The 71,130-nt window shown below is 33.5% G+C and overlaps 7 protein-coding genes across 9 annotated transcripts in view; 2 read left to right on the forward strand and 5 right to left on the reverse strand.

The window, feature by feature from the left end:
* Positions 1 to 6,386: 6,386 nt before the first annotated feature.
* LOC118347703 lies at positions 6,387 to 6,956 on the reverse strand. Its single transcript, XM_035687737.1, has one exon. The coding sequence runs from the start codon at positions 6,954 to 6,956 to the stop codon at positions 6,387 to 6,389; it is 570 nt and encodes a 189-aa protein (XP_035543630.1).
* A 3,466-nt stretch (positions 6,957 to 10,422) lies between these two features.
* LOC109014516 lies at positions 10,423 to 18,105 on the forward strand. Its single transcript, XM_018997015.1, has 15 exons — positions 10,423 to 10,613; positions 10,702 to 10,788; positions 10,986 to 11,180; positions 11,351 to 11,506; positions 11,605 to 11,658; positions 11,755 to 11,892; positions 12,200 to 12,565; positions 13,604 to 13,740; positions 15,725 to 15,869; positions 15,942 to 16,028; positions 16,217 to 16,408; positions 16,550 to 16,705; positions 17,068 to 17,121; positions 17,345 to 17,482; positions 17,691 to 18,105. The coding sequence occupies exons 1-15, from the start codon at positions 10,476 to 10,478 to the stop codon at positions 18,063 to 18,065; spliced, it is 2,418 nt and encodes an 805-aa protein (XP_018852560.1). The 5' UTR covers positions 10,423 to 10,475; the 3' UTR covers positions 18,066 to 18,105.
* A 3,503-nt stretch (positions 18,106 to 21,608) lies between these two features.
* LOC109014474 (mitogen-activated protein kinase kinase kinase YODA) lies at positions 21,609 to 29,546 on the forward strand. 2 transcript variants are annotated; one of them, XM_018996954.2, is made up of 14 exons: positions 21,609 to 21,761; positions 22,821 to 22,912; positions 23,050 to 23,882; positions 24,087 to 24,815; positions 25,171 to 25,258; positions 25,371 to 25,433; positions 25,660 to 25,820; positions 25,952 to 26,027; positions 26,431 to 26,490; positions 26,577 to 26,684; positions 26,847 to 27,086; positions 27,688 to 27,779; positions 28,141 to 28,878; positions 29,200 to 29,546. In XM_018996954.2, exons 3-13 carry the CDS (start codon positions 23,329 to 23,331, stop codon positions 28,658 to 28,660), a joined length of 2,691 nt encoding a protein of 896 aa, XP_018852499.1. In that variant the 5' UTR covers positions 21,609 to 21,761; positions 22,821 to 22,912; positions 23,050 to 23,328; the 3' UTR covers positions 28,661 to 28,878; positions 29,200 to 29,546. The 2 variants fall into 2 exon arrangements, with proteins under 2 accessions (XP_018852499.1, XP_018852498.1); XM_018996953.2 differs by lacking the exon at positions 22,821 to 22,912.
* A 178-nt stretch (positions 29,547 to 29,724) lies between these two features.
* LOC109014479 (short-chain dehydrogenase TIC 32, chloroplastic-like) lies at positions 29,725 to 39,496 on the reverse strand. Its single transcript, XM_018996959.2, has 8 exons — positions 39,286 to 39,496; positions 37,925 to 38,156; positions 33,246 to 33,325; positions 32,808 to 32,961; positions 32,611 to 32,689; positions 30,792 to 30,876; positions 30,356 to 30,402; positions 29,725 to 30,207 (listed from the first exon to the last, which is right to left on the reverse strand). Exons 1-8 carry the CDS (start codon positions 39,479 to 39,481, stop codon positions 30,043 to 30,045), a joined length of 1,038 nt encoding a protein of 345 aa, XP_018852504.1. The 5' UTR covers positions 39,482 to 39,496; the 3' UTR covers positions 29,725 to 30,042.
* A 3,590-nt stretch (positions 39,497 to 43,086) lies between these two features.
* On the reverse strand, positions 43,087 to 45,690 carry LOC109014480 (aquaporin PIP1-3). The gene is made up of 4 exons (XM_018996960.2): positions 45,253 to 45,690; positions 44,808 to 45,106; positions 43,522 to 43,662; positions 43,087 to 43,404 (listed from the first exon to the last, which is right to left on the reverse strand). The coding sequence occupies exons 1-4, from the start codon at positions 45,578 to 45,580 to the stop codon at positions 43,309 to 43,311; spliced, it is 864 nt and encodes a 287-aa protein (XP_018852505.1). The 5' UTR covers positions 45,581 to 45,690; the 3' UTR covers positions 43,087 to 43,308.
* Positions 45,691 to 51,969: 6,279 nt separating this feature from the next.
* LOC109014473 (signal peptide peptidase-like 2) lies at positions 51,970 to 58,554 on the reverse strand. Its single transcript, XM_018996952.2, has 14 exons — positions 58,189 to 58,554; positions 57,224 to 57,382; positions 56,992 to 57,103; positions 56,567 to 56,686; positions 56,199 to 56,350; positions 55,906 to 56,088; positions 55,658 to 55,692; positions 54,993 to 55,149; positions 54,573 to 54,626; positions 53,775 to 53,867; positions 53,522 to 53,664; positions 52,682 to 52,752; positions 52,354 to 52,437; positions 51,970 to 52,267 (listed from the first exon to the last, which is right to left on the reverse strand). The coding sequence occupies exons 1-14, from the start codon at positions 58,333 to 58,335 to the stop codon at positions 52,149 to 52,151; spliced, it is 1,629 nt and encodes a 542-aa protein (XP_018852497.1). The 5' UTR covers positions 58,336 to 58,554; the 3' UTR covers positions 51,970 to 52,148.
* Positions 58,555 to 67,609: 9,055 nt separating this feature from the next.
* Positions 67,610 to 71,130, reverse strand: part of LOC109014472 — a 3,592-nt gene continuing 71 nt past the window's right edge. The window contains exons 1-2 of one of the 2 annotated variants that reach the window (XM_018996951.2): positions 70,935 to 71,130; positions 67,610 to 70,228 (exon numbers count right to left, since the gene is read on the reverse strand). The exon at positions 70,935 to 71,130 is cut by the window's right edge and continues 71 nt beyond it. In XM_018996951.2, the coding sequence (XP_018852496.1) occupies positions 68,195 to 70,000 (1,806 nt within the window). In that variant the 5' untranslated portion in view covers positions 70,001 to 70,228; positions 70,935 to 71,130 and the 3' untranslated portion in view covers positions 67,610 to 68,194. Of the gene's footprint in view, positions 70,233 to 70,934 lie in introns of both variants that reach the window. The other variant, XM_018996950.2, reaches the window with a different exon arrangement.

Raw genomic sequence — 71,130 nt, forward strand, 5'->3', positions numbered from 1 at the left:
TTATATAGGTAACAATTGTGTTTTGGTTTTGCATCTTCACGTGTATTTACTTTTTGCATGCAATTAATAGGATACGAGATCGGTACATTGGTGGCTGGCTTGTACACGATCAGTTTGGTAGACATGTTGGGTATTGGCCGAATTCCTTATTTTCAAGTCTATCCAGTTCAGCAGCTGAGATAAGAGGTGGCGCAGGGTGGTGCAGTAGCGGTGGCGCAGGGTGCCCCACAACATTCAAGTAGGAGCGTGAGAGATCAGCTCAACTCGTTTATTCTACATGGATAATGCTATGGTCACAGAGAAACGTGATCGATCTATTGTACGGATAGTGTAAAATTTTTTTTTTTTTATTTTTTTAAAATATTTTTTAAATTTCTTTAAACATTTTGAAAAAAAAAATCACAAATAAATTAAAAAAATACTTCAATAGCCTCCATTGTTGATTTGTCATCCCCTATTTCTCTAATGAGTGCACTTCCTTACTTCTTGTTGGACCATGTAGAAGAGGGCCCTGTAAAACCCAATATCGATTAGGCCATTGTTTTCCATAAAGGGTCTCAATCCTCCTATAGATGAGTATGGAACTGGACGACCCCCAGATTTTTCTGACTGATTTAGGAGAGCATTGAAATCTCTCATGCAAAGTCATGGAGCCGAAAAAACTTGTTATATGGAATCTAAGTGTTTCTAAAAATTTGCTTTTTGATGCCGTTGAGCATGTGCATAAACAAAGGTGATTAACCATGGTTGATGTGGATGATCCAAGTAGACCAAAACAGGTATACAGTTGATATTAATATTTATATAATTAACTTCCATACCCGAACACCACAAAAGCATAAGGCCTCCTTTAGAGGTTGAAAATGTATAAAATAATGGAAACCAAAACTATTAACAATAGATAGGGTGCGTTTATTAGGCATCATGATTTCTGACAAAAAAACTATACCCAGATTATATTTCTTAATATTAGCCCTTGTACTAAGAATTGCCTTGGGTTGGGCAAAGACCCCGTAATTCCATACTAGTGTCTTCATATTGCAAGTGAAGGTTGAGTGGAGCTCGCCTCTTTAGCTTTTTTGGATGTGCAGTGATGGCCGAGAGTACTGATATATTGTGATATGGTGCTAGTCAATTTTACACTCTTGACTACCTGACTTTGCTCGAGTGCCTGATTGAATTTCAAGGAGCATGGCTGCCAGTGGGGATTCTTCAGTGGGATGCATGGTTGAGTCCGCAATTTGCAAAGTTTCATCTTCTTATTCTATCTTCATCATGCTCAACAGTTGAGCAAAATGTTGTAAATGTTTCTTCTTCAAAGGTTTGTTTTCTTCTGGTGACAATGAGAGACTTTGCCTCTTTGTGGATCTATTCGTTGTTGGGGGTTATTGGTTCAAACAAACACAACGTTTGACGGGTTTATAAGGAAGAGTTTGATGGGTTTTGGCCTAAGGATTGTGTTGATGCGTGTGTTGTAGTCGTCGAGCAATGTCAATTCTCTCGTAGCTGAAAGGGAGGAGGAATAGGCAGTAAGGGGTGGTTGTGTCACCTCCAATACCAAAGTCAGATTCTTCCTTAGGGTCCTGAAAAGCTAAGCAAGGAGATAGAGAAAGTTAGAAAAGAATACCAGGTGTGTGACTCCCGACCCATCATCAACCTTCTTCCCTCTATAGATGCTTCCCCATGGGGTTCCTCTGTGGCTACAATGATCGCCTTTGCCTCAGATGGCATGACAACGCATTTAATGTTGTCGTTCCGGTCGGCTACAAGGGTCCGACCTTGGGGCTAGTCACTCCTAGTTGCATTAAATGCGACCGATCTTGTAGGGGACAAGATCTCGACTTGTCTGCTCCCCATTAATGCTTGGTGATTGGATGAGTCGTCGGCTCCTTTCCCCTTCCTTGAGCCCCTAGGTTCATTTGGGCCTTCCCCCATTGAAAATTGTGGGCCTCGACACAACGGGCTTGGGCTCGACCAAGCTGAGTACAAAAGACCAATTTTCAGATGGAGTCCTCTTCGGTTCTCTTTAGGCAGGATGGCATTATTGCAACAAGAATGTTGATGGGTTCCGAGAGAGTGTAATGCAATGGGTTGTGGATGTTATCATGAAGGGCCCTTTGAGAGAAATCTTGGAATATAAAATTTGGGAAGATGGAATTGGATTGGGCTGTGAGAAGTTGGGCTTGGGTCTGGGTTGGTTGCAGATATAAGTGGCATGTAGTGTTTTCCATTGGGAATGCTAGAGAGGTGTGGGCCGGTGTGGCACTTCTTGATACTTGTTGTGCTCCACTAAGAGCATTCTTATTGGTTTAGCCAAATGTAAGTACAAAATAAAATTTGGCTAAAAATTCTTAAAAATGATCTACATTGAAAGAGGCAAAAGGTAAATATATTGCTTGCTTGGTATAGTAACTCTTTATATTTGTATGGTTACTATTCACCCTCTTTTAAATAATTTACATTAATATTTTTCTCATTTTGTTGCTACATCATATTTGGGAAAAAACTACTTTGCCGCACAAACCTTACTGTTATATTTGACCACTCTGTGAAAAAAAATGATAATAATAATTTTTTTTACTTAATAATTAAGGAAATGATTTTTAGTGTATTGATGTATTTTTTATATTTTTAAAACATATTTAGAAATGATAAAAAAAAAATATGAATAAAAATATTGGATAAAAAAAAAAAACACTAGCTTTGCATTAGCAGTCACTTGTAGTGATAAGCTGCAAGCATCACGCTAGCTTTACTCTAATATCTGATTGTCTTGTTTATTTTCATAATTATTTTCAATTCATCTCATCTTATCTGATTTAATTATTACAATTTTTTCAAATTTTCATACAAAATAAAATAAACAATTCAACTTTTTCAAATCTCAAAATAAAAATAATATTAAAAAAATATATTATAACAATATTTTATTCAACTTTTAATTTTAATCTCAACTCATCTCATCTCATCTCATCTACGAAAACAAACGAAGCTTAAATCCACGGGCTGGGTAGCTGACGGAAAGTTAGCTGGAAGTGACGCTTTGGGACGATTTCCGGTGGCTTTTTGGAAGCTTCCAGTGGCAGGGCACACGGAGTTTAGAACAGGAAAAGCATTCCCCATTAAGTCTGAATTTCTGCAACTATTATTTTCCCCTTTGCACTTCTGCTAGCGTCATGTGATTGTTCTAGCTTAGGGAAGTTTCTGGCGGTATGTGCTTTAGTAGATCCTCCTTGTTTTTTCTTTTTTTTAAACAACATCACTTGATCACATTTCATTAAGAAATAACAGAGCATAGCTCATTACAAGGTTTCTCCATTTCTACTATAGATACAAACTCACTAGGAATTTCTTCCATCCAAAATGATTCCTCACCTTTCTACATAGCTCTCTTTGCCAACATATGTGCTACATTATTACCTTCTCTGAAGATGGAATGTACAGACCAAGATGGCCTATGTGATAGAAAATCTTTAATATCCAGAACTTGTTGATTATCCACCCATGATAAACATCTTTATTGTTCACTGCTTTTGCTATTGTCTATGCATCCCCTTCAAAGACAACTCCTTGCAAATTTAGTTTTGCAGTTGTCTCCATTGCCTTCCATAATGCTAGTGTTTCAGCAACTTCAATTTCCCCCACAAATTTCCTTACAACACAACATGAAAAAAGAATTTCTCCAAAATTATTTCTGGCTGCCATGCCAATTCCCATATTATTTTCTTCTTTATTAACAGAGGCATCATAGTTAATTTTCATGAAATAATCATTAGGTGGCAACCACTTTGTATTTATCCTGCTTATTCTCATGTCTCTTCTGTGATCACCTTGTTTTTCTTCTGCTTTATGAAGCATTTCCATCATCAATTCAGCTTGTTTCATTGCCTGACTTGGACCATCAAACTTTTCATTAAAAATAAATTTATTTCTTCTAAACCAAATGTTTGCCAGTATTACTGCTACTCTCTCCAACTTCTCTTTTTCCAATGTCTTCATTAGTCTCTGCTAGAGTTGAATAAAGTCTACTTCTTCACAGTATTATTTATGCAAGCCACTAGATCTCTCAGCCCATACATCACTGGCTGCTGGACAGGTCTACAAGACATGCTGAATTGATTCCTTCTCCTTTTTACAAATAGGACAAGTTGCATCTTCCACCACATTCCTTTTCCACAGATTCAATTTTGTAGGCAAGATTGATTGCAAAGCTTTCCACATGAAATGATTTACTTTCCTTGGCACATTCAAGTTCCACACATGCTTCCACATCTGTTTTGTAATATGCCAGTTTGAGTTTTCCCCCATAGCTACCTTTTTTTATTTTTTTCTTCATAATAAGCACTTCTCACTGTGTATCTCCCATCTTTTGTATACCCCCAAACAGCTTTGTCTACCCCTCCTCTCTTGCTCAATGGGATACTGCATATCTGAGTTGCTTCTTCTATGTTAATAATTTCTTGTATTAGTTCTTCATTCCAGCTGTAATTTTCCTCCTTTGTTAATTCCTCCACCTTTGCATTTTCTGCTAGCAGTCTTACAGGTGATCTGATTCGATGTGTTTTAGACTGAGGTAGCCATTTATCAAACCAAATTGCCACTTTTTTTCCATTCCCAACCCTCCATGTCAAACCCTCCTTCACAATCGATTGTGCTGCCATTAAACTTCTCCACATATATGATGGTCTGAATCCAAGTTTTGCATCTATAAACTGGGATCTTCTAAAATATTTCTTTTTAAACACCTTTGCTACCGAAGAGTCTTGGTCCAATTACAGTTTCCAACCTTGTTTTGCCAATAGTGCTCTATTAAAAACCTCAATATCTCTAAAACCCATCCCACCATCCCCTTTATTATCTCCCATCTTAGACCACTTCCTAAAATAAATAGCCTTTCCTTCATCATTGTTCTTCCACCAGAATCTTGATATCAATGCATTAATCTCAGTACATAATCTCTTAGGTAACAAGAAGACATTCATTGTCTAAGTTGGTATCGATTGCAGCACTGCTTTAATCATGATTTCTCTTCCAACTGGAGAGAGTAAAGAATTCTTCCAACAATGTACTTTCCTCCATATCCTTTCCTTTATTATCTTAAAAGTTTGAAATTTAGCTCTGCCTATCATCATTGGGAGCCCCAAGTACTTACCATAGTCCCCACACAACATCACACCTGCATTCTACATGATTTCTCTCTTTGTCTCCCTATGAGTATTAGCACTAAAAAGAATAGAGGTCTTTTGCTTGTTAAGTGATTGACCTGAGGCCCTTTCATACTTTTCTAATACCTATTGAATAGCCTTCCAATTTTCCTTATTAGCTTTACTGAAAATAACACAGTCATCTGCAAACAGCAAATGACTGATTTTAGTACCCCATTTTGCAGCAACCACTCCACTTATCTTTCCCTCTTTCTCAGCTTTACATAACATAGCACTTAAACCTTCTGCACATAGGATAAAAAGGTAAAGTGATAGAGGATCACCTTGCCTTAATCCTCTACTTGGTTTAAAACTTTCACCAGGTTTACCATTCATTAAAGCTGAGAATGACACAGATTTCACACAATTCATGACCATTCTTATCCAACCTTCCACAAAACACAGCTTTCTCATTATATTTTCCAAAAAATTACACTCTATCCTATCATAAGCTTTTGATATATCCAATTTTAGTGCTAAGCTCCCCACCCTTCCTTTCTTTCTTGTCAATATTGAATGTAAGATTTCAAAAGCTACCATTACATTGTCTGTTATAGACCTTCCTGGTACAAAAGCACTTTGCCAGCTTGAAATAATATAAGGAAGCACTCTTTTAAGTCTATTTGTTAAAACCTTGGCAATAATTTTGTACAAAACATTACATAAAGAGATGGGTCTAAACTCATTTACTGAAGTTGGGTTTGTTACCTTAGGAACCAGTGCAATATTCGTATGATTTAAAGCACTAGGCAACTGACTTCCATTTAAGAAAGCAAGTATGGCCATACTAACCTTAGGTCCCACTACTTCCTAATGATCTTGAAAAAATCCTACTCCAAATCCATTTGGTCCTGGTGACTTCCATGGATCCATCTGTTTTAATGCCCCTCCAACCTCTTTAGCTATGAATGGTGCCATAAGAGTCATATTCATTTTTGTTGAGACCTTTGAGTTTACATGCTTCAGACACTCATCCATATCCTCCTCTCTTGGATTAGAAGATTGTTAAACATTCTGAAAATACCTCTTGAAAGCACTAAAAATTTCCTCCTCCTTTTCCATACTAGTTCCACTCTCATCTTGTATTTTCCTAATCCTATTTTGCTTATGCCTTTGAGTAGCACATGCATGAAAATGCCTTGAGTTTTTATCCCCATGCTGATACCAATGAACTTTTGCCCTTTATCTCCACATCTCACTCTCTTTTGCAAGTAATTCACCAACCTCCCTCTGTAGTATTTTTACATCATTCACATTATGTTGTCCCTCATCATTCTGTAATTCTTTTAGCACTGCAGTCTTCTCTCTTATTTTCTTTTCATTCTCTGAAGCTTTTAATCTACACCACTTTGACAACACTACTTGGCTCTTTTGTAAACAGTTTTGAATCTCTTTCAAGTTTATACACTGCCCCACATCTTTGCTCCATTCTTCTTTGACCCTCTGCTTACACTCTTCATCACTTCCCCAAGCCATTTCATATCTAAACATTCTTTGACTCTCATTATTACTTCTCTTACAATCTTTCCAGCAACTAATCAAAATTGGTTTGTGATCTGAAGTCCTTGCTACCATCACTTCTACCTTTGCCTTATTGAACATGTTGATCCATTCTACATTTGCAACCCCTCTATCTAGTCTCTCCTTAATGAAGGTTGAATCACCATGTTCATTGCTCCATGTGAATCTCGACCCTTCCCATCCCATATCATATAATCCACATTTCTTCAAAGCTCCCCTTAAACTCTCCATTTGAGCCTCACTTTTTAAACTACCACCCACCTTTTCATGCTGAGTTAATATTTCATTAAAATCTCAACACACAATCCAAGGCTTTTTTTCCTTAGGTTTCAAAGAAATCAGTAAATCCCAAGCATCTTGTCTTCTATTTGTGTTAGGCTGGCCATAAAAAGCAGTGAGCTGCCATTCCTTTTCACTCACATCATTATCCATAGTTGCACTAATATGGTTTCTAGAATAGGAACAAATATTCATTCCTATATTAGACTTCCATAAAAATGTTAATCGCCCACTCTTTCCCACTGAGTCCACTGCTAGGCACCCCTGATAATTCAACTTTCTTTTTTTCCAATCCCACTGCTTTATTAATAGTTTAGTTTCCATGATGAAAACTACAGCAGGCTTCTTTTCCTCCACTAACAAGTAGAGGTCTTAAACTATACGGGGGTTTCCAAGCCCCCGACAGTTCTAACTTAATATTTTCATGGCTTTGCAGCACCGCCAAGTCAATATCACTGACATGATGCTCCTCCACCAACCCCTTCTATTCCTCTTTCCAATTTCCTCTCTAACCTCACCACTATCTTCATCCTCTAATCCCCTCTTTCCACATATTGGGCTATCACTAGAGTCAGCCATCCCCCTTTCCATTCCCTCATTACCCCTTGCCCTTCTCTTCCAATTTCCTTTTCTTTTCACATTATTACTTTTTTCCAGTTCTATACTTATTTTACTCTCTTTTTTCCTCCACCACCTCTTGCTCCATACTAGAACTCTTGTCTTTCACTTGATTCTGAACCAAATCTAAAGCCTTGTCACTAGTATCAGCAGTCTTTGAGTAACTGATGCTACCACCTGCAAAATTCAATAAAGCTACTGTCCCTTGATTTTCCATACCCACCATATCAACTTTTAACATACTCTCCCCACTACCACCATCCCCCTTCATCCAGCTTCCTTCTCCATCATTATTCATTCTCCAATTTTCAGAATTTGCACCCCTGATTTAACTTTGGAACCTGCTCAATTTTCCACTGTCCTCTTCTTCCAGAATTTGGCTCAGCTCTCAACCACAATTAGGGGTGTAAACTCAAATCGGAAAACCGGAAAACCGGACTGAACCGGACTGGTTTTACCGGTTTTGAACCGATCCGGTCCGGAACCGGTTTTTAAAATGTAAAAACCGGCCGGTTCCGGTTTCGGGATTTTTTGGACCTGACCGGACCGGTTGATTAAAAAAATAAAAAATAATATTTTTATATATAAGTTTTATACAAAATATTTTATATATATTAAATATTAATATATATAAGTTTGATATATAATGTATAATTATAAATTTTTATGTAAAATTTTATATATAACATATATATTCATATATGAAATAATTTCTTATTATAATTTATAAATTATTACATAAAATGTTAATACTAAATCACTAAAAGTTTATAACTAATACTAATATATAACTTATAACTATACCAATAATCTAATATTAATACTATTATATAGTCTAATATATTAATAAAAGTATAAAATAATTTTTTTTAAATCAATTTTTTTTTATAAATAAATTTTTAATGACAAATTGTGAAATTTACATTTTAAAAAAAATGAAAAAGGGGACCGGACTGGACCGGAAACCGATAAAACCGGAAGTACCGGTTTAGGAGGGTAACCGGTGCGTAATCGGTTTTGAAAAATACAAAATCAATACATACCGGTTTGGTCCTAGATTTTATCCAAAACCGGACCGGACCGGACCGGTTACACCCCTAACCACAATCCATACTGCTGGTCATGATCATTTGATCTTCCAAAACTTTGTTTCTTTAACTGACATCCCTCATCTTTATGAACCAAAGTACCACAGTAGAAACATAACTTAGGTAATTTCTCATATTTAAAAGAAATCCATACTTTTTCAACTTTAACCCTTATTGTTCTTCCCCTTGCCACTATCTTCAATAAATCCATCTTTACTTTGACTCTAACATACTTTCCCCAGCCTAAGTCATTATTATCCACATCCACGTCCATCACTTTTCCCACAGAATTTCCTATCCTCTCTCCATAATCTTTATTCATTAGTGCTAAAGGTAGATTCTCCTTGTTGGTTGAGGTGTTATGCATTTCCATTTGAGTTGCTTGTGGAACATTTGGTGTTGGACTTTCTGCACGCAGCCATGGGCCGAAAGAGAGACTGACGAGTGGGAACGTGAGAGAGCCCCCACCGGGCCCACCCGATTATTCTATATTCTCTTATTCTGTTGGCTTTAAAGAAAATGCAAAGAAAATAAAATGAATGGTACAAATGAAAATGACTTAAGAGATTAATATTTATACGTAACTTATTTTTATATGTCTTGTCTTTTTATTTAATAGTTTTGATATTAAAAGTTTTGATATAAATATATATGGCAATACTCGTATAGTCCTCAAATGCAGACTGCATATTTAAGCTTAGTCAATTTTATTTTTAAAATTTTTTAAAATTACAATAATAACCTTATCAAAATGATATTTTTTTCTATTTAATTAAGGTTTTGCACATGAGTCCCCCATAGAATTTCTCTATAATAAATTGATTATATTGGATTGACTTGAACATGATCTATTTAAACTCATTTTAACCCTACTTAATATAGATGGATTATATTGATCCAAATTTTTGATTCCATCCAATTAATAACATTTCATATCTTACAAGTATAAATTAGATAAATTATACGCAATTACATTGAATAGGAAACAATAAAAGGATTTTTAGATTTTAAGGTCAAATTTACAAAAGCATAATTTTGATAGTTAATCGTACGTGAGTTTCTCAACCTCACATAAATTGACTATTAATTATGTTAATTCGTGTCAACACGTTTTGACCCAAACATGATAGTTGCATATCAAAAGCATTCCCCAGATTGATTCATTTATTAATTGTTGACAAGCTCTCAAGCTGGATATCCTCTAATTACATCTAATGTTCTTTCAGTTCTTTTTCTCATTCATTAAATGTAGGAGAAATAGGAAAAAAAATAAAAAATCTAAAAATAATAACAATAATAATTCAAGTGCAATAATGATTCTACGTTGTCATTGTGAATAAGCACAAGAATAGAGAATAAGTAAATTAAGAACATGCTAATCACGCTTAAGCTAAGTACTAATTAATTACTACTTGCTGAGTTGGTATGGTTATATCATTAGAATCTGAATGATATAAGTTAGGATTACAAAATAAATACATTGCAGGAATTCTTAATAATTACTCCTATTAATTGCTTTTACGTTAATGCTCTGTTCTGTACTCAATTAATTAAATAGGGATTAAAAGCATATAAGATACAATTAATGCAATCATCATTATGAGATTTGGGCTATCAATTTGAATTCATGACATAAAGAGCTTATATATGGGCAGAAAGGTGATGAAACTAAGGTAAAAAGTACATAAAAGAGAAGGAATAGATCACGAGATTTGGTCAATCCATAGCAAACATAAAAGGTTTCTGTTGTGACAGAGGTTTGAGAATGATCCCATTTTTAGTTTTGTTGTTTTTGTCTTCCATTGTTATAAACAGTGCAACTGAAGGATTAAAAAGCGTTGAAGATCTTGAAATAGAGAGACAACTCAAGATTCTGAACAAACCCTACATCAAAAGCATCAAGGTATTATTAGCTTTATTTTTTTGGAAATAGAATGTTTTTTGTTTTGTTTTGGTGACCTAAGTATGAGTTTGTTGTTGTCTTTACACAGACTGCAGAAGGTGATATCTTTGATTGCATTGATATATATAAACAACCAGCCTTTGATCATCCTTTGCTTAAAAACCATACCATTCAGGTAAAACTCTCGTGATCGATAGTCATTTGATAAACAACGAAACTTGTCACTACAAGAAAAATATTTATTTATGACCAATTATTTTCTGTTAAAATGAGTTAGTTTTCGTCGTAAATAGTCATTCTCGTTTCAAATAATCTGTCATAAATGTTCGCTTTTCTTGTAGTATGTGTAATAAATGGATAATACTTTTACAGATGAAACCTAGTTATTTTCTAGAAAGAGTGAAAGATAAAACTCTACCACATGCAGCCAAGACGTTTGCAGTTGGATTGAGTGAAGGCTGCCCATTTGGAACTGTTCCCATCAAGAGGACTCGGAAGGAAGACTTATTATGGGCCAAAATGTTTGTGAAAAATTCTGTGTCAAACGCTGTCTCTCCTCCAACTCATGTTAGTGTTTTTTCCCTTTCTATTCTAAATCATTTATGTTTGTTTATAAATAGTTTTCATGGTCTGTATTAATTGGCAATTTGGGTTTTTTTTTTTTCTTTTTATGATTTAACTGATAATAATACTTTCATTTTTCTCCCATATATATAAATATATATATATATATGTAGTATGCAACAAGAAAATTACCAAGCAGTCCAGGCAAAAACTACAAGGGAGCTGCCGCAATAATTAATATACAAAACCCCCAAGTTATAGATAATCAATTCAGCCAAGCATTTATACAGATCCGAAGTGGCGATGATGTGATTCAAGTTGGATGGATGGTAATTAGTTTCAAATCCTCGTGTCAATGCATATATAATCTTAATTAATTTTTTTTTTTTTTGTTTAGTAATGCTGATTTTCTTGGTAAATGGTTTAGGTAAATCCAAAATTATATGGCGATAATACTACGCGAACCTTTGGTGCATGGACGGTAAAGCTGGAAATTTATTTATCTCTCTCTGGCATTTACATATAAATTTTTCCAGTATTCATTGTACTTCGATCTTATTTTCTTTTTATTTTTTAGTCAGGGGAAAATGGTTGTTTCAATATGCTCTGCTCAGGTTTTGTGCAAATGAGTTCATACAATCCTCTTAGCTATGTCCTTGACAAGGTTTCCCGTTACGAAGGGGAACAATTTAATGTAAAGTTCTACATAGTCAAGGTATTGTTTTCATTATTTTTTTTTTACGAAAAATTATATTTGTAGTCATAAAATATATAAGTGTTACATATTTTTTTTAAAAAAAAATAAGTAAATACAATATTCACATAAAAAATTAATTTTTTTAAAAAGAGTACGCGACGCTTGTACAAACTATGACTTTATCTAGGATTACTAAAAAAAATATATATAAATACTAATCATTATTATTTTTTTAACATCTCTTAACATACCATAAAATAATTAACAAATAAATAATAAATAATTTTTCAGTGTGCATGTTTTTAACTTTTTGCATTCAAAATAGGATGTGAGAGAAGGACATTGGTGGGTTGTACACGAGAAATTCGAAATGCCTATTGGGTATTGGCCGAAGTCTTTATTCAGTAGTTTATCCGGCACAGCAACTGAGTTAACATGGGGAGGGGGAGTTTACACAGACAACAACAATGCAGCTAGTCCTCCAATGGGAAGCGGCCATTTTGCAAGCGAAGGCTACTCCAGGGCTGCTTTTATAGATGATGTTCAATTTGCAGATGAATCCCACAATTGGATATATCCTGATTACAATTCACTACAAAATGAGGAAGATGTTCCAGAATGTTACACCATAAATGCTCTATCTGAATCTGGCCATGGCTTCCTATTTGGTGGCCCTGGTGGGAATTGTCAAGCCTGACTTTGAATCCCTGTTAATAGAGTATAAATTAAGCGGTGATTTAAGATATTATAATAAAAGTATTAAATTTAAATTTGAGATATCTATCTATAAATGTAGCTTTTGAGATCGTGGATATGTCACTCACTTGTACAATGAAGCCACAAATTGAAAGCCCTTAGCCCTTAGGACTTGAATATATGACCTAATTATTGTCAAGCTTTCTATCCCCTAATTACATCTAATTTTCTCTCAATTATTTTCCTTATTCATTAAATGTAGAAGAAATCTCTCTATATATATAAAGAGCCTATGAAACGGAATTTTCTTATTTTAACGGAATATGCTGGTTTTCATTAACTTTCCATCCGTTTGTAATAATTACAGAACACAGGGATACAATTGTATTTTCCTTTACATTCTGTTTGTGGCTACTTTTATAGTTTCTGTTGGTTTCTATTCCACTATTAATATTTTTAAATATGTTAATAAAGCAGATTTATTATGATAATAAATCATGGATTCAATTTTCAATTTGAAAATACGTTATAATAGGAAAATAGATTTATGTAGATTTGTCTTTTCGTATTCATTATAATAGGAAAACATTATAATAATTTACAAATAGCCTATCTTTCAACAGCTTTTAAGATATATATTGGGAATATATATAGAATGGTAAAATGTAGGAATAGAGGCAGAACGATGAAATTATTAATTATTGTGAGGATCGAAAATCGAAAAGCAAAAACAGTACATGTATTTTTTAACAATAAAAATATGGTTCATATTATATAAATACATAGTGCATGTATCTTTTTATTACAATATTATTAACTTTATTATTAAATCTAAAAATCTTGTGGAGCCATGTGTTGATCAATTAAGAAACAAATTTTTTATAAAAAATCTGTTAATTTACTATTAATTATTTCTTATGAAAATATTCTATTTCCTATTCATAAATAGTCAATTTTGGGGACTTTTTATTTTGTCATAAATGTTGTGATTAACTTTAGACTTCAGAGATGACGCATGCATGTCCCCCAAACCAACCGAAAAGAAGAAGAAAGAAAAGAAAAAAAAAAAAAAAAAGATAAACTTAAAGTACGGCATCTGATTATCCCCAAGATCATGATGATCATGAATCAGGTACCCAGCCGCTATGGATTATGCAACCATGAAAATATGTGTGTGTGTTTCAAATTAGTTATAGGTGAAAGTTTCCTTTCAAGATATAATGCATGTGACATCAAACGATTGACAATTAAGTATAAAAAAATAAATAATTTTCTAATTATCTGAGACTATATTAAAGAGTAATAAAATGATAATATTTTAAAAAAATGATAATTAAACAGATCTAGCACTTCTTTAAGATGAGCAGCCCATGATCTATCTCTAAATAATTTATCACAATATAGCTAGGCCAAGTCGATAACTTAAATAGTTAAATATGGAACAATATATTAACATAAGGAGTCTACAACTTCTGAAAAATGGATCAATGCAAGCTTATAAATTTATTGTAAATTTACTATAGAAAGACAACAGATGATCATGATCAGGAATAATTAGAGTAATTGGGTAATTTACTAAAAGATCATCATGTTGACTCCTCGTGATTGTTCATTAATGATTATTTTTATAAGTCTATTATGTCATATCATGTCAGCCATTTTCATTACATATATATGTAAAAATACTGTTTAATTTATGTATATACAATTAGTCCAGTTTATATTAAAAAATAATCGAATTGAGATGGTTTTAGATGAGTTTAATAAAATATTATTAGGATATTATTGTTAATATTATTATTATTTTAGGATTTGAAAAAATTGAATTGTTTATTATATTTTATATATGAATTTGAAAAAATTATAATAATAAGATGAGATGAATTGAGGTGAGTTCTGAATACAAACAAGGCCTTAGAAGTGCCCAATCATGCCCTCACCCTCATTTAATATATAAATAATAAATTAAAAAGCGTTGTGGATAAATAATTAAAAAGCTATTCAAAATTTTTGTTGTAGGAACATCTACCAATTATAGGATCATATTATAACTTCTATTAATGCTCTTCTTTTATAATATATTAAAGCGTGTAATTATTTATAAATTACATGAACATTACATCATTATTATATTAACCAAAAACATTACATCCTTATTAATAAAAAATTAGTTCTTAACAAAAAAAAAATTATTTTCTTCTAGCAAATATTTGAGCGTAATGTTTTAACAAAGTTGTCTACGATAAAATTAATACAAATCCAATAAAAACATTAGTTCAAAATATGAATCCTTTAATGTTTCCACAAATAATTTATGTTCTAATTATTTGTTACTTGAAAACAATATTTCAATTTTGTTTAGAGAAAGTACAAAAATGTTTTCCCTCCCAAATTTAATTTCAAAATAATGCACATTTGGTCTTACCGGCTGCACCACCTTTTTTTTCTGTTTTTCCCTGCATATTCCAGAAATGCTGTAGAGATAGATATTTTGGTATGCAATGATCTATTTTGTTTTGTAATGTTTATTTATAGGATCATGTTAAAGCTTCTATTAATGTTTTTTTTTTTATAATATATCGTACCGTGTAATTATTTATAAATTACATAAATATTACATTGTTATTTAATTAACCTAAAACATTATGTCCTTATTAATAAAAAATAATAATTCTTAACAAAAAAATTAAACATAAATTAAGCAAACGTGCATTGCATGTTGCTTTCACCTAGTATAGAAAGAAAGATCCAAAATTAATAACAATAATAATTAATGGGCAATTATGATTCTGCGTTGTCATTATGAATAAGCACAAGAATAAAGAATAAGTAAAGAACATGCTCACGCTTAAGGTGAGTACTAATTTAAGTACTACTTGAGTTGCTATGGTTGTATCATTTGAATGATATTCTAAGTTAGGATTACAAAATTAATGCATTTATGGAATTTTTAATAATTACTCCTATTAATTTCTTTTACATTAATGTTCTTTTATGTACTCATTAAATAGAGAAAAACTTCAGAGATACATTAATTAATGCAATCATCATTATGAGATTTGGGTTATCAATTTGAATTCATGACATAAAGACCTTATATATACATACATATGGGTAGAAAGGTGATGGAACTAACAAGTTTCTATTGTGACAGAGGTTTAAGAATGACTCCATTTTTAGTTTTGCTGTCTCTGTCTTTCATTGTTATAAGCAGTACTGAAGGAGCAAAAAGTGTTGAAGATCTTGAAATAGACAGACAACTCAAGATTCTGAACAAACCCTACATCAAAAGCATCAAGGTATTTGCTTAATTTTTAAGAAACATAATGTTTTTTTTTTTTTTGGTTCTAAGTGTATTGTTGTCTTTCCAGACTGCAGAAGGTGACATCTTTGATTGCATTGATATCTATAAACAACCAGCATTTGATCATCCTTTGCTTAAAAACCATAGCATTCAGGTAAAACTCTCATGATCGAATCATAGCCATTTGATAAACAAAAGAGTTAAAGGTTTGTAACCTTATTGGCATAACCCACAGTCTCTAAAATAGAGATCTGGAGTTCGAAACCCCCATCCACCAATAAAAAAAAAAAAAAAAAAGATAAACCAAAGAACTTGCTTAATAAATGGACAACACTTTTGCAGATGAAACCTAGTTCTTTCCCAGAAAGAGAAGATAGAACTCTACCACATGCAGCCAAGACTTCCGCAGTTGGATTGAGTGAAGGCTGCCCATTTGGAACCGTTCCAATCAAGAGGACTCGGAAGGAAGACTTAATATGGGCAAAAATAGTCGTGAAAAAATCTGGGGCAGATGCTGCCCCTCCTCCTACTCATGTTAGCATTTTTTTTTCCTGTTCTAATAATTTGTGCTGGTTTATAAATAGTTTTCATGCTCTGTAGTAATTGGTAATTTAGGAATTTTTTTTCCTTTTTTATGATTTAATTGATAATAGTACTTTCATTTTTCTCTCATAGTATGCAAGAAGAAACTTACCAAGCAGTCCAGGCAAAAATTATATGGGAGCTGGCGCAATACTCAATATACAAAACCCACAAGTTATAAATAATCAATTCAGCCAAGCATTTGTACAGATCCGAAGTGGCGTTGATGTGATTCAAGTCGGATGGATGGTAATTAGTTTCAAATCCTCATGTCAATGCATATATATTATATATATATATCGAAACATTTGAATGCGTTTATTGACATTATTAGATTAAATGATCTTGTTGTCTCAGCAAAAAAGATCAAATTGTTTCAAATCAATATTAAATTCCTTGGTTATGATATCTCTGAAGGTAAAATCAGACTCATTCAACGGGCAATTGAATTTATTGACAAATTCTCTGAAGTCATCACTGACAAAAAACAATTGTATAGATTCTTAAGATCTCTCAACTATATCTTGGTTCTAAAAATGGGTGTTTAATTCATTGCAATTATTTCCATCTTTCTTTATAATATTGTTGATATTCTCGGTGAAACTTTTTAGGTAAATCCAAAACTACATGGCGATAATACTACTCGAACCTTTGGTGCATGGACGGTAAGGCTAGGAATTTATTTATCCACAACAAGAAAATTATTTATTTGTGACCATCTATTTCTTGCAAAATTTATTATTTTCTATTAAAATAAATTTATTTTTGTTGTAAATAATCCGTTATAGATACTCATTTTTCTTGTAATGATATCCTTATACATTTTTATATAAATTTCAAACTCTCACTCATATTATACTTCATCGTATTTTCTTTTTATTTTTTCAGGCAGGTGAAGATGGTTGTTTCAATATGCTCTGTTTGGGTTTTGTGCAAACTAACTCAAAATTTCCTCTCGGTTATGTCCTTGATCCGGCTTCCCACTATGGAGGAGAACAATTTTATGTAAGATGCAACATATTCAAGGTATTGTTTCATCCTTATTGTTAGATGTGGGATTCATTCTATCAGCTACAATAAATAATTATTTAATATTCGTCAAAAAATATAAATATTATTCATCATATTTTTTTTTATTATCTCTTAATGTAGTATTAAATTATAAATAAGTAAATAATAAATAATTTTGGCTTGTATCTTTACATGTATTTACTAATTTTTTGCATGCAAATAGGATAGGAAATCAGGAAATTGGTGGCTTGCACATGATGACTTAATTTCAGAAGTACCTGTTGGGTATTGGCCGAACTCCTTATTTTCAAGTCTATCCAGCTCAGCTGCTGAGATAACATGGGGTGGGGGAGTTTACACAGACAACAATGCAATTAGTCCTCCAATGGGAAGCGGCCATTTTGCAAACGAAGGCTACTCTAGGGCTGCTTACGTAGATGAACTTGAGCTTGCAGATGAATCCAACAAATGGATATATCCTGATTACAATTCACTGCAATATGATGCAGATATCCAAAAATGTTACACCATAAATGCTCTATTTGAATCTGACCATGGTTTCCTATACGGTGGCCCTGGTGGGAATTGTCAAGCCTAATTTAACTTTCATTTGGAGTTTTTGAATCTCAGTTAATTGAGTCGCTTTCTATCAGAATATAAATTAAGATCTGAAATTTAAACTCTAATTTCACTCTTTATCTTATTTATTAAAATTTGACTTGACTAGGTATGATATGTCAGATTATAAAATAGATCTGACGTATCATATAAAATTACGCTAATTTACGATTTGTTTCATAAAATCTATTTATAAACATAAGAGTGAACTTAGGTTGTGTTTGGTTGTTGAACCAAACTCAACTCATTTCAAACAATCATTGATAAGAATTATTACTTTTTCAACTTCTCATAAAAAAAAAAAAAAAATTTATACTTATCTCAATAGGCCCCATTTGGAACTTGAACTTTTTCAGTTCAGTCTGATTTTAAATTAAATATACATCTAAATATTTAACTCTCGAATCACTAAATTTATCTCAACTCAAAACCTATTTACACGTGAGATCCATAACTTTTTTCAACTCAACATCTATTTACACGTAAAATTTACAACATTTTTCAACTTTCCATAAATACATCTAAATTCATTTTAACATTTAAAAACATCTAAATACAATCTTAAGTAGGCCCCACGAAACTCACTTCATTATCTCAATTAACTACTATTTATAAAAAGTTTAAGTCATCTCAATATCCAAACAAGACCTTAAAGTTAAACCTATCTCAATCTAAAAAAATTAAACTATTTTAATGAGATTCATAAAATATTATCATTTACAACGGGCTCGATTTAGATACATAAAATCATTTTATTTTATTTCAGTTTATCATTATAATTTTTTTAAATTTTTACACAAAATATAATAAATAATTTAATTTTTTTTAATTTTAAAATAAAATTATATTAAAAAATTATATTTTAATAATACTTTATTTAATTTTTAATAAAACATTTCGTCTGCTTAACGAGATGAATTCAAGTCAAATCATCTCAACATCGGAACGTTAATGTTTCACAAAAATTAAGCTATTAGTAGCAGGTGGCACAGGGTGTCCCACAACATTCAAGTAGGAACGTGAGAAAGCCCAACCCGATTCTTCCTTGGCTTTAAAGAATAGTAAAATAAGTAGAATAGTAAAATAAGTAAAATAATAAAATATGATAAAATTAAATAAATTAATAATTAAAAAAATTAAATATTTTTAAAATTATTAATTATTCATTATCATATAATAAATAAATGTATAATTTAATGTGAAGATTGAATAACCAAAATCAAATTCATCTTATATTATTTTATTATTATATAATAAAAAAATAACTATTCTAATATAGAGATTTATGTGAATGGAATAGTCAAAAGTTAATTTTCTTTTACATTCATCAAAACTGTCCTTTAATTTTGGCTAATCTAATGAGAGTGCTCTTAAAAGTAAAAAAGAAAAATGAGCTTGAAATGGTCTTGATTTGTTTTTAAGATTAAAATTTTAAATTTTAAAAATTTTAAAAATATTTTATCTCATCATTATAAATTTTATAAATTCTTATATAAAATAAAATAAATAATTTAATTTTTTAAAAATTTAAAATAAAAATAATATTAAAAAATATATTTTAATAATATTTTATTTAACTTTTTAATTTTAATTTCAATTCATTTCTTCTCATTTACGAAAACAAACGATTTACAATCTCAAATATTTATTCCTTTTCAGTTCAGTTTCTCGGCAATAGAGAAACATATTAGTGTTTTGTTGGCTATTGATATTTATACGTTTTTTGTCTTTTATTTAATAATTTTGCTACTTAAAAAGTTTGAAACGTTAAAAAATAAAAAATTTTATTATGTATAAGTAAATTTACGTATCAATCTACATATTAATATTATTGCTTTCATATTCTAAATTTAAATTAATATTATTTTTAATTAAATTTACTTTCTGATCAATCATATTGAATTGGTACGCATATTAATACGCATAATCGCTTATAATTAATTTTTTTCAAAATTAATTTATCACGACATCTATTTTAATTATTTAAAAAAATTAAAATATCAATATTTCTTTTATTATTATCCGACCCATATTAATGGTGTGTTAAATATATATAAAAAAGCTTATAAATTAATTTTTTTTTCTTTATTTAATAATAGATATGGCTACAAATACCTTTTCTTACTAAAATAAACTCCATCCAAAAACGACCATTAACGACATAATCCAGTGTCGGATCACAACTTGCTGTCCCCTCTTGTGACCACAAATAACCAGTTAATTAATGGGGTGGGTACATGCCCAAAACATTAAAAAACAATATCAAAACAAAATAAATATGGTTTAAATAATAAATAAACCGAGAATAAGAATCTCCAATAAAAACCATGAGTTAAGGGAACATTTAAGATGGTGTCTGGCCATCCTCGAAAGATCATGCCATGTTCAGTTCTGCTTGTAGATGCCAGAGCAATAAGAGAGGCCATTTTCTGTCCTCATGGCTCTCTCTATCAATAGAAAGTAAGTAATTGTTACTTTGCCTTTTCTTTTCTCTTTTTTTTTTTTTTAGCAATTCTTGCTTACGACAAAAAAGCAATTAATAGTAAGTGTTTTAAAATAATATTGCGCATTCTACAATTGTATGTAATATTATTTTATTTAATAATATTATTTATTATTATTATTATTATTTTTATACTGATTAAAGTAATTTTATAAGTTAATTATATAAATGAAAGTTTACTTGAGATAGGATAGATTTACCAATATAATTAAAAATGATAAAATTAAATATGAAAAATATTATTTCCTTTTTATTTTTTCAATTATTACTCATGCTTCCAATTAATAAAAAGGTTTTGTGTTTAATCAAATAATGGGTATATGATTATCTTGATTAAATTTTCTCCTTCCAATGATTAAAAAAATTAATCAATTTTCTCCTTCCTATTCAATTAATTTAATCCGACCAACCTACCTAATATTTCTTAATTTCATGTCTTTTTTTTCTCTCTCCTGTTATATTGTAAAAAAGATTCGTTTGTTTTTATAAAATTTTTCAACTCATCTTATTTTATTATTATAATTTTTATATAAAATAAAATAATTAATTAATTTTTTAAATTTTAAAATAAAAATAATATTAAAAAATATATTTTATTAATATTTTATTTAATTTTTAATTTTTATCTCAATTTATATTATTAAAAATAAACTAGACTTGTCCAAGGAAAAGAGAAACAATTGAATAATTGCGTATACCATGTTGATATTATAACATTAAAAACTTGTAAGTTGCCGTTAAAGAACAAAAGGAAGAGACAAAAGATCCCGTGCTCTTTGTACCACTTTACTACCATGTACTTCACTACGATCGTTGGCCAAACGAGGGCACCAACATCATAGTCTTCCAAAATAACGGTCAGGATGAGCCAGTCCATCGTTGTTATCATACATCACGTGTCTCGGGCGTGTCTTTCCTGTTGATGCCAATAATTAATCACTTTAAACGCTTCAGACAAACTCAAAAACTTTAAAATAAAAATAAATAATTCTCTCACTCTCTCTCTCTCTCTCTCTCTGTGAAAAGTGTTTTCTATCTGTGAATCTCTTTCCTCTCTCTTTCTCCGTGCCTTTTCGGCTTCTCTGCTTTCTTCTTCTTCGGCGTCTCTGACAGTCTGAGCTAGCTGCTGGAGGAAGAGAGAGCTCTTTCTGCGGGCCGTGCATACAATTTACTGTAAGCATTTGTTAGGGTTTTAGGTTTGGTTTTGCTGCTTTGAGCTGGACTCGAGCTACAAAAAATTTAATGATTTTAGTCTAGTTTCTTTGCTAATAGTAATAGATGGTTCTGTTGGGGTTTTCGACTTGAAAAGTGTTTCTCACTGTCTTTGAATGAATCTTTATGTGCTTTTGTTGCTTGAATTGTGAGTAATTTTGGTGTTGCCAAACCGGATATTTTCCATTCTAGATGAATTGGAAGATTTTTTTTTTTTTTTAATTATTATTTGAGTTTTTTTTATTTTTTAAGTTGTGTGAATGAGTTTGTTTGCCTATAGTTTCTATCTTGATAATTCGTGGGATTTTTTTTGTTGAAATGAATGGCTGAATCGGTAGATCTGTGTTGAAAGAGCGTGCTTTGGGTTCTCGAGCTTCAGTATAACATAGCGATACTTCAGAATGGATCTGTTTCGATAATGATGTATGCTTGTCAAGATATGATGTTCTGCAGAAAGTCACATTGTTGTGTATTTATGTAATTTTAATGTGCTATAGCTATTAAAGAAGTGATTGAGTTTTGAGGGGTGGGTTGTTTACGAGGGTTTCATTGGTTTGTGCTACTGAACGTTATTCGATCAGAAAACGTGAATTTGTCTATACCCAAGCTGAGATCAAAGTTGCTGGCTGTATTTGTTTCCTAATAATTGTGCTACGGGATAAATATCTATGGATAAGAAGTAAAGCCAAGCTAGCAAGCTTCATCCCAAGAATATGGGCAGATTCTAATTGTAGTATGATCCACCTTGGGTTGAAATCATTCACTGTGATGTTAGCCTGATGCTCACCCCTCTCAAAATGGTGCGTGGATCCTAGCTGAGCAGTTGGTAGCTACAGATGGCTTTTCATGATACGTGGATCTTAGTTGAGATGGGTTATCTTGTAAAGAAACACTAGATAAGTTAAGCTGTTTAAAGCCATGCAATCAAGGAGAGATTTTGGCAGTTTGCTTTTCATTAGGGGGGGAACCCTAGAAGTGAAATCCACCAAACTGACACCTTTAGATGGTTTTTTTTCCCAGGATCTTCCAAGCACATAGACATATAGCGGGGGTGTAAACAGAATTATATTCGAGACATAGCTCCAGTGCTGCTCATTTGTTGAGTTTCCAAAGTATTGTTTATCTATTCATATAATTTTCAGATTTGTTTATGTAGTATTTGTTTCATCGTTAAACTTACCCAATAAAAAAATATTTTTTTCTTCGTTAATTGTTTTGGTGATAACTGACAATAAATCCTTCTATACAGGTCCTTATAGAGCATTATATCTTCACTCTACTCTGGTTGAAACTCCGTAACCGATCTGGCCATCTATCTGTCCTCTGTTTGTGGAGATTTGTAGACAAGGCTATTGAATTAGATCTAAAAATTACAGCCATAAAATCAGGTCTGGATTTGGCTTTTGAGTTGGTGTCCATGTTATGGCTTATCTATAACGAAGGAGTGGATTTTAACTCAGAATTTGGCCTTTATTTCTGTAATTATATTATATTTTCCTGTGCATTTCTGTGAGTTTGTCACATAAGCATGCCTTCATGGTGGGGAAAGTCTTCTTCCAAAGATGTAAAGAAGAAAGCAAACAAGGAAAGTTTCATTGATTCGATATTTAACCGAAATAAGGGTTCATCTGAAGAAAAGTGCAAAAGTAGATCAGGAGGCTCTCGGAGACGTTCTAGTGACACTGTTTCAGAAAGGGGACCTCTATCCAGGGTGCCTTCAAGGTCACCATCACCATCCACTCAGGTGTCACGCAGTCAAAGTTTTGCAGAAAGGCCTCATGCCCATCCTCTTCCACTTCCAGGGATACAACTTGCTAGTGTTGGGCGTACTAACTCAGGAATCAGTGCATCATCAAAACAAATATGTGATAGAGTCTCAAAACCACTTTTTTTGCCCCTTCCAAAACCTGGATGTACCCCAAACAGGGCAGATCCCACAGATGCTGAGGTTGATATGGCCACTGGCTCTGTTTCTAGTGATAGTAGCACCGATAGTGATGATCCATCTGACTCTCGTCTTCTTAGTCCCCCAACTTCTGACTATGAAAATGGAAACAAAACCACCATAAACAGCCCTTCCAGGTGAGTCTGCTATTATGTTATTAAAAGGCTTTTTTTTTGCCTATTTCAGTATTAGTATAATATCCTCTTATAAAAAAAAAAAAAAAAAGCTTTTTCTTTTCTATGATGATGGATAAATTGGCTATGGTGATAGGAAAAATCATACTTATGCATCAGCTCTCTATCTATCTCTCTCTCACAATTCTTTCTCTACCTTTGCTGAAGTGGAATGCAGAAAGATCACTTTCCAGCTGTCAGTCAAAAGAACTCAAGCGAGATTTTGAAACCGTCTAATGTTCTATTCAATAATCGGAGTCTCTCTACATCACCTAAACAGAGACCTTTACGTACGCATGTACAAAATTTGCAGATTCCTCCCCACGGTGCTTTCTGTAGTGCTCCTGACAGCTCGATGTCAAGTCCTTCTAGAAGTCCAATGAGAGTGTTTGGGCCTGAGCAATTTATGAACTTTGGCTACTGGGCAGGAAAATCTTATCCAGATATAGCTTCTGGTCAGTGCTCTAGTCCAGGCTCAGGTCATAATTCTGGGCATAATTCAATTGGGGGTGATTTTTCGGGACAGCTTTTTTGGCCACACAGCAGGTGCAGTCCTGAGTGTTCTCCAATTCCTAGTCCCAGGATGACAAGCCCCGGTCCCAGCTCCAGAATACACAGTGGTGCTGTCACCCCTCTGCATCCACGAGCTGGATCTGCCACAGATTCATCTGCAACTCGACCTGATGATGGGAAACAGCAGAGTCACCGGTTGCCCCTTCCTCCCTTGACAATATCAAATTGTTGCCCCTTTTCTCCCACATATTCAGCAGCTACAACTCCTTCAGTTCCGCGTAGTCCTGGTAGAGCAGAAAATCCGATAAGCCCAGGTTCACGCTGGAAGAAGGGACGCATGCTCGGGAGGGGTACATGTGGACATGTATATGTTGGTTTTAACAGGTTTGTAAAAAAGAGGGTTATTCCTAACTCTTATTTTAATTTACATTCATTGATGGTACTGTGCTTTATCTCTCACAAGGGCATTATAATTTAATTACATGAGATTGAAATCAGTGGTTGTTCTTAAGTATGGTGAAATTGAGAATTACGCCAACCCTTATTCGATTTTGATCTTAGATTGACAACGTCTTCAGTCTCAAAATTGATGTTATATGATTGTTCACCTGCCATTAAATTAAAGCTGCATTACTTCTAAAATAGGATAAATGAATTGAAGTCACATTATTTATCTCGCACAATTTCTTTTCAAGATTTCTTGTTGTGTGTCTCATTCGTTCTGATTCCTGGGCCACAGTGAAAGTGGTGAGATGTGCGCCATGAAAGAGGTAACTCTCTTTGCAGATGATGCAAAGTCAAAGGAAAGTGCACAGCAGCTGGGGCAAGTAAGTTTCCTTTGGTAGATTTTTCAAATTTCTTGTAGTAGAGCGAATGGAATATATACTTCTCTTTGAGGAGTTTGAGGTAGATTTCATACAATTTATTGACTTGTGACAGGAAATTGCACTGCTAAGTCGCCTGCGACATCCAAATATAGTGCAGTATCTTGGGTCTGAGAATGTAAGTTCTGCCTTCATTCAAACAAAAGTATTCTTATATGCTTGCTGTGATACATGTCAGGGACTTGTTATTAGGAAAACATTGATATGGATACTTGCTTAATGCATCAATTTCTTGTTTTAGGTTTTATCCACATGAAGTGATGTTAGACCACTAGAAGCAATCGCTGCTTCCGAATTATTATTATATATTTAAAATTTTAGGTTCCTCTTCATTTATTGTGCAGGTAGATGACAGACTATATATATATCTAGAATATGTATCTGGTGGTTCCATCTATAAACTGCTTCAAGAATATGGTCAGTTTGGTGAAATAGCTATTCGCAGTTACACTCAACAAATTCTGTCTGGGCTTGCATATCTGCATTCTAAAAACACTGTCCATAGGTGAGTTTTAGTAATAGCGTTCCAACTTTGATTGTTTTGGGAATATTACGGTTGGTTAATTCATTGGCCCTTTTGTTTTCATCGTCTTGGAACATCACTTATTCTTATTAGTAAGGTGTAATTCTGTTTAGGGACATCAAAGGAGCAAATATTCTGGTAGACCCCAATGGCCGGGTGAAATTGGCGGATTTTGGGATGGCAAAGCATGTAAGAGCTTTCTTCTGCATTTTTTCTATTTTCTTTTGTAAAGTACTGTTCCATGCCCTAAAAGTCTTCGATCCTTAGCATCTCGGGTGCCATATCATACAAAATAATAATAACATGTGTCATGTTGGTCGTAGTGATTTCTTTTGTCCATTGAGTTTGTTGCAAACTAGATGGTGACATTGATATCTTGTGTAATTGCTAAGTAGAAATGCTGTAAAAGCATAGTTGGGACTTTTCAAAGAACCAAAAGACTGGTCAAAGCAGGAGTTGCCAATTAGGCACTAAATAGCCTGCTGCTTTGTGTGTGTGTGTAAAGGCTAATAACCTGCTGGTTTATGTCAGATGTGAATACTTAAACCATGACACCTGGGTTCTAATCTAGTTTCTGGAAATTATTTTGCAGATCTCTGGGCAGTCTTGTCCATTATCCTTCAAGGGAAGCCCTTATTGGATGGCGCCTGAGGTCAGCATGATTTGTTGTCACACTCCTGAGTCAACATTCTTTATGATGCTTTCTAGTAATAGTTTTTTGTTGAGTCAATTGCTTAGGTTATCAAGAATTCAAATGGTTGCAATCTTGCTGTTGATATTTGGAGCCTTGGATGCACTGTGTTAGAGATGGCTACAACAAAACCACCATGGAGCCAGTATGAAGGGGTTAGTAAAAACTGGATAAGAATTGTTGAAGATTGCATTTTCTTGCCAATTGTATTCATAGCATTAAATAAATATACTAATGGATCCATTAGTCAGTGAAAGCTGCATTCTAGATATAGATTGTTTGACATGTTTTCTCTCGTACTCTGTGCCTCTTCACAGATTGCTGCTATGTTTAAGATTGGAAATAGCAAGGAACTTCCTGCAATTCCTGATCATCTTTCAGAGGATGGAAAGAATTTTGTGAGGTTGTGTTTGCAGCGTAATCCATTACATCGTCCTACAGCTGCTCAGCTTTTGGATCATCCTTTTGTTAAGAATGCTGCACCATCAGAAAGACCCCTTTTGAGTGATGATCCTTCAGACGCAGTTCCCATGGTTACAAATGCTGTGAGATCTCTGGTACAGGCATTTTATTCACCCTCAAACGTCCATGATCAATGTTTTTATTGTTGATGCCTTGGGCTGCAAGTCTGCAATGTTTTTATCCCGAAGCAGTCAAATTATGAGAACTTAGCTGAGTGTAGTTTGCCAGGGGTTATCTAATAGTTGCATCATTTTTTTCTGATAAGTTACATAAATTTTGCATTGATGTTGTCTATCTATTTCTATGTTTGCTTCACACAATCAATTTATAAGTTAAACACTTACAGTGTCTCCAATCTCTCCTTATAGTAGATGGCGACTGTATCATGTGCAAATGGTTAGCTTCTGAACTTCCCTAAGTTTGATGTGGAAACCCAATTACATCTGTGTTGAAACATGGATTCTAGATGTTTAGTCGTTGAACTCGTTATTTATATGTATCTATATGGAGCCATTAGCTAGTGAGAAGCTAATATTTTGATGCCTTTCAATTGTAGTTAATGCATATTGTTCGTCAAGTAAAGAATTGTCTAGTTAATTAATGCTTATGAACTTGTTGGTATCTTTAATGAGAGGAGAAATCTGTTGTGGTTTTTGCTGGTCTGCCTTCAGTTAACTGTTGGTTCTCTTCTTTCAGGGCATTGGACATGTACAGAGTTCTTCATGCTTAGACTCGGAAGGAGTTGGTATCCATCAGTCTAGAGGCTCAAAAACCGGTTCAGGATCCAGGTCCTCCCAATCTCTCTGGTCATGCATTCATACACTTGCATGAATGGAGCATACTCATGTATCATCAATGCATTTGTGCACATATGGTTAATGTGGTAACAAGTTGTTAAGAACTAAGAAAATGATTTGTACAGGCTTAGGGTGTGCAAGCCCCACACAGGCCTTTTGAGAAAAAGTGGGACCCGTATGAAAAAAATCCAAATTGAGAGCCACGTTTTTTCTAAGGGTTTGCCTGGGACTTGCACGCTCTAAGCCTGTATCTAAGCATTGCTCCATGTAGGGCTGTCATATGCCATGTGCATTATATTAATAACCACTTAACAGTCTTTTTCTCCTCTAAAATTTTCACTTGTTTTTCCAGTGATGCCCAGCGACGGAATATATCATGCCCAGTTTCTCCCATTGGGAGCCCTCTTCTACATTCAAGGTCACCACAACATGTGAGCAGAAGGATGTCCCCCTCTCCAATTTCTAGCCCTCGTACGACATCTGGTTCATCTACTCCCCTTAACGGTGGTAGTGGTGCTACCGCATTTCATCACCCAAAGCAGCCAACTATGTACTTTCACGAAGGTGTAGGAATGATCCAAAAGGGCCCAAATAGTTTCTATACTAATGGCAGCACCCCTTATCATGAGCCAAAGTCTGACCTATTTCGAGGGATGCCACAAGCTTCTCATGCTTTCCGTGAGATAATTTCATCCGATAGTGGTGCTTCTGGAAACCAGATGGGACGTCCTATCCTTGGGGACACCAGGGAATTGTATGAGAAACAGTTGGTTTTGGCCGATCATGCTTCTCAGCAGCCCTTAAGGGAGCATCTGAAGCAAAGTTCATCAGCAGAACTTAAACCCAGCTCACCATTGCTCGGTCGTAATTGATTTACATTTGAATCCTAACCAGAGGAGGATTCCAGGCATACATACCAGATTCTTTTTGATGCTTCAATGGCATCATATTCATGGCTGATAACACCATTTTGTACTTAGGAATTGAACTTGGGGAAGCAACTGAATAAGGTTGGATTCTGTTGCGAGCCTAAATGACAAGAGAGATGATTTTGAAGTGCCCTCCGTACATGAATTGGTCGGTTCAAATGGTAAGCAATATTCATAATTGGCAAATTTTTCCCTTCCAGCATTAATTAAAGCATTTCTCCAATTCCCTGTATTTCTCCCAACATTCCCTGTATTGGGAATTTCGTATATTTTCCCATGGAAAATGATACACATACAACTCTTTCATAATCCTGTTTTAAATGAGGGGTATTTTTGTAAAATAATTTATAAAAGTAATATCGTTTTTTAGAAATACTCAATTTAAAATATGGTTGTAAAAGGAGTTGTACCTGTATCATTACTCATTTTCCCATATCAGCTTCAACCACTTCATAGGTCCTGCCAAATCATTGATTTTGCAGAAAAGATGGTTGCTGAAGATCCAGCAAGCGGCAGTTCCTTGCAATGGAGAGAATTCCCGCATGTGTAAGTGCATTTATACCACACCTGGAAAACCTAAAAGGTACAAGAGTTACTACGATGAGGACTCTTGATATTTTTCCTTTTTCTCTTTTGAAAGGGGGAAATGATATGGCCGTGGCAAAGAATCTTTGTACAGTAAGGATGGGAATTAAATTAGGCGTTTTTTAACAATATCTTGTATCAGTTAATGGTAACTCAGCCCCTCTCTTATAATGGGTTGTCATGACGACAGCGTTGTATTGACGTCATACTTGCATCAGATTAAGGAAATCTAGTTCAACTTGTAGCTCTTGCTTTCATGTGAGATCCTCTGGATAGTGATTTAAGCTGTACCCTCGTGATGATTGATGATCAACCAAGAGCAACAGGATTTAGTTTCCTGCTAAAATGGCTTTGATGTTTCTATCTTGGCTTTCAGCTGAGGCATCCTTTTCCTGAGGGGGGTTTCAAACAATTTCAAGGAATACGCTAACACAGCAAATGGCGGTTGATTGATTCAAAGCAAATGCTGTTTATAATTTCTATATGCAAAAGGCCCCTCAAGAATTAGAATCAACATGCCCATTAAAAAGTTGCTGTCAACAACTTCCCCATGCGTAATGCCAGCAGGAATAGCAAAGGTCTCCCACAAATGGTTTCATAGGTCAAGAACCAATAAGAAAAAGGACTGCTGCATATAGCTCATCCATGCATGGGCAATGAATGAACATGGTTGTCAGATGTGACCTTCTAGTAAGGAACACAAAGCGTAATCCACAACTCAAACGTTGCCTTAATCACAGCTACTTTTGGTTTGTCAAATCCACACTGAAGTCCCACAATTTCTTCGCCAATTCTACATCTTTAGCGTGAGTGCTTGGTTTCGCTTTGTTACTGTCCATGAAATATTCACCACTTACTCCTTCAACTTGTGGATGCAATGCCACATAGCATTGCGTTGCTGCTCCCTACAACAATGCAAAAGAATTGAATAAGCAAACCATGCCGCAGGTGCAAGGGCACAACTTAATCGGTGAAGCTGCTTTGTTTTGTTAGGACTTGCAGATTAACCATTGAAAGTAGCAAATATTAATATTAATAATATATGATACATACCTGATGAACATTTTTAAGCACATATTTACCAAGCACGTTAGCAATAGCTGCAACGAATCAAAACACAAATATTAATACAACCGCTACTTTTACATTCTATGAAAGAACTAAGAAACTCATGATCTGGTTAGATTAAATATGTCATGGTTCCGATATGGTTTTTTATGTTGAAACCCATAATCTAAAAGAGAATCTTTTCCTAGATGCACCATGCAATAATTAAGATGCATTGATTATCGTCGAACGAGTCCACAAAGTTCCATAACAAAGATGTTTTCATTGTTGTCAGATTTGTGCAGGTATGAATTTAGAATACCTGAAAACTGATCCTAAACAAAGGAAGCATTAGAATTGAACCCAGCAGTTCACTTACGGTAAATATGCACGTATGTCTTCAAACAAAATTGAATACAAGTCAAATGGCTCAGAGTTTTACCATTAATGAAACCATGGTGACGCAGAAGGTTTGTAACAATTGCTCCCGGATGAAGGGAATTAGCAGTTATCTCCACCCCTTCTTCCTGTTTAAGATTGGGAAGACAACAATAATTGCAGCTTAGATCCCACTTCACTTGATAATATGACTAGATGGAATTATGAACAGAAAGAACAACAAAACGAACATCGAAGGACTTGTTATCATTCCTGTCCTGAAGATAAAAAAAAAGTAGACCGTACACCATAATCTTTATATTGAATCAAATGGTGGCAATATTCGTTAGTGGTCAATGCAGCAACTATGTCTCGCTTACAATCTTCCATAGTTACTGATTATATAGAACTTCTTAAGCTTGATCTATGTACACTTATTTAAACTTGGTAAAAAGACCCCAAACTAGCTCCTTCAAGCACACAGGTGAATTGCAGTGACTTCAGAATTTATTTCTGGAGCTAGCCAAACCAAAATAAGGAAAGTTTATAGATGTTTCATTCAATCATGCACACACTCTATCAAGATACTACTTTATTTATCATCACCTATTTGTGCCTGAGGATATCATGCACACCAGGATGCACACCAGGATACGGATTATATGCCAGGCCAGAGTCACAAAGTAAAAACACTCTTTATCATTCGTAAGTTAAGCTAGCAATTGATAGTTTATTAGGATATAACTTTTTACCATACATAGGTTCAATTTAATTACTAATAAAAGTGGGCTATGCCTATTGCACTTTAAAAAAAATCTTTGATTGCCTTACAAAAAAATCCAATAAAAGTAAATGAAGTGACAAATCAAGTAACTTAAAAACATGTATCAGAGACAACATAAGAAAGAAGTTTCGTGCTTAGCTGCTGAGGATGAGAAGAGGGAAGATAACAACAACGAAAAATTTAAAATATAAAGTCCAGTACATATGGCACAGTATGATTACAAGCACTTAACTCACATTCTTGTACTTTCTCCAGGATATGAATATTAACTCTTTACTTTTTCATCTCTATTCTAATTCTAGACAATAAGGCCCGTTTGGATTGCAAGATGGTCTCGTCTTGTCTCATCTCAAAATCAAAACACTACAAATACAAACACTTTTCAATTTCAAATCTTTAACTTTTTCATCTAATCATTACAACTTTCCCAAACTTCCAAACAAAACACAAAAAATAATTTAACTTTTTAAATCTCAAAACACAGATAATATTAAGAAATTATATTCTAACAATATTTTAACTTTATAATATTTTTATTCAACTTTTTTTCTCCTTTTCCAAAACCCCACAAAACATCTTAACTCAAATCATTTCACTACTATTAGAATTTTGACCACAATTCAAGCAAATGAAAACTTTGAACTTGAGTATCTATTTTCAGATGATTTCACGTGCACCACTTATGCATGAACTTGGCTCGAAGGATCTGGTGTCACCAGGAGAAGATATTGAAATGACAGAATCCAAACAGGCAAACACAACTTTTTTTTTATAGGTAAACAAGAAAAATAGGCAAACACAACTATTGCAAATGTCTTAAAGAAAAAATATTTACTGGACTCCCAACCACGTTCAATAACACTTCTCACCTTTGGAAGCTATTTCTATATTAAATCAATATCATACATGAACAATGTGCGGCTTGCGTAAGCATTTTCCTTGTCAGTAATTCAGGTATTGAACACAGTTTCTCAAAAATATAATTTCCAATAATATAGAAAGAAACTAAAAATTTCTTAACAAGGAGTATATCCACGATCAGATTTACAATTTTCTTGCTATCAGGACTAATAAATGATGGCATATATGCAATAAGTACCTTCAAGCGCCTCGCAAGCTCATTAGCATGCAATATGTTGGCAAGCTTTGATTGTCCATAAGCAAAAAGAGTGTTATATCTGTTAATTATCAAATAAAAAATTGGGGAAAAGGCATTGTTATTTATGATAACCACAGGCCACAAAACATATGTTACTTAAAAGGCAAGGTCATCAAATTGTCCAGTCAAAGGTCTACCCCGTTTCATCATTGATCTTATCAAAACGAATTCCTTCATGATATGTGAATCGGTGACCCTCCGATGCTAAATTAACAATCCTTCCCTCCTTCTTGCTTTCATGAGCTGTTTTTTTCATGGTCTCCAATAGAAGGTTTGTCAAAAGAAAATGACCTGCAAACGAACTAAGACCTCAGCACTCCATATTCCACTCACTTGAAGGGTAAGTAGCAACTGTATTAACAGAAAATCTTTAAAATATGTCATGGGAAGTGCATATGGGAACTGATAGGCAGCTTTTCAGATCCCGATACAATCTTTATCTCTGATTCCCCAGAAAGACAAAAGAAAAAAGGGAAGTGTAACTACGTTTCCCTGTTTTGATACTGTCAAGACTATTCGTGATAAAAGATTACTGCAGCCTCAATGCAGATCAAAGGAGCTTGAGAGGAACATACCTAAATGGTTAGTTGCAAACTGCAGCTCAATATTGTCTTGAGAAAGCATGAACGGAGATGCCATCACCCCTGCATTGTTGCTTTCAAACAAACAATACAGAATTTCAGTTCTAGTTGTTAAGTTTCCAATCTTAAAACTGAAATTAAAAATGGAGTTTGTCATTGTGTGTTTGCTTCACTTAGTGGGTGTAGGGGTCTCCTTTTTTAAAGAGTTCCATGAAATAGAAAAATAAAAATGATGTGTCCAAACTAGGAGTGTAATCGGTTTGGTCAGGTCCGGGGGGCGTCACGGACTGAAAATTTCGGTCCACCCTTTTTTCGTACCAGACCGATTCTAAGGACTGGACCGTTAGCTATCAGTTTGATCGATCCAATAGGTCCATATGAGCTAGGATCATTTTTTTCCTCCTTTTTTTGGTAGATAAATTAATACAAAAAATTAATTAAATTAGCAAGATCAAAATAAGTGAGCTCTTTAATGTGGATTATGTAACTAACTCATTAAAAAAATAATTAATTATAATTATATTTATGATATTAATAGTTACTAACTTAGTACTTTAGTAGAGTATGTATCTACATATAATAACATATATTATTATATGATTTATCGTTTGATATATTAGTTAATTGATAGCATATATTATTTTATATTTTATATGACTAATGGTGATAGATTAGAGAAAATTACATAATTAACTTATACAACTACTATATAAAATAATATATAACCCCCAGGTGTTGGCTCAAATGGCAAGGGCCTTGGGCTAGGGGGTATGCTGCCCCGAGGTTTAAGGTTCAAATTCCCTTGAGTGCAAACAATCTCTAGGGGCTATCGAACTAGGGGATTTTCCCCTTGAATTACCCTAGATGCACTTAAGGGAAACTCCTTGGCGAGGGCTTGTGCACCCCCGAGATTAGTCGGGATGCTGCTCCTTGACACCCGGTGCCAATAAAAAATAAAATAAAATAACATACTATATATATAATATTTAAAAAATTTATAAGTGATTCAATCGGTTTAGGTCCGGTCCGGTCCGGTCCAAAAACATCACTCCAGGACCAAACCGAAAACCGAATTTTGGAGACACCATCGACTGAGACAGAGTAGGGGTGATTTCAGTCCGATCTGGTCCCTTTTTTTGGTCTGGACCGAAAAATTTTCACCCCTACAAATGATGGCATACAAACTCATGCACCCACTTGTTTATAGACGATAGATTGTAACACCCAGGCCCAGTACTAAGTCCAAGCTAATCACATGTTCTATAAAACTTTTCTTTTGGGTTAACATGTATGAAAAATATACTTGGCATTTAACTAGTAATTTTGGAGTAGGCTACAGGCCTAAAAATTTATTTTGGAAGAGTATAGATTTTATTGGACTTGATAATTGGGTTAGAATCTTTTAATGGACCAAGTGAGAATTGGCCGAAAGATTTATGGGATAAGTTGTAATATTTTTAGAAGCTGAGCCAGGACCCATAACTCAAGGAAAAAGCAAAAACCTTGTTCACCCAAAAACCCAAGCCCGTGAGAACCCAGGGATCAGTTACCACGCCATGCACATTTTCACGCCATGCACGCCTTCCTCCCACTACATTCACAACAACAGTTTTGATATATATATATATATATATACATATTCACGTACAAGCATGTTGTTCATTCGTTTTCCAAACTAGGGTTGACACACATAGTTTTCCAACAACCAAACCCTAGGACACCACCACCTTCAGCCGCTACCCAGCCACCATGAACCCTAACCACCACGTTGCCAGCTAGAGACTCCACAGTGCAACCTGAGTTCGAGTTGAGTTCTTAGTAGCAAGCGAAGCGATCTTTAGATGCAGGAGTGTAACCAAGAGTGTTTTCAACACAAGTTGCATGCACGCAACAACAACCCAACCCTGGGGAAGAAACGACGCCGTATGGTATTCCTTCTCCCCTCCTACTTTTCCTACCCTCTCCCCGACAGTTTCTCCTTCCCCCTAATTTCTCTTTGGACGTTCTCCCCAATTCCACATTTCCTCCACACTATATTCATATACCTCGCCCCAATTTTCTCTTAACAGACCGACTCTCACTCCCTCTCCCTCTCCCTCTCATCAGTTTCTCACTTCACAATTGCTTCCCCCCAATGCCCTTCATCCTCCTCTGCGCCAAACTCCCCCTTCCCGACGCCTCACTCTCTCTGTTGTTCCTCTCTCTCCGTTGCCCCCTCTTCCTATGTCATTGCCGACGCTGGTCACCACCTCATCCCACAAAAAAGGAAAAAAAAATCCACACAGCCCCAAGCCACGTCTCAGCGTTATTAGCCGCTGTACTTCTGCCACCACTCACACATCCAACCGTAAATCACCAAGCCCATCCGTAGCCAACCACCGTAACCTCTATCATCAATCTGCCTCCCTCAACCTCTATAGTACAAAACACCAGCCTCCACGCACGTCCAGCAGGACACCCAACCACTGCCTTGCACCACCACTACCCACCCTCTATAAAACCACTGAAAGCCTTGTTTTTATACAACAAAAACCGAGCAAGTTTCTTGCTCAGCCCTCCACCGTGCACTGCTGCAACACCACCTTCCGATTCACATGTTGCCAAGCGTTTCATGGAGACAGACAAACCTCCGTTGTTAGCCTCCACTACCAGAGCTACCACCATGAGCACTGCGATCGTTTCCCTTGGTAAACCGATTGCAACTTTCTCTCTTTCTACATGCTTCTCTCTCTCCCTCACAGTGCACTGCCATTGTGCTCCACCATCGACTATAGCCCAGCCACCATTTGCCGCTCACTGCCTCTCTCTCGGTAAAATTTTCCTTCCTCCCGACATCAAGCCTCTTTCTATTTCGGTTTCTTTTTTTTATTGTTTTTCTCCTTTCTATAGAAACGGATATGTCTTGTAAAATAGCTTTTAGGCTTTAAGCCCTGATGGACATGATCTCCCTTATATTATTTACGAAGATTGCATCAAGCCCTTTTGTCATGTGATTTTCCGTAAAGCAACTGAAGAATTCTTTTAAATGATTTTAAGTTATTGCCCTTAATAGCTAAGCCTTGACAAAATACTTATTTGACTTGGGCTAGCCTCGACTTTTAAAATTGGACATATATTTTAAGTTGGCTTGATGCTAAATATACTTGTGATTGAGTTGGAATTATGTTAAGTGAATATTAAGTGGAGATGCATTTTACATGGGCTTAATTTTAATTGACTAAATATGTTAGTCATACACTTTATTTTACAGAAATAATTTAGAGTTTAATGTATTAGTCGGAGAAGTTAAGTGGATATCAATGAATTTGCGAAGAGATGATATTTTAGGGTTACGAGAATTTTAGATTTTTAGGAAAAATAGGTCATTTTACTATTCAGGCTTAAATATCATAATACTTGTTTAATTCTAGATTTAAGTAAGTTACGTGTCTATTTTATAGGTGACGATTGATATTCTTTCGGCACTGTAGTGGAAAATTTAGAGAAGAGAAAAAGTTCAGGTAAGTGGGATTCCTATGCTAGACTTTGCATAAAAGAAATGAACTGAGATTGATTGGATGAAAAATATGCACGTTTTGTTATGAAAAGAAATTTGAAACAACCTTAGTTATTTGTTCTGCATTACGCATGAAATCTATATAAAAGAGAAAGTATTTTCCGTCATAACTGGTGTAGACATGAGAAAAATTTTGACATTCTATTTCTGAAGTGTGCAAAAAGAGCGAATATGAAATCTGAAACTTTTTTGTATAATTACGAAAAGATTCTCTAGATCTGTTTTGATTATGTAAAGATGCTCTGAATCTGTTTTGATTATGTAAAGATGCTATGAATCCGTCATGTTTTGTTAAGACTTTGTCACGGGTATAATAGTGGTATACAACCCCAGCCACGGGTGATAGTAGTGGCCTCTGCTTGAGTGCACACCATTTGGTGACAAAGTGATTTATGTTCTACTTGGTTATCCGTAGATGCACAACTCTACTAAGGGAGTTAAACATGACCTCTATGCTAATATGATGCTATGATATGATGATGATGTTACTTTTGAATATGAATATTTCTAAACTTTCGTTCTGATATTTTTTATAACATGTTTTGATTCTGCATTCTGAAAGTAAATGTTTTGTTCTGCTTTCTGAAATCTGTAAATGCTCATATTTACATACTAGTATATGTTCTCTACTTATTGAGTTGCTAATAACTCACATCTTATCTCCATAATATTTTTCAGATAATTTGAACATTTTAGCTGAGGATCAAGATTAGGAAGCATGGGTGAGATGGTTTAAGCATGATGGATTAAGCATAGAAGGTTTCTATGATTATTGGAGAATATTATTCAGTAATTTTGTCGTGTTTGGATGCATGGTATTTTAAGACGTTCACATTTATATTTAAGAGTTTGTGTTGTTCCTAATTAATTATTTAGATTAATTGAGTTAAAATAGTGAGATCTATGTGTAATTGAGAAATTAGAATCTATATCTGCACTGTGAGATGTGAGTTTAAGTGATTTGAAGTAACTCTCCGACCCATCCGAGATCAGGGCATCACATAGATAGATAGATAGATAGATAGATAGAGGCAGACAGACAAAGACAGAGACAAAGGAATGACTTTGAGGGAATGGAATTGAACTAATTACAAAAGCTCCTGCAAAGAATGCTTACATGAGGATATTCAGTGGAAGACCCAATTCAGTATAATCTGATGCAAATTTCCTTACCGATCCCATTGAGCTAAGATCTAACTCCATGACATCAATTTTAGCATTGGGGATTTCCTTAAGTATTTCTTCTTTGGCATTCCTACCAGCATCCATATTCCTTACAGCCATAATTACATGGACAGCACGCAAAGCCAAAATGCGGGTTGTCTCTGCACCAAGGCCACTTGATGCTCCTGAAATTCAAATCAATGTGAGAATTGAAATATTCCAAAACATGCAGAATTAATCAATTACTGCAGCCAATAACAGGGTATGCCAAGAATTTTCTTATATTTTTCTGAAACTCACCAATACAAGTGACGAAGTGATGGTGCCATAGGATCACCCAAAAGAGTGAACAATTTCCATTAGTCATTTTGTCTAAACAACCTTATGGGAGAACCAACAAAATGCATAACCATCTGCTTGCATCATTTTTTTGTCAAGAGTTGAAAGATTTTTTTTCTTTTGTAGGGGTGATTGGTTATAGTATCCACAGCATAGCTTCTTTTTATCCCAAAAAACTGATGTGCCATGGCATGCGCTCATTTCGTATATGAGATATTTTTCTCCAAATTTCTCGTATTGTTTTTCATGGGAGTTCACCTTGATATAGGAAAGAGCTATTGAACAGGTGTATGTTCATTTCCAGGTACTTTCAATCAACAAATGTAAATTGCTACATTCACTTTTCCAAAGAAACCAACCTCAAAAATAAGCATACATTTGGCAAAATTAAAAAGAGCCCAGTAATAAAGTCCACCATATCACTCGACTGATACTTTGAAATTTGATACTAATATACACCAAGTTTCCAATTTTGGTATCTTAGGCAACAGTTTCAAACATGTGAACAGAAACTAAATTTATTTCAATAGACCAGGACCGTGATCAATCAATCTTTCAAATAAAGCAGAATAGAATGAAAGATATCCATCAAAGTGAACCTATATACACTAACTCGTGCATCATGTATGTGCAAGGTTTCCATCAACTCCGACTACTCTATAAAAACTCACAAATCCATGAATTCGTCAGAATGCTCAATTTGTTTGAGCTCTTACCAATTCTATCCCCTGTAACATCTTTTATTAAGAACTGATACCATTAGATAATAAGCTGGAATCCATGAAAGAACAATAGCAGTTATTTAGAAATAAACAAACCCCATCGATTTATTCTCCAAAAAATATAAAATCGAACACATAGTCCTGAAAAAACTTTCCCACGAAAACACAAAAACCCAATAACAGAAAAATATATACGAATCTGACGAATTAGAATAAATCGAAATCAAAATACCCCCAGACCAAAAGAAAAGACCTGTAACGATGGCAGTGAGACCGGTTCCATCAATTCCTTGGGTAACTTGCTCTGCTGTGGAACAGGCTGAGAACCCGGATGGCCCTTTCCAACCAAAAATCCACATTTTTCTTGCCGGGTAATACCAACCAAGAACAAACTCACGAACTCTTATGTCACTCCTTACTTCGATACAGCCGGCGACGGGCGTTTTCATTGGCAGCGAGTAGTCCTTCCAATTAATATAGTCCAAGTTACGTCCAACTATTACACTGTTTTTTTAATTATTAATTATTTAAAAAACCGGCCTATTTCATTTCTCCATCAAGTTTTAATTTTTTAATTTGTTGGGATCTATCTAAAAAAAAAAATTAATTTTTTAATAATAAAGTTAACTCTTTTTCAAAATTTATCTCCACTCATTTCAACTCATTTCATCTCATCATTATAACTTTTTCAAATTTTCACATAAAATATAATAACTAATTCAACTTTTTTAAATCTCAAAACAACTTTTTTAAATTCCTACACAAAATATAATAAACAATTCAATTTTTATTCTACTATTTACAAATCATCTTAACTCATCTATAAATTCAAACGACTCCTCGTATTTTTTTTTTAAAAAATGAATAAGTATGAGATTTATATGAAAAAATTAATTTTTAATATTAAATCTCACTCTTTTTTAAAAATAGTGCATGAAACTTATATATCTTAAGATTATATCTAACGTTATTTTATATATATATATATTTTTTGTTTTTGTGAAATGAGTGGCATATTTTTAATATGAAAAATGTTAAATGTATTTAAGAAAAATTTATAAAAAATTTATTTTTGTACATGTAATTTATAGATATATTGAAAATTTTAAAATTTTAAAATAATTTTAAATTTTAAAAGAAAATTAATAAAATGAATTTTATAAATAAAAATATAAGTAAAAATATAATTATATGTAGCGCTACTATTTTAATATATACATATATATATATATATTAATTCTGTGAATTCAGTAGGATATTAATTCTCTTAACGTTTCTTTTTTGTCTTTGGATGTGTCCTAATCAAAGGTCATTTTCAATTGGTAAGGCATTAACTCTCGTCATAATTACTCGTTGCGAAGAGTGCCGCCCCACTCTTTGTCAAAGTGGGAAGGTAAAGTAGTTTTGACCTGTTGTGAAAGTAATCTGTTGGGTCGGGTTGTAGGGTCAAGTTAAGCTGCGCGACAGGTGCCTTTGGAAAGATGCATAGCAAAGTAACGTAAAAGACAGATAACGCGCTTGTTACGTCGATGTGTTGACTTGTTTTCCCCGATCAATAAACGAAAAACAAGATATCTATTTCGAACTAACTATAAGTGTTTTGGCATCATTAAAATTCTGCTTGTTTTTAAAAAATATCTCATCTCATTTTATTTTATTTTATCTAATTATTATAATTTTTTTAATTTTTAATATAAAATAAAATAAATAATTCAACTTTTTCAAACTAACCTATAAGATATCTGCATAACATATATTCTCTAATGAAAATATAAATTTCATTTCAACGACAATAAAATTATTTGCTTCTTATATTTCTTAATGGAAAGTTTGTGAGCAAGGGTGGAACTACTAAGAGACTTGGGAGACTTTTGACCCTCTAAAATTTTAAAAATTTGATGAAAATAAAGTTTTGAAAAATATTTTTATAAAATAAATTATATAAAAATTAGTATTTAACCCTCCAAAATTATGAATTTTTAACTTGACCCCCTCGAACTATATTTTTTTATTCCGCCCCTATTTATGAGCTTGGTGGCGATACCATATATATTTTTAGTTATACTAATAACTTAGTATTTTTATAGTCTAAAGTATTTTTCTTATATATATAGTCATTTTCATATTTATGTTAAGGTTTATGAGCCATCCATATTCGACCTGTTCTGGCACCTCTTCATCCTCTGGCCATCTCTGTCTTCTTTGTTCTTAAATTTGTAATTTTTACTATAGTTTCTACCTTTTCCTTTTTTATTTGCTTAGAATTTTAAGAATTTTAAAAATCATATCTATCGTTATACATTGTCGACCACCATAGACACATTGCCAAAAGCTTCTTGGAGTCCACTTGGAATGCGAGATCCCATTTTGACCATATCGTTATACAGATTAATTATACGTCTACAATTCATTTTTAATCGACCAATAGAATCATGTCACTTCATTAAAAAAATTTACAAATTTACAAAACTACTATCAATTTCAAGTAGAGTTGTAAAATATATGTAGAAGCTTTCATTTTTCCTCCGCACATGCCTACTAGCCTTCTTGTCGCTCTCTTGTTTTTTGAGTCCTACGTTTTGATAACGAAAATTAATATAACTATAAAGAATTTTTATAAAAGAAAATTTATAAAAAATAATATTATATATAATCGTAAAATATATAAGTACAGCATAATTATTTTAAAAAATAGTAGAGTTCATTATTAAAAAAAAAATATTTATGTAAATCTCGTATTTACTTATTTTTTTCAAAGATATTGTGCGCTACTTATATATTCTACGACTGTAAATATCATTATCTTGTAGATAATAGTGAAATCGTTTGAGTTAAGTGCTTTATTGAGTTTTGGGAAATGATGAAAAAAATTAAATAAAAAATATTATAAAGTTAAAATGATGTTAGAATGAAATTTGTTAATATTATTTTTGTTTTGAAATTTAAAAATATAGTCTTATTTTTTATATTTTATTTAGAAGTTTGAAAAAATTATAATGATTAAAGAGTGTTTATATTTAAGTGATATTTAAGAAAAAACAAATTTTGCTGAGAAGAGATGAAATGAGATGCTCTTCCCAAACAACCTTAATTGTAAAAGTAATGATATATATTTATTACACAACAATATATTTATTACATAATATATTTATTACACAACAATATTATAAAATGAAAGAATATTTTTATAAAATGATGTTACTTTTATAAGATTTCTTATAAAAATATTTATTATTTAAAATATAATTGTGTAAAGTGTTATAAAAAATATTATTTGTAATTTTTTTTCATGTAAAAATACCCAGCATATCTGTATTTTCACGTTTCTGAAATTTGAGACTTCGGTTTTTTAATTTTGTATACCAGAGTTTTTATATTTTTGCAATTTGAACTTTGAAGCCTCCGTCAATCTCCCACTAGAAAATTAACAATAAAAAGTCGCCACATGCCAGTTTTCTATTTGACTGACAAGAATATCAATGTCAGTTAGGCAATCAAAAACTAACGCGTATCCTCCCCATGAATTTTCCAGCCAGAGAGGTTGACGAAGAAGACAGCTCCGAGAAAATTATTATAGCAAAGAAGACAGCTCCGAGAAAATTCGAGATGGACCAAAATGTGGAGTTTGAGGCGGTTGTAACACGCCACCCATTTTAGTGGGCAAAAGATGTGTGGCTGGCACTGTGGGGGCGGCAGATGCACCTTTTCATTTCAACTCGCACTGTGGGAGCAGATGCACCTTTTCATTTCAACTCGCCCACATGGCCCCCCCCCCCCAACTCTAGACACAGCCTTCTAGGTCATTCATACAGCCTGTGGCCCTGTGTGTTTCCATTTTTTTTTTTCTCTTACCTCAATTAATTCCAAAACATAGTGAGAACAGCAGATGCGGAGGAGAGGGGTCACAGCTGCCTTGGGACACACCTAACAGAATTGTTTCGGTACCGTGAATTTAAAAGGCTTTGCTTTATTATGCTCACTTTGCACCAGGCAGGCATGGAGAGAGGAAGAAGAACAGCAATCAATATTTAATATGTTGGGAAGGAAACTGGGGAATATAAAAAAAACATAATGAATTCTCCATTAAAAGCTGTCACAAACTTAAAATGGCATAATTTACACGCATAATTAACACCTTAACGCCACCACATGCACATGTTGGCTCTGAAATACACAACAAAGGGGAAAAAAAAAAAGTAGAAAAAGAGAGATAAGTAACAGAGACGGGTTGAGATCCAAAGTTGGGGGGGGGGGGGCGGCGGGGGGTGAATCAATCTTAAGCCCTGGTCTTGAAAGGAATGGCTCTGATGACTATCTGGTGGTACATAGCAGCAAGACCAGCTCCAATGAAGGGTCCCACCCAGAAGATCCACTGGTTAAAAGCAAAGCAAAGAGAAGAAGAATATTATTATCCATTTCATCCACTGAAAAGCATGAAAAAGTAGAAGGGAATAAATGTCATCATGATATTATTTATATATATACTTACTTGGTCATCCCAGGCCCGGTCTCTGTTGAAGATAATGGCAGCTCCAAGACTCCTAGCTGGGTTAATACCAGTTCCTGTGATGGGGATGGTGGCCAAGTGAACCAAGAACACCGCGAACCCAATGGGAAGTGGAGCCAAAATCTGTAGATCATTTCACCAAACATTGCATTAGACCCAAGAAACAAATAATAAGAGCATTCAAGCTTGAATATTGAGTTAATGCATAGTGTATCCAGTCATTAATATATATGTATTGCTATTAAGTAAAAAAAAAATTAAAAAATCAAAGTAGCATTATTCTAAAGTTTTTATTAATTAAATAAAAGTTAACAACTTGGATCAGCCACTGATTACTTGTGTCACATCAATGAAGAGTGGGACTTCCAATCTTTTATCTACTGCATGCCATGAATATCTGATAGCAAGATACCTTTATCGAAATTAACGGTGGATAATGGATTGGGATGGTCAAGTGTATACTACACTAATTACTTATTTAATACTTTTCTAATCCAAAGTGGATGAGAACCAAAGTACCAAGGGACTATAAAGAAGACACTACGGCTATGGTCGTAGTGTCTTCTAGTGCTTTTTATGTGTGGTGGGCCACACACCCACGAGGTCTCACCTAAAAGGAACCCCACATATCTAACACACAGACAAAGCCATCACAGCGCAGCACATGACATGCAAGAAACAAGATCAAACAAAATCCAGAAAAAAAAATTAATGCAAATTTAATGGAACCCAGCAGCTTATTTAATTTAGTGAGAGTACAAGTTTACTTCAAAAGCTACGTTTGTTCGATACAAAGCTTATTTGAAAAGGAAGAACCACTGGAAGGCAAAGGCATGGGAATCTAATGATTAATTTTCAGCAGTCCTAAATAAAATGGAAAATGCTAATTAGGATCTTCAATATTAACGTTTATCGTTGATTCGCTACAGTATTTTCATATTTTTAATTTTTTTTTTAGTTATTTTTTAAATTTTTTTCTTAATTTTTAAGGATGTTAAAAAAATATTTAAAACAAAATAATAATAAAAAAAATTACAAATTTATACTAGCGGTATATATATCAACTTAGATAAACTCACCAGAACAGAAGAACTCAGATTAGCATACAATAAAACAAAGGGGAAAACAAGGGCTAGTAAATAGCACAAGAAGAGACCATGGAACATCAAGTCATGTAGCATCAAAAGCCCTTGCAAAACACTCTTAAGAGAAAAGAACATGGCAGAAGACACGATAAAGTTAACAAAGAAAGAACAAAAAATACATACAGGGACGTGAGAGTCTCGGGCGCTTCTCTTGGCATCAGTGGCAGAGAAGACAGTGTAAACCAGGACAAAGGTGCCAATGATCTCAGCACCAAGGCCATCACCCTTGGTGTAGCCATGGTTCACAAAGTTGGCTCCACCATTCAAGCGCTCGAAGTCATGGGACTTCTCGAATCCCTTCACAACACCAGCCCCACAGATGGCTCCAAGGCACTGCATGATGATGTAGAATAGGGCTCTTGTGAGGGAGAGTTTCCTTGCCAAGAGAAGTCCAAAGGTCACGGCAGGATTGATGTGTCCACCTGTTGCAAAACAAGCACAAATTAATACTTGGTTACTAAACATCTTCCTTGAAAACATTTAACTCCATGGCAGCTTGAAGAAAGTCAGACGCACATTACAAATAGCAGGAAAAAAACCCATTAAAAGGAGAGTTGGGAAACCTAACCTGAGATACCGGCCGTGCAGTAGACAAGGGCAAAGATCATACCACCAAAAGCCCAAGCAATTCCCTGGATACCCACACTTTTACACTTACTGTCAGACTTGCCCACACCCATAACAGTCAAGATGGTGATGTAGAGGAACAAGAAGGTAGCCACGAACTCTGCAATTCCAGCCCTATAGAAGGACCATGAGGAAAGCTCCCCTGGCTCAAACAAAGGAGCTGGAGGTGGCTCCTTGTAGTCTTTGTCTGTCTGAGCAGCTGTGCCCAAGGGCTGCCTCTCTCCATACTTGTTTGCTCCAAGCTTAACATCTTCTTCCTTTCCCTCCATCTTTCTCTCTCTCACTACTTAACTGAGTTCTTGTCTTCCTCTCTCAAGAAAACAAACAAAAAGATGGCTATTTTCCTCAGCACTCTCGAACAAAGGCTGTGAAGTAGAAAAGGGAAGAAGGTTAAGGTGGTTTTATAGACGGGGGAGTGACGGGAGTCTATTGCTTTCAAAATGGGCTGTCTTTTTTTTTTTTTTTTTAATCTTTTCATTTTAGACAAAAAGAAATTAACAGTGTTTAGTGATAAATGATGATGATTTTGCTTAAACTAATGGGGGTTCTAAATTATTCGGGGATTGTTCTGGAAAGTGCAGAGGATGTTGACAGGTACTGTTTGCCGGTTGGTTGGTTGGTTTTGTTCTTATCCTCTAGCACAGCCTTAACCTTTATTATTATTATTAATAATATTGTTTTTTAATTAATACCATTCTTATGTTCCCGATGGATTTTGAAATTCCATGATGCACTCCATTAGCTGTTCTTTTCTTTTTTTTCTTTTTTTTTTAACAAATCGATTAGCTGTTCTGGGCCATCTGATCATGCACCTAACCCAAATAAATAAATAATATCCACTTAAAAAAGTTGGAAAATAAAAGTGTTTTGGCCACATTTTGAAAATAAATAAATCTCATGAAATAGTATTGAATAATACTATTATTCTATATTTTTACTATTATTTATAAAATAGTATTAAATAGTTTGTAATGGTGAAATAGTCTGAAAATAGTTGTGTTTTCAAGCATATCTTTAAATATTGAACAATATTATGTATAATTTTTAAATGGAGACTGTATTATAAGTTTAGTTAATTTTTTTTTAATTTTTTTTAAAATTATAATAATATTTTTATTAAAATAATATTTTTATTTATTTAATGAACAGTTTGTACATATAATTATTATTTAGAGATTATAAATAAAATTTTTCTTAAATATTTATGGGATTTAATTTTTAATAATAATATTATTATTTTGATATGCATTATGTGCAATTGGTTATATGCTAGAGTCATGATATAATATTATAATTATAAACTTGCCTAAATATTTTTCTTCTTTCTTTCCTCTCTTTTTTTATTTCCCTCTATTTTTTACCCTCTCTGGCGTAAGTAACGGGACACTTTGAAGCTTCTTCGACACGGTAAGACTTGGGGCAATCACAGCCACAAGCGGGAACTGCATCGGATGGCTTGAAGAAAGTGGCCGTTTTGTGACCGTTAGGAAAGTGACAGCCTTGTGCGAGCACGTGGCAACGGGCCAACGGCTAGATATGAAATAATGAAAGGAGACCATCTTAGCGACTTTATTTTCAATTTCCATGCATTGGTATCAATTTTAATATAATATTTTTTATTAAAAATTAAAAAAAAATTCTATTTTATAAAAATTATTTTCATCTTAAATTAGATTATTTTATTAAATAAATACGTTACATGTCAACATTAATACGTGATTTGATGTTCCAACTTGCTTGGCAAAAGACATTTCGTTGTGGTTAATTAGTACTTATTAAAAAGGGTCCATTTTCCGGAGCAAGTTGGTCACCATGACATTCAATTTTTTTTTAAAAAAAACTTGTATTTATTTATTTTTTTTAGTTATTATCATGCGGCAATGATGTCATGACGGCATTCAAAAGGGCTTCGAGATTTGAAGAAATATAACTTGATGATGATGATGATGTATGTTGAGTTAATCAGATATGATACAAGAAATATGGTTTTTCTCACTGATCGAGTAAAAGTCGGGAGGACTTGGGATAATAATACCATCTTCAATTAACAACATATATGATTATGATCATAGTTTTTTAATTATTTCCATGACCTAACATGATTGAAAAAGAGTACAAGTGCAACAACATGCCGCCCATTTCTTTTTTTGTTTTTTGTTTTTTTAATTTCCATGTTTTCCAAATTCATTCTCGAATCTCCATTGCAATCATCTTTACCTAAAAATAAAAATAAAAAATAAAAAATAAAAAAAAGTAGCCAGATGTGAGACAACTCACTCACACTCATGGGATGATACCTTGTGGGGTCCTTCCTGCGTTTACCTCAAACTCACATGCAGCCCTCAATATCTGGGGCCCACCTGCATGCCTAATTAGCCAGTTATAGATTCGGAAAGAAAAATGCTATATGCCCCGCTGGGGCTCCCGCTGGGAACTCTCGCTGGGGATTGTAGTATTTTTTTATATATTTTTTTTAAATTTATTTTTATATAAATATTTTTAATAATTTTAAATATTTTAAAAAATAAAATAAAAATTATAATATCATTTAAAAATATTTTCTTAATTACGAAGTAGAATAAAAATTAATATTTAATGATTTGTATTTTACTTTCTAATTAATGAAGTGTTTTTTTTTTTTATTTTCTCATTAAAGAAATGTTTTTTAATGATTTGTTTTTTACTTTTTGATTAAGGAAGTATTTTTTAATGATTTTTTTTTTACTTTATGATTAACGAAGTGTTTTTTAATGATTTTTTTTTTACTTTCTGATTAAGGAAGTGTTTTTTAATGATTTTTTTTTTTTACTTTCTGATTAAGGAAGTGTTTTTTAATGATATTTTAAATTTATTTTGTGTAAAAAAAATCTATATAAAAAATAAATTAAAAAATTACACATAAAAAAGTACATGTTAAACTCAACGGGAGCCCCCAACGGGGGCTGTAATATGATTATTTTAAATATTTTAAAAAAATCATAATATTATTAAAAAATATTTTCTTAATCATGAAGTAAAATAAAAAATTATAAAAAAATATTTTTTTATAATTTTTTATTTTATTTCGTAATTAAGAAAGTATTTTTTAATATATATTTTTTACTTTTGGATTAAAAAAATATTTTCTTAATAATATTTTATTTTTATTTTATTTATTTTAAATATTTTTAAATATTAAAAAATCTATATAAAAATTATTTAAATAAAATATATATTAAATAATACTATAACCCCAGCGGGAGCTCCCAGCAGGAGTCCCAGCGGGAGCTGTAGCACCAACCATTCGGAAAATACTATGCTTACCGTTAAGGTTCTCGTTGGTAATTTTTTTTTTTTTTTTTTAACTACGTGATTAAGTAAATATTTTCATATAATATTATAAAAAAAAATTAAAATATATTAAAAAATCATATAAAAAATTTAAAAAAATACATAATTGCATTAGCGGAAACTTGAGAGCTCCCAGCAGTGAGTATATAACCAGGCGAGCTTTGCTACACAACCTCCACCACACTCCACACTCCATACTTTTTTAAATTTTTTAAATTTTTAATATTTTTTTGAGTTTATTCTTTTTAAATTTTTTTAAATTTTTTATTCATTATTTATATAATAAATATTTAGTAAAAAAAATAATAAAAATTAAAAATAATGTAAAGTGTAAAGATTATATAAATAATAAGAGATTGAGTAGATTTGTTACTTTGATTTTGATTTTGAAAGTAACAAAAAGTTTTTTCTCTTTTTCTTTTTTCTTTTTTTTTTTATATCCGATAAGACTGAATAAAAATACCGACCTGCAGCTTCTCTGCTGAATGCAGGCTGACGGACACAACACCCAAAATCTCTATGATGTGGCCACGTGCTACCTATTTCATTTCAGTGTCTTGTTTTTTTCTACTTTGCTAGGTCAGCTTGGCCCCACTCATCCATTAATAATCTGCCAAGGTTATTTTTCCCCCCCTCAAAGCAATGCCTAGGCCCAACAACCTTTCATTGAAAGACAATTTATTTTCGACTTTTTGTTGATATACTCAACCGTTTCACTTTTATTATTATGGAAAATATTTTATAATTAAACAAAATTATCTAATAATGTCTGACTTCTTAAAGGAATAATTTTATCGACTCTTTAATTTAGAACCAGTCAAATATAATCTTAATGTCTAATGGAAATAAAGGATTATTCATAACCTACTACTTAAACTTATCTAAAATTTCATTTGGATATTGAGATAAAATAAAAATTTTGTTAATAATAATAAAATAATTTGAGTTAAAATATATATTTTAGAAAATAAAATACAAAAAATTGAATAAAAAATTATAAATTAAAATTTTATTATAATATAATTTTTATTTTAAAATTTAAAAAAATTAAATTATTTTTTATATTTTATTTAAAAAAAATTTTAAAATTTTGTAATGATTAAGTCATGATTATATAATTAAATTGATAATTTAAATTAAAAAATATTTATATTTAAGTAATATTTAAATATTAAGATAAGATAAGATAGGTCGACACCATCCCGACATCCAAATGGGGCCAATTATCCTAATGTTACTTACAATATCCAATTAAAATCTACCGATTGGATTACTGCTACATGCACGGAATGGTGTTCTGTGCACAGGCATGTGCAAGATTTTTTATTCTTCATGCTACATTATCATGAACAGTAAAGTTTTTACTAGTAATAATAATGGAAAATGATATATGCACGGCTTGTCATAAAGATATTTTATAAAAATAAATTTATAAATAAAAGCAGTTTAATGTGGTGTATTAGATTTATTTATAATAAAAATAATTTTACAACAACTACATCAATTTTTAAATTTATTTTTATAAAAAAAATTTATAGCTAAAATACTTCTCTTTAATCATTTGCTTTTTTGGAATAGTGGTCACAGAGGGAGTGTTAACAATTGGTGCATTGATGTTTATTATACTTTGATTTAATGTTATTAGGAAAATATCTGTAAGGATTATTTCATTTATATTATAATATAATATGAGAAATTACAATGTAAAGCTTATAAATAAATATGTACGAAAAAAGTTATTTTATAAACTTACATGACTTCATGTTGGAAACTCCTTTTATTATAAATAGATTCAACTTATCATATTAAATTATAAGTTTCATTTTTTAATTTTCTTTTATAAGTCTCGAATTTATCATATAACATATTAGAGCACCATTAATCCATGGTATGAAATTAATTCGACCGTTATTTAATATGGAACATGAGGATGGTTATACTTATATTAAGTTAAGGGGGAAAACCTTTTATATCGTGGTTTGTAATTTTAGGAGTAAGTTGGATACATTTGTCAGAAGTATTTATTTGTTCATTTATTTATGAATCAAGATAGAATGTCCTATTCTATTAAAAAAAAATAGATAAAAAAAAAAGAAGATAAATTGCCCTAGTGGGAACCAAGAAATTACAGTGGTTTTGATATATTTATTTACATATTGACTAAGAATTTCTTATGACTAATATATCCCTTTCATGTGGTCCATATACATGACAAGCTAATAAGCTATACCCCAAGAAAGAGATAAACCCCATTTTAATTAGTGGGAAGAAAATGATCACAATTACTTATTTTATTTTTAAAGATAATCGTGAGTTGAGTTGAGATGAAATTTAAAAGTTGAATAAAATATTGTTATAATATAATTTTTGTTTTAAAATTTTAAAAAATTGAATTTTTTAATATGTTTTACCTGAAAGTTTGGAAAAATTGAACTGATGAGACAATATGAGTGAGATAATCTAAACAATCCTATGTTTGAGTTTGACGGCTCGCTAATTAATGTCAAGTGATGAACTTACAATCTGGTTTTTGTTTTTTTATTTTGCTCCAAAAATATATATAAATATATATATATATATTATTCTCTTCTCTTACAAGCAATAATATATTAATGAAACATTCTTATCATGTACCTTTATATTTTATTCCTTTAATGTGTCTTGTTGTAGTTACATCAATTTCTATATAATCCTAATCTTTGTGGCAAGTTTATGCCAAAATATATTCGGGTATATTCTAGTGTAATGATTTTTTGTTGGACTTTCACAATCAGGCTGTCCCAAAACTTTGCACTTGTTTTGGAATACTCTGGTAAAATTAATGAGATAATTGAGTGCCATTTCACCAAACATGGTCAATTCCTTCTCCTCAACAAAGCACTCCTTCATAGTGGAGAGAGCCATGGCTCCTTACTCCTTCCTCCTGTTTCGCTTTTTACAAGTTCATATGTAATATACTACCACTTACTATGAGATCCATTATAATGATAACAAGGTCAAAACTACGTACCTTGTCATCCTAGCTGATATAACAAACTTCTACATTAAGCAAACTCATTAATAAAATCTTTCTCCCGCACAAGGCCATTGTCCACAAGTTTTTCTTTTCCTTTTCCTTCCATTAATTTAATGTTGAATACAATCTGTGTAAATCCGGCGTACTCCCTTCGAAAAAATAAAATAAGATTCACAATTAAAAAAAATTATTTTTTTCATGTGAGTCCTAGATTTACCAACTTTTTTGAAATGCAATATGCAAAGCTTGCTGACCCTAGAACTGTAAATATTATTTCTCTTGATTTAATGCATTAATGGGTTAAAAAAAAAATACCTCAAAAAGGTCAAATGCATATATTATTGACAAGAAGCTCCTAGTTTATATAAAGGAGATTAAGGTAATACAAATTACCATGTTTGCTAAGCTGGTGGGCTATATAACAGAACCCCAATATCAGCAATACGCTAGAAAACACGACGACATAATAATACATGAAGTTGATCTTATTTTTATTCATTGGATTCTTCAGAGTGTTGGAGTTGGACATGTGGGCAGGGTCTTTCAGGTTCTCCTCTACTCCACAGGACTCTGAGATCACCTCTCTTTTTCCCCAAAGCTAGGAATGTTCCTGCACATGTCAAAAAAAATGACCAGATAACAGTAAGACATTTTGCAATCCAATATGGCTTTCGGAACTTGCTGTACGAAAATTACCAAGGGTGAATGGGACGATGTAAAGCAATGCTGGTTGGCCATGCCCATCCATCAAGTTCAATGCCACATATGTAATGAGAAGACCTGCCAAAAAATAATCCCTGCTTGATGAAAGATGTGATGATAGACACTGGAAAATGATGTGTATAGTTTATTCAACTTAGTATCTTTTCATGATAAGTATGAAGTCTTATTGTCGGATAAGGGTGGTGGAGGTTGCTTTGCAAAATAATAATAACAATAATAATTATAATTATAACAAACAGCAAGAGAAAGTAGACTTTTTGACAAGCAACAAGAGAAAGGAGACTTGTGTATTATTTCTTACCTAATCCATATGCAAGCATTGCCCACAAGAAGTATCCAGCTCGTAGAGTCTTATTTGCCAGCCAATCATACCTGCAAGGATATTTTAAGATATTGATACACATACACACGCCAAACACAAGAATCATCAAAGTACAGATTAGATTAAGAACCCAAGGATTGGAAAAGAGTCACAACCAGAAGAGGCAGCAATCAGGGTTCCTCATTGGTGGCACTACTTTAAAGCATGCTACAATTGCAATTATGATCGGAACAGGGAAAAAGATGAAATTCTGGAATCTAACAACTATCTAGATTCGGAATTGTTGTTTTTTTTTTCCTTTCGGCAATGGGGAGGAGGATTCGATATACTGGGGTCAGTGCCACATGGAATTTCTGTTGTAAGAACTAAAATTTCTCTTTGTCCAGCATCTTCTAGGTCAAACAAGGGGCGTTTTGAGCATTAAAAAACAAATCAACACTCCAAGGAAGCACAAGAACAATCCCTTACAATGAATAAATTAATTGAAGTTTCTTATCCTATTATTCTGGTTCTCATACTCTTAAAATCAACCAACTTTATTACTCAAATCTATAGCTCTTTGAATAAATTATGGCTAAAACTCCATGTAAGCTAGACAATCCAAACAAGTAGATTACAGCTGCCCAATCAGGCAAAAAAAAAAAAAAATGGCGACCATAGAAAAATAATTTATTTTATTTTTTTTAAAACCCAACCGAAAAAAGGGAAAACGATTGGAGATTCGACAGCACAAGAAGAACAACACTCTTTCATAGCTCAAGCTAACAAGTATAAAGCAATTAAGAACAAAATCTTGAATAGGAGAAAAGGAGCTTTGACCTAAGAGAGAACGCTATTAGCAGTCCAGGTAAAAGGATGTCACCAAATCCTATGATGCTGTATCCACCCCAAGGATCAAACATGCGTGGAATCTTCAGTAGCATTGGGATACCATCCTCACCACTTTTATCACCACGAGCTACCTGTGGAAAAGATATAAATAATTGGATGTTCTTTTCAGCATTTGAAGGTCCTAGTAGTCTAAACTATTTGTCTTGATCAGTCATAGAGTAAGCTTATATTGATTACTTACCACAATCATCACACTTTCATGGAACAACTTCTTAGAAACAAACACCCAAAAGATGTCATATAGGAAGGCACAACTGAGAAGAACTGTACCCACCTGATTACCAAATTATTAAGAATCAAGTCAGAAGAATGGTTACTCAATTCTTAGGCATATCAATGCTTTTCGAGTCCATTCCATCTACACTTCTTGACATGAAGTAAAACTGATCAATAACAAAATAGTTACAAAATAATTGTAAAGGATTAGTCAATAAACACCCTCCATCTCAAAATAGAAGAGTGTGCACAAAAATAAAATAAAATGTAAAAAAAAAAAACAATTATCCATATAAATTTCCATTTTACCCTGAATTTTGAAACTACCATTCTTTACCTATGGAAGAACATTTTAAGAAGATTGTTTCATTAAATACATACCATTTCTAAACTTTTATATATTGTGAGATGGAACAAGGATAACAAAGACAAAAACATCATGCATAAAGACATAAAAACATAAAATAATAATAATAAAGATTTCAGCCACAAGCTATTCTCAGCCTTAGTGGACTCAAAGAGAAACACATTAAACAATGCCAATATGCTCTCCAATGTGCAAACTTAAGTCCCAGCCTGCTGAAAGTTCTTTCGAAATTTCAAATTAACAGATATGGATATGCACATACAGAGTCTCATGCTATTTACTAATGTATATTGTTTTTATGCACACCATCATAGTGTTTGATATGGACCATCAGAAAAAAGACAGCCTCATCCAGATCATTCCTCAGCAATAAAATGATGGAGTTTGAATCATTACCTTGAGATTGGGAACATGTACAATCTGAAGAACAGTGATTATCAGTGCAATTCCCTGATTGACGAGTTAAAAAAAAAAAAGTGTTAGTCATCATCACCTTATCCTAAAAGTCAATAAGATAACTTAGAACAGGCTTCAGGCCACAAGTTTAACCTATGTTAAATTTGCAGTCAATAGCGATCGACTGTCTAGGGAATGATGAGTTGGCTAAGGATGTAGGAGTGAAGACAAGGCTAAAGAAAGGAAGCAAAGGCTGCAATCAAGAACTCAAGATAGATGTGTGAACTCTTTTGTCATCTAAAGGAGCTCATGCGTACCATTGATAACTTAGAGATCTATTGTGTACTACCGTTTGGTCTCTTATGTAATACTTCTAATCGTTGAAAAAAATAAAAGCAACACACTGAAGTTTATCCTTACAAGTATATCTTGACCGATCCAGGCAAAGGATACATTTCGGTAAACTGCCCAAACAACAGCAAATGCTATGCATAATGGAGAAACAGCCAAAGTTAGATATGTGATGGCTCCAAAGAAAGGTACTTTGATATATGAAGCTCCAGGACGTTTGAAGCACCTGCACAAGGATGTGGGGGTTTAGTTCTAGACCTTGAAAAAAATTAAGAAACAAAATCTCTCATCTAACAGCGTACTAAATCCTTTAAATCAGTAATCAAATAAGAAAGATATAGAAGCACGTGAAGAGAAACAGGGGCCAACACAGTAATCTTTGCCAAAGCTAAAAAAATTTACAGTTTTTTAAGTTGAGATTTTAAAAGCTTGTACATTTGACTTTGCACATATATAAAGAAGATTGGTAAATGGACAAAACATTCATATTCAAAGAGGGAGTTTGTCATTACTTGTTGGCCTAGTTAAGCTTCTACCGATCATCTAATTTAACAGAGTTCAGGTAAGGGAACATAAAAGTGCAAGCACTGAGCCTCCTAAGGCAAAGATGCAACAATTATAATTTATACCAACAGCCACTATGTGCCCATGTGTCTGGATAGTTGCTCCAATACATATTTGTGTAATATGCTGAAAGCCATTTGACTCATTTCTCAGGAAGAGATACTATGTACCTTGATAATAAAGCAACCAAGCAAGTTTGCAAGCCCTGCATATACAAGGAACTACAGAGTTAGGCTTCACTCAGAAACAATAGAAAAAACAAATGCAGACTAAAAAGAGTATAATGAAACAAAGACAAACTGAGTCAAATATGTTCAGATTTGAGTCAAGGTTCATATTACTTTTGTGTAATGCTTTTCCGTGTCCATATACAAATACAAGCATGAAGGCAAATTCATAATTATGAAGCAGGGAATACCTCTATACCGCCTATGCAGAAAAGAACAACCAAAAGCTCAACGAACCAGAATGACATAAGCTTGTACAGAATAACCAAGAAGCATGAAGCAATAACAACAAACAGGACAGCAGATGTTATGTTGATGTCTACAACACCACTAGTGCCCATGGCCTTGGTACTCGGGATTTCATCTACAGCATCCTGCAAGAATAAGATATATAGTAACTCAGCCAGTATTTTGTAAAGAGAAGGAGAAGAACACTAGTTTAGGAATGGCTAAACCTATTTAGCTAGGAATAGCAAAAGGTGACCTTAATTAGCTTGTCTTGTTCAATAGCTGCTTCTCTAGCACTCCATGCGGACCAATAAGATGCACATAAGATGGTACCAACTGCCATCAACCATAAAAATACCTCCGCTATGTCAACTACTGGTCTCCGTGGAGAGTATAGCTGCACAGACACTGCAGAGAAAGCCTGAAAATTCAAGTAAGCTGTATAAAAGCAGCAGTGGGAAAATCTATGCACCTAAAAAAGATGCCACAGGATTTGTCGCCTGAGTGAGATCCAAATAGATAATTACATGTTCAAAGCAACAAAAAATCTATGACAAACAAAAATCCTTTTGGACATCTGGTTCCTTGTTGCTTTGTGATTATGAAGAACAAGGAAATGCTTACCTCTTGAACTATTCATTAGCATTTTTTCCAAACTTGCACCAGCATCTTGCGGGAGCATGACAGCAGGAATGTGTATATCTAGGTCAGTTTCATCTGGCTCACAAACCATCTTGTAAAGTTCTGCAGGAAAAAGAAACAGCTTCAAAATAAAGTGAATAAAGGTGGATATCAAGACCTTTAGCTTTCAGAAATTTTATTCTGGACCACTATCTAAATATTTTAACTTATCATAGATAATCAATACAACACCCTTATATTACTTAACAAAAAATATATATATAACACCCTACATGTTAAAAAAAATGGGATAATGTTATTCATTATACAAAATTCTTTTCACAGGTATTATAACGTTTATTTACTTAACTTTAAATACTCTACTGTCAACACGTGCATCAAAAAACAAAATCAGATATACTGATTACCTTTCTGGTTATTTACAATGAGTAAAGCTGAAGCACCAGCAGCTTCTGCAACATTTGCCTTCGTTGTGAATTTGCAGTTCCCTCGATGCACAATTACAACATCTCCAGCAAGCTAACAACACCCAATCACAGTATCATGCACACATTGGAATCAGTAAGTACATTTTCCCAAAAAGCACGATCATATATAAACATCTAGAATGTATGGGATAGAAGGAAAAAAAAGAAAAACCTTCTTCTTTGGTTTACTGCAACAATCGCGTGGGTCTGAGAGAGTAAGACGGCTTTGGTTTGCATTTTTCTCCTTTGACACAATGGTAGTGCCAAATCGAGCACCCACACCAACAAATTCAGCATCCTCTATGCCATCAACCCAAGTCTGAATTTTTACCTAAACATAAGCAACGTTCGATTTACAGATAAGAAAATCTGCAAGACTAAATTAAAGGAGGTATAAGGCACCAAATCATTAGTACATGTCCCTCCAGTTTTGGCTCACCAAAAGCACGTACATTCAATGCCAATCCACACAGCGTGAGAAAGTTCCCAATTATGACACAAGAAAGTAGACAAGTTTTTTCATAATTCTAACTTCTGCCTTGTAAGATTCTCAAAGCTAGATTACCTGAGTCAGCGGTATCATTAACACTTACAAATCCAAGCGTCTAGTACCCTCTATATGATACATACAAACCGGCAACCACCGGAGAAATTGCTGAATGTAAAATGCATAGAAAAAAAAATAGTTAAAAAAGAAAAAACCAAAGCCCAGCCCCAACCTCAAGCGAAACAGAAGTCTTTAGAAGAAAACAAAAGCAAAGATAAAAACAAGCACAAATTCTGGAGGAGGAAAATATGTACAAATCTACCTTTCCTCAATGAAGTAACATTAAACTAAGCTCTAGACCAATTGAAGTCTTTAAAGCCTAACAACTAAATCGGGAAAAAACAACAGAAGGGTTTTGAAAAAAAAAAAAACAACGATGAGCTCACCATCTCCGTTTGCAAGTGGGTGCAATATTAGCTCCAAATAAAAACAAATGAAATTTGATATATTTTACAATTAGCGAAATAGTATTTTTCGATACAGCTAAACCATAACAAAAGCCAATAATTAAAGAAAAAAAGACAAATTAAGCAAGACCGAGATGACAAATCACGGAAATAAGAAATGAGTATCGGAGAGAAAGCTTTTACTAGAACGAAGTCGTTCTCACAGCCGGGCTTTTTGGGAGCTAAATCGTCGTCGTGAACTATGTCCCCGGCTCTCGCATTCCAAGGATGACAAACAATTGAAATCAGAGCTAACACGAAGACGACCCAGCAAGGCCTCTGCAAATCCATGGATTCTTGAGCTGCCTCCACGAGATTCACCAACCCTTTTGGGTCTTCTTCCTCTGCATCACAGCCTCGGAGCACACAGGAAGGGTGAGCGAGAGAGAGAGAGAGAGAGAGACAGAGCAGCTTTTTTTTTGTTCGTGAAAACAAAAACAACGCTGTCCTTAGTCAAGGGGATCAAAACTTAAATAGGAATTTGTGTGGTCTTTAAGTCAATAATTGAGTACTCTTTTGAAAAATAGTTGACAAATTTAGAAATTATAACTAACAATAAAATATTCATTTTTTTATATAATAAATTTCTTTTTTTTTTAATAAAAATATACGAAATTTAGATAATCCATCTAATATTACTAATTAAATAATAAAAAAATAAATCAATCAACATTAAAATAAACAGAAATTATATTAATTATAAATCTATTCGTAAACTTATTGATTAACACATTAATCATATATCATACTAATGATATAAAATCATGTTGCATCAACTTTTATTTTAATAATTAAAGCGATGAATTACTTGAGTTGTGAGCATACATTTTAAAATCCTTTATATTATTACTACGAAGTATCCATGATCTAACCTCAAAATTCATCAATTTCTAATTTTTTTATTTATAATTTATATGTTTTTATAATTTATAGTATTTTATAATTTAATTAATATTCTGTATAATTCATAATTTATTTAAAAATTATTTTTAAAAATTAGTGTAGAAAATATACTTTCCACAGTATTAATACATTAAGATTTAATTTATATAAAAAAAATTGATTATAAACTTCTTATATAAATCAAATATTATCATGTTCTTTTTTTTTATATATATATATAAACATTATCATGTTCTATGTTTTTTTTTTTTATAAGGGTCATGTTCTATGTTAGTGATACGGATGGCACATCAATTTGGAAGTAAAATGACTTATTTTAAATACTAAATTATTGGTAAAGATTTTGTAGTTGATAGTTATGGCGGTGTCATTAATGAAAATGCGGGTTTTTACTTTTGGCAACTAAATTATTAATTATTTTAAATTCTAATTATGATTTTAATAAGTAAATAACCAAAAAAAAATATATGGATAAATAGATGTTTGTGCACGTACGCTCATTTGGAAATTTGTGGGAAAACACATCAATAGGCCTTTAGCTTTGGTTTCGAATTTGGAACCTAAAAAATATCTCGAATGGGAATTTTTTTTTTTTTTTTATCGAATGATTAAAAAAATATTTTTTAATAATATTGTGAATTTTTTATTTTTTTAAATATTTGTGATGATTAAAAAAATACATGAAAAAAAAAAAGAAAAAAAAAATTACTCTTTTCGAGTCAATTTTTAGGTCCAGAATTCTGGACTCGTAGCAGGACTCTTAGAAAAAATATATTCATCATCTTAGTTTTTATTATTCTCCTATCATTTTATGATGTGACATTAGATAATTAAAAATTATTTATTATATTTCACTTATAAACTTATCATTTAATACTATATTATGATATGATAAAAAATATAGATGATGAATAGAATTTTTTTTTTTTATTAATAGATAAGAAATTTATTAAAAATAGGCATTTCCAAGCATAAAAGACTTATGCAAGAATAACATCTACGCATAAGTGTTTAAAGATATTCATATCATTAAAATATATTACAATCGACCAATAAAATAAAATATTAATAAAAAAAAGTTCAATGGTCGTCTTTTGTCCTTTCGTGATCCTAAAAAATCTCACCATTCCTCTTCATTCATATGCACCAGCATAAACAGATTGATTCCATCTTCCACGTATCTATTATTTTAGAGTTACTTTGAATGCCTCTCGAATTCTAATCATGTTTTCACCCAATGGAATCTCATCCTAGCAAATATATCATTCCATGAACTCATTCTACGTCACAATGCAATAATAGGTGCTCCATGGACTCCCTAATTTTCTTGTAGATATAAAATTACAAAATGTTATATGTCTCAATAAATTCTCCTTACAGTGGATCCCGACTCACTTTTTTATTTTTTCTACTTAATCATTAAATAAATATTTTTTTAATGATGTTGTGATTTTTTTTAAAATGTTCAAGTGTATACAAAAATGTGTGAAAAAAATACATTTAGTCTTCTCGAGAGAATATGTTGGGCTACACCCTCCGTGGGTGTAGCACGACTCATAAAACTAATCCAACACAATGATTCAATGCTTCATTAGGCTACCTAGGGTGGAGATCTTCCCTAACGAAGTTGTTTATACAAAGAAAGAAGTTGTTGGGGGCCTTAGTCTTCAATATGTTATTCCATGGGAATGAATTTATATTTTGTGTCATAAGGGACTTGTAGAACGAATGAACAACGAAGCTTCCTCTCTTGGATGGATACCAAAACGTCTGATCAGCTCTCCCATTCACTGTACAAGTATATACAAGATTAAAAAAATCAGTAAATGTGTCAATTTCTCAATCTTATGCAATCCTATGAAATAGGACATTCCATTGAGGGAAACCACTAGATAAACCCATAAAGTCTGCAATTGAAGCCTCATATCTCCGTGCAATACAGTAGATCATTGGGTAAGTTTTCTTTAGGGTTTGATCACCACACCATAAATCATACCAGAATTTAATTTTGGAACCATCCCCAACTACAAAACATATGTATCAAGAGAAGATTGTTCATCCTCTTCTTATGTGTTTCGAAAGCCCCAACCCATAGGATCTGCTCACCTCATTCGAGCATCATTCTCCCCAATATCCACCATATTTTAGATCTATTATAACCTAAGAAATGCTAAGTGAACCGATGGTTTGATCGATTATTTTTTTCTTTTAATGGTTAAAGAATTGATTATTGGTGAATTTATGTATTTAAAAAAAATATTTAAAGATGTTTTAAAAACATGTAAAAAAAATTGCAATTATCAGTCAACCTATCAGTAGCAAGACTCTTATAACCCTCCACAAAGCTCCCCTTTATTTTTGGTATATTCGCAACCACTTACCCAATAAGGCCTTATTGAAAGCCAACAAGTTTTGAATTCTCAATCTTCATTCACAAGTCAGAGTAAAACCGTAGCCCAATTAACCAAATGGAACTTGACTTCTTCATCCATTCCCCCATAAGAAATCTTCTTGTAATTTTTATAACTAGTGAGCCACCTTGCACGGTAGTGAGAATAATAATAATAATAATAATAAAATACATGAAAATTTTGGAAAGAGTACTTTTTATCGAAGTAACTCTAGTACCTTTGGACAAGTATATCTTCTTCTAGCTAGCCAATTTACACTCCATTTTTCCAACACCACATCCCCTATATATTTCGACTTGAATGAACATCTAAGGGAAGACTAAGATACTTCATATACAAGGTTGAAACTTTGCACCTCAGAATATTAGCCCAACTCAATAAACTTGAAACATTTCCAGCTGGAACTAGTTATAACTTGACTAAATTCACTTTCAAACCTGATGTTGCTTCAAAGCAAATAAGAACACCATCAAAACTTGAATGTGATTTTAGTTAGCTCCACAGAAGACAAGAGTATCATCCACAAATAAGAGGTGAGTAATCTCAAGAGTGGCAGTTCTTGCTTCCCCCATTGCAAATCTAGATAGAAATCCGCATTCCCCAAGATTTGTGATCATTTTACTAAAAGTTTCGTTATAAAAATAAAAAGTAATAGAGATAGGGGATTGCTTTTTCTCAAACACAAGCTCCCAAAAAAATCTATTGGAATACCATTCACCAAATGGAGAAACATACTATGGATGTATAAAATTTAAATCCAAGAGCACCATTTCTCACCAAGGCCATACCTCGTGAGTATGTGTAACAAAAAATTCCAATTAGCATGATCATATGCTTTCTCCAATTTGCATAATAACTCATGTTCACCCGACTTGATTCTACTATCCACTCGATGGTTACTATCTCAACAATTTTTTTTTTTTTTTTATCGATAATAGTTACCATCTAAACATTATTCTCATTATGTTGTAGAGACTAGAGAACGATCAAATCAAGTTTCAAAGCCTTCATCCAATATTGCACTTTATATCAACTGAAGTTGACATTTTACCGCCAGCACCAATGCATCTTTATCACCAAGCAGAACGATTCCACCATGAAACTAAAGGATTTTCTTGTGTAGACTCAGATATTTTCATTGTATCAAATGATCATCCTTCTGAATTATGAAATTTGTTCAAATCCTCAACATCCGAAACTCTTGATTTTTTAACCTATGTTCATAACTACAAACACAAATTATCAGATAAAGGGAAGACTGTCTAGAACTGCATATGCATTTGACTTTGATCATTGATGATGGTGTCAAATTGACTCTTAAGTCACGATCAATAGAATTGAAATCGCTAAAAAAGACTACAAATACCACAAACAAAAAGATGGAAGTCTAGGCTTCACCAATTTTACATATAAACCATATGGTTAGTATATGTAGATCAGTTTGATATAATGAATCATAGCCATCTTAAATGGAAAATGAACAGCATGGAAAGGCCAGTCTACAAATTCCAAGAATGCAGATTTCAATCAATATAATAGCTCAACACCCGCAACATGAAACTAAAACAGAAGTCCTATTTACCACTCAAATCTCTATCATTATTACTTAATTTTATCAAAACATGATCTAAAACCGAAAACGAGAATCAGAAATAGAACTTCCGAAGAATATCAAGAGGTTTTGCTGAATTTACGACCATACATCTTCTCAAACTCATATAGTATGTGATTTATAAGTCCCCTTGTCGCGCTGGCAAAATAAAGGAAACAAAGATTAAACCTTTGCTAATACCTCCACCAATCAAAAGAAGCAGATTAAGAAATGTGTCTATGCATCTATTTGAAACATCCGAGGCTAAATCCAGCTTTTCTGATTAAACACACAAAATAGAAAAGGAAAACCAAACAATGAAGAAGTATGCACTGGAGGATCAAGAAAGGCCAGTAAAATGCATCATGAATATATAAGATGACCATAGGCATCATTGCCACCATATTCCCCACATAACTAAAAAGAAGCGCAAATCCATTCAAGAAACTCAATCATCCTTCAATTTTTGAATCCTCTTTGGATCTGTGTTGTGCATGTGTCTTTTGAATTGCTGCCTCACTAGATCAACGAGCTCTGTATTATGTTACTGCTTGATAAATGATACAATGGCCCAAGGTAAGTTTATTGTATGTTCATACTATTGGAAAAAATTTCATCAATCAAAAAGGAACATTAATATAATGAACACTCATCCCCCAATAATCTATTAGACAGGCCAGAAGCATGTATATTGTACTTAATATTCCAACCAATCCAGTGGTTTCAAAAATTATAGCGTTAGGCCACATAGCTGATAGAGAACTGAATCGATAGATGTATGTGGTATTTAATATGAAAAGGAAACATATCTAATATTTGGGCACCCCTTTGGAGAGATATAGACTATATCGGAGGGACAATCAAATTATATTATAACATGTAGAGCATATATGAACCCAAAACTATCAAAACGAGTCAACATGGGGCTTAACCACTCGAACATGTATAATCTAACAATGAGAGATAGGAACTTTGCATACCCAATGACCAATATATTTAGCTCTTCAAAGGCATTTGCAATAAAGCTACAACAAGAAGCATCAATTAGGAAACAAGTGTTCACTTCAAAAAAAAAAAAAAAAAGGAGACAGGCATAATAGATTCTATAATGTGTACATTGTAATTGTTTAACAGGCGCAACAGATTTTGATCAAAATTGTGAAAATATACGAAGAGAAATGATGGAACAAATAGATACAAAGAATAATTTCATACTGACTCTAATCACATTGTTAGCAAGTTCAGGAGGTAGCGCAGTTTGAAGAGATGGCATGCTTCCCTAAAACAGAACACCATTATGCCTATTACGAAACATAACAACAATTACTTAAGGCAGCTACGCATAAGTCTGATAAACGATCAATTTCAATTGGCTATACCTCAAATTGATTTTTTTTTTTGTGTGTAAGGGAGGACGGCACCTCCATACTTTATTAATCAACCTCACTTAACAAAAAGAAACTCCACTCCAAAAAAAAAAAAACAATCTCGCTCATACTAAACAAATCTGATACTAGGAAAACTAAGCTTTTTCATACGTAAAATCCCTTTAAGGTTGGTAGGAATATCCTGAGAAAACCATTGCTAAGTGCAACCCCTCGCTCCCTATCACGCCAATATATATGCGTGACTTGCGCATCTAATTCTTTCAACAACTCCATTAATTCATCTCAGTAGTCTTCTAGATACCATACTTCACAAACTGATGCCTTCAACCATTTGACCACCAGCATGGAATCTAATTCCATATCAATGTGCACCATTCCCATCCTTTTAATCAAACGTAGGCCATGAACTAAACTCATAAGTTCTACAAAATTATTAGTACCTGTACTGAGGTGAACTGAATAGGCCATGTGCAAGTCTCCATTCGCATCTCTAAGCACTCCACCCGCCCCTACAACACCCGGATTCCCGTTTAAGCTTCCATCAACATTCAACTTTAGACGTCCATTTGCCGACTTTGTCTATTGAACCAACTTTGGAACTAATCTTTAGGGAGGTTTAATTGAGATATTAAGCTCTGATAGAATTGTCTCGTTTTGTCTCAACAACAATTTTCCCATTTTGAGTTTTTCTCCCACTTTCGCAATCCATGTCTTAATATTATACCACATGGTAATAGTTGAGTCTTTAACTCCTTCCATACGTGCCTTACATCGTCTCAGCCAAATGGACCAAGTCACAATTGAGGGAATGATACCTAGTAGCTTCCCCATTTGGGATGATTTAGACGCTTTAGTAAACCATACCTCTACTACTTGGTTCCATGAATTCCCTGTAATTCTGCCCAAGCCCATCTGCGCAGAGACTTGAGTCCACACTTCCTTTGCAATATCACCATTTGCAAGCACATGGTTTATGTCTTCATAACCACCATTCGAACAACAATCACATTTTGAGACTATAGGAATGCCAACATTTCTTACTCTATCATCCACACTTAAGACTTTATTAAAGACTTTCCACATAGTAAAAGAAATATTCTTTGGAATGCAAAGATGTCATACCCAATCAGCCCATCTAACCTTGGAAGCACTTACTAGAACACAGTTTCATGCACTCTTAGTAGAGAATTTTCCATTATTGTTAGATGTCTATACCAGCAAGTCTGACCTTGCTCTGCTTTTGCTTAGAACATTCAACACTTTTTCGGCTATTTCTCCCCCCCAAACAGTCAATGTAACATAGCAACATCCCAACCATTCTCAATTTTGCAGTCTTTAACCTGTAAACTCGAGGAATCACCCATAGGAACAAAGTTACACAAAGGACCTTCATCCAGCCACTTATCAAACCAGAAGGATACATTACCCTTTTTAATATTCCATTTTGAAAGATTAAGTATCTCCGGGATACACGAAGCCATCATCCTCTAGAATCTAGTGCATTTTCCTTGATCCACAAGTGAAATGTGATTGGTTCTAACATACTTGGCTCTAAAAAATTATCCATAGAGAATCCTCCACCATAATCTTCCACGCAAATTTCATGAAAAGAGTCCTTTGAACATCTTTAAAATTTCTAAACCCCATTCCACATTCTGTTGTTGGGAAGCATAAATTATCCAATGACTTCCAATGTTTTTTTGGCTTTCCTTCATGCATACCCCAAAAAAAATTGCTCATGCATCTATTTATATTTTTCAACACCAAAGCAGGCACATACACAGTAGATAGTAAATATATAGGAAGACTCATTAGAACATGCTTTAAGAGAAGCACACGGGCCCTATTAGCTAATAATTTATTTTTCCAACCCTCCAGCCGTACTTTTATTTTTCCAACAAGTTCCTCTAAGTATATTATTTTCATTTGCCCATAAATTATTAGCACTCCCATGTATTTGAAAGACATCTTACCTTTCACAAACCCAGTGAGTTTAAGTAGAGATTGCCGTCGAGCACTAGTGACATATTTCGAAAAGGTTATAGAAGATTTGTCTTTACTAACATTTTGACCCTACCATTGCTCATAAGTAAACAGAGTATCTTACCTCATATTGATTATTAATAGTATATAAGCTAAGAGAGAGAGAGAGAATGAGATACCTGAATTGTTGGCATTACCGTCACTGCCACGAACGTTGCTGGGGCACCAGTAGTTGCGTCAATCGTCACCGCTCAATGTCAGCACTCTCTCACTCTCAAAATTGGCATTTGGATTTTGGCGTCGTTAATATTCTAGATATTATGGATTTTTCTTTTTTATTGGTACCAGTAGTCCAGGAATAGAGTCTAGACTAATCCGGATAATACACAAACTTTTGATAAAGCGTTTTTTATAAGTGCATTTCGGATAATTTAAATAAAAAATCTTTCAATTCTATAACTCCTAGAGATTAATTCTATCAATAGAATTCTCAAGACCACGTTTACCACTTAAACCAATCATAGGAATTTCTAGATATTGAAGATGAGGAAGAAAAGAGTAACGTTGCATATAAATTTAGGATGTTAGAAGTTGGTGCCAACCATTTAAAAAATAATGGATGATGGATCCAAGTTACTAAGAAATATATATTTAAGATGGATACCGTGTGTTGTCTGTTGCTTGACCAAACGACGTGGCAATAACCCAAAGGGGAAAGCTTCTTTGCCCACTTAGGTTGACCGTCCTAATTGACCGCTGGTCAAAAAATATATAATAATTAAAAAAATAATTTTAAATGTATTAATATATTTTTTTATTTTTAAAAATTTGTAAAAAAAAGTCTAGACAGCACACCCAACAGTAAATGCTGGCCGGCAGAATAGCCCTGCCCATAATCCAAATATGAGTACTAGTCCTGAATTGACAAAAAAAAAAAACATGTGTCATATTGAATAAATGAACGGATAGAATTGAATGTGAATCCTGATGAATATATATAAATAGATCTAGTCCATTCATTTTTTAACGAGAAAACCTATTTTCAAATCTATTTGTATAGTCGAACTATTTAAAGGTATTTCATATAATAATTCTGCAAAGACTCGCTAGTGGCAGGAAAATGATATTTCGCTTTATGGAGAATAATCAGATCAGGCCAGGTGTAAGATCATTTTTCATTCTCTTTAATTGCCTTTCTTTTTATTTTTCTTTTTTTTTAATTTTTTTCCCAATATACGCATAAAATAATATAATAATATAATATAAAGGAAAACAACAAGACCCAAGACCCAAGACTGAAACTCTTATCACTTTCAAAAGCATACATGTTATTGGCACTCAAGATTACTGACTCTAATGAATCAATACATTCCCACAGTTCTGCAACACAGCTGAAGCATATAGCCAGCTGAGAATGATCTCTTCTTGTGCTGTTCTAGACAGACATGTGAAAAGGATTTTTAGTTACAATCTCAGGTGGGCTTGAATGGAGAGGTATTGATTCATATACCCCAACTCCACAACAGATTAAAGCAGATGCTAGATAATTGAATGAACATTCCACCTCTCACCCACCCCATTCTTTATACAATCTTATCATGATCTAAAGAGAGAATTCATAGCCAGCTTTCTGCATACAGAATAGCCTCCTTTTTACACTCCCTCCTGAACAAAGAATTGGTGGAAGTTCCACTTTTCTCTCTTTCAACTGGTAGAAGTATGGGATCAATGTAAAAAAACATCGATAGAGAAGCCTCAATCTGGACTAAGCAAATCAAGGAATAAGAAATTTCATATGGGGGCTATTTGAGACAACAGGGTATGGGAAAGAATGATTAGACAAAGGTTTTTGTTTAGGATCTGCCCCCTTCAAACTACTTCGAAAATAAACGACCCCCTTTAAGGCCTGGCGTTTGAAACCCCATAAGTCCACCATCTGCTGTATAACTAGAATGCCCGTTGAAGTTGTTGGCAACATATTGCTCGGATAATGCATAGTTTCCCCCAGAGAATCTTATTGCTCCTCCATCCATCCTTAGACCCAATAGATCGTAGTTTTCTTGGGGTACACTTCTCAAACCAAGTTGACTTGGGGTGTTAAAGCCACCATCCATACCCTGAACAAGTGGAACTGGGAATCCAGTTCCCATGCTTGAGGTTGGAGTGCTGTTTTGGTTGAGACATTCTATAATACTAGAACCTGTTTGAGCAAAGCTTCCAAGTCTTTCTTCTTGCTGCATGTCAGGAAAGTAGTCACGATAAGTACTTGAATCAATCATCAGATTTGCGTTTTCTGAATTCAAAGCCCTCCAATTCCCAGCAGTTACTGGGTTAACATAATCGCATGAAGAAGTATCAAGCCTGTAATTGTCAGCACAGGGCTCTCTTAGGATAGCCGGTAATGTCAAATACATAGAAGAAGCTACCTTATCAGAGGAATCCGATGGGAATTTCTGGTTATCAGGTAATCCCAACCTTTCTCCTTTGGCCTTTTCAGTTGATGGCAGAAATCCAGAGGCTTGGACATAACCAACTTGATCTTCAAGTGCTTTTGAGCAATTATTAGAATCAGCCACCTGTCTGCCTTTTACGGATCTCTCTGAAGAGCCATCATTGCAGTTTGGAGCTCTTAAGCCTAACACTACATTCTTCTGATGTTGCACTTGGACGGAGGGACCAGACTGAAATTTTGGCATGACAGATGACACCAATCTTGTTTCTCCATTTTCCTTGACTCTTGGAGCCATAGGTCCAATAGTTTTGCGACAATTAGCTCGATCTTCAGATGACTGATAGTGATTTACGTAACCAGCTGCCTCATTGATATCACCAGACCTCTCTGCTGATCCATGATTGCAATTTTGAACTCTCATTCCAGACTTCAGATCTTTTTTACTCTGCATATAATTTTTCTCATCGTTGTTTTGATGCTGCACTTGGATGTTCTCCTTGAAGTTGTTTGAATGCGCTTGGGTTTTTTCCTTGAAGTTGTTTTGACGCTGCACTTCAATGGACTTCTTGAAGTTGTTTTGATGTTGCACTTGGAGGGTCTCCTCAAAGTTGTGATGCACTTGGATATTATCCTCAAATTTGTTTTGAAGCTGTATTCGGTTGTTCTCCAAGTTGTTTACATGCTGCCCTTGGATGTTCTCCCTTCCATAACTGCCTTTTTTACGTTTTGGTTTTGAAACAGTATCATCTGCCACCAATTTTTGCATTTCTTCCCTCATCCATCTAAACAAATTTTCTCTCGTATCTTTAAGATCCTCTAGTAAGGACTCCATGAAGATTTTAACATCACCCAGTGCATCCAGGTCAGAAACACTAGTTTCATTCTTTTTTCTTTTAAGTTCTTCATGAGAATCCCTCCTCATTGCATCATTAACCAAATTTTCCTTTCTATTCCTTCCACTATGCGTTTTTTCAGATTTCCCATTTTTAATCTGCGCCCCAGTGCCAGCAACGTTCTTCCCCTTCAGCTGAAATCTACTGGTATCTGTGGACTCATCATTTTCGTGAGAAGTAAAGCTGGAGACTAGTTTATGCTTCTTCAGAACCGGCTGGCCACTTGAACTTGATTTGGACTCTTCACTTGAAGAATCAAGCTCATTGTCTCTCCTAACCTCCCACCTCTGCTGAAATTTCAGTGCGTCTCCAATATTAGAGCTAGGGGGCATCATTAAAATCGGAGCTTTACAGAGTTGGAACTGCTACTACAGGATGGATTTCTAGAGAAGCTCCAGCTTAAAATGCTTCAATTGGTTTCTTGAAGCACTAAAGCTGTTAAACAGAACTATTTCCACCCAAATTGGAGCTCAAACTCATTTCACGGTCAAATCAATGATGTAGCACCACACCTTGTGAACAAAATTTCAGTGAATTGGCCCCAAGGAAATCAAAATTTTCTTCTATCTTGCAAAGGAACAGCCACAGATAAATTAGAATGATTGGAGGGGATAGGAACATAACATACATCAAAAGTTTCTCACTGAAAAGCATTATAACCTATAAACCAACGCCCGGGGGCGGGGGGGACTTGGAGCAAGACAAGATTTCACTTCAAAGTTGTATTTTTGGATCATAGAGAAAGAAGAAAAAAAAAGGTTTCACAAAGCCAAACATAGGGAAGAAAACCAAATTTTATTTTTACAACTGTCCAAACCAGATCAGCACCTAGAATTAACAGCATTCAAAGAAAACCCAGATGTAAAAGCAATGACACCTAACTCTTACAAGTTCAAAAGGCCAATATTACGCTTAGCCACAAAGCAAACAATCAAGACCAGAAAAGAATCCAAATAGTGAATTCTCAAATGTCAAAGCTTCTCAACAACAACGTTCAGAAACCAATAACATATCACAAGAACCATAGGAAGAGCATCAACCCAATTAGTTCAATTCAGAAAGAACATTACCATTAAAAAGAAAAACTCAACGAGGATATAACAAAAAGTAATAAACAGGCACTAAGCTCTAAGAAGAAGAAAATTTCAAATATTATCTCACATAACCAGAAACTTTGATCAAAAGACAGCATCGAATAAGCAAGAAAAAGAACATCTAATAAGCAAAAAGTTCACGAGGATCAGTTTTGGGGATTCATATTTTTCTAACCATTTATCAGCGGATGAAATTCGGTGCGAAGCAAGAAATTCCCATCCAGCCATCCTCACGAGTCATGGCCAAAACCTCTATTTCTCAGTGGAGAACTCTTTTTTTCCTTTCTGTACTAATTTATTTATCAAGCTAGGCCTCTCCAAAAGGTAAAAACAAGGCATTTTGTGCTGTCTGTGCAAATGTTGTTTCCATG

The sequence above is a fragment of the Juglans regia genome, chromosome 2 (genome assembly GCF_001411555.2).
Source record: "Juglans regia cultivar Chandler chromosome 2, Walnut 2.0, whole genome shotgun sequence".
Lineage (NCBI taxonomy): Eukaryota > Viridiplantae > Streptophyta > Magnoliopsida > Fagales > Juglandaceae > Juglans > Juglans regia.

What these genes read in the sequence shown, in the direction of transcription:
- LOC118347703 (XM_035687737.1), bottom strand. Translation starts at nt 6,956, where the DNA reads ATGGAGAGTTTAAGGGGAGCTTTGAAGAAATGTGGATTATATGATATG.
- LOC109014516 (XM_018997015.1), top strand. Translation starts at nt 10,476, where the DNA reads ATGATCCCATTTTTAGTTTTGTTGTTTTTGTCTTCCATTGTTATAAAC. An exon ending in CCTACATCAAAAGCATCAAG is followed by an intron (nt 10,614 to 10,701) that starts GTATTATTAGCT and finishes GTCTTTACACAG; the next exon opens with ACTGCAGAAGGTGATATCTT. An exon ending in CTGCCCCTCCTCCTACTCAT is followed by an intron (nt 16,409 to 16,549) that starts GTTAGCATTTTT and finishes TTTCTCTCATAG; the next exon opens with TATGCAAGAAGAAACTTACC.
- LOC109014474 (XM_018996954.2), top strand. Translation starts at nt 23,329, where the DNA reads ATGCCTTCATGGTGGGGAAAGTCTTCTTCCAAAGATGTAAAGAAGAAA. An exon ending in GTATATGTTGGTTTTAACAG is followed by an intron (nt 24,816 to 25,170) that starts GTTTGTAAAAAA and finishes CCTGGGCCACAG; the next exon opens with TGAAAGTGGTGAGATGTGCG. An exon ending in TCTAAAAACACTGTCCATAG is followed by an intron (nt 25,821 to 25,951) that starts GTGAGTTTTAGT and finishes AATTCTGTTTAG; the next exon opens with GGACATCAAAGGAGCAAATA.
- LOC109014479 (XM_018996959.2), bottom strand. Translation starts at nt 39,481, where the DNA reads ATGAAAACGCCCGTCGCCGGCTGTATCGAAGTAAGGAGTGACATAAGA. An exon ending in CTTCCACTGAATATCCTCAT is followed by an intron (nt 33,326 to 37,924) that starts GTAAGCATTCTT and finishes TTTGTTTGAAAG; the next exon opens with CAACAATGCAGGGGTGATGG. An exon ending in TGCTTAAAAATGTTCATCAG is followed by an intron (nt 30,208 to 30,355) that starts GTATGTATCATA and finishes GCATTGTTGTAG; the next exon opens with GGAGCAGCAACGCAATGCTA.
- LOC109014480 (XM_018996960.2), bottom strand. Translation starts at nt 45,580, where the DNA reads ATGGAGGGAAAGGAAGAAGATGTTAAGCTTGGAGCAAACAAGTATGGA. An exon ending in CTGCACGGCCGGTATCTCAG is followed by an intron (nt 45,107 to 45,252) that starts GTTAGGTTTCCC and finishes GTTTTGCAACAG; the next exon opens with GTGGACACATCAATCCTGCC. An exon ending in ACCGGGCCTGGGATGACCAA is followed by an intron (nt 43,405 to 43,521) that starts GTAAGTATATAT and finishes GCTTTTAACCAG; the next exon opens with TGGATCTTCTGGGTGGGACC.
- LOC109014473 (XM_018996952.2), bottom strand. Translation starts at nt 58,335, where the DNA reads ATGGATTTGCAGAGGCCTTGCTGGGTCGTCTTCGTGTTAGCTCTGATT. An exon ending in GTGAGAACGACTTCGTTCTA is followed by an intron (nt 57,383 to 58,188) that starts GTAAAAGCTTTC and finishes GCTTATGTTTAG; the next exon opens with GTAAAAATTCAGACTTGGGT. An exon ending in CATCGTCCCATTCACCCTTG is followed by an intron (nt 52,268 to 52,353) that starts GTAATTTTCGTA and finishes TGACATGTGCAG; the next exon opens with GAACATTCCTAGCTTTGGGG.